Source organism: Eschscholzia californica, unplaced genomic scaffold (assembly GCF_041429995.1).
Source record: "Eschscholzia californica isolate CP2 unplaced genomic scaffold, dmEscCali1.0.p SCAF_6, whole genome shotgun sequence".
Lineage (NCBI taxonomy): Eukaryota > Viridiplantae > Streptophyta > Magnoliopsida > Ranunculales > Papaveraceae > Eschscholzia > Eschscholzia californica.
This window is the reverse complement of record NW_028238483.1, coordinates 9,957,332-10,028,534: the sequence shown is the minus strand read 5'-3', so window position 1 is coordinate 10,028,534 and position 71,203 is coordinate 9,957,332. Positions and strand designations below refer to the sequence as shown.

General features: G+C 42.0%; 3 protein-coding genes across 3 annotated transcripts; 2 read left to right on the top strand and 1 right to left on the bottom strand.

Moving 5' to 3' along the window:
* The first annotated feature begins 26,982 nt into the window (after positions 1-26,982).
* LOC147531644 (uncharacterized) lies at positions 26,983-31,019 on the top strand. The gene is made up of 6 exons (XM_086649771.1): positions 26,983-27,849; positions 28,042-28,691; positions 28,837-29,074; positions 29,328-29,756; positions 29,868-29,968; positions 30,614-31,019. Exons 1-6 carry the CDS (start codon positions 26,983-26,985, stop codon positions 31,017-31,019), a joined length of 2,691 nt encoding a protein of 896 aa, XP_086505897.1.
* Positions 31,020-41,742: 10,723 nt separating this feature from the next.
* Positions 41,743-42,553, bottom strand: LOC147531643 (uncharacterized). Its single transcript, XM_086649770.1, has 2 exons — positions 42,463-42,553; positions 41,743-42,365 (listed from the first exon to the last, which is right to left on the bottom strand). Exons 1-2 carry the CDS (start codon positions 42,551-42,553, stop codon positions 41,743-41,745), a joined length of 714 nt encoding a protein of 237 aa, XP_086505896.1.
* A 13,759-nt stretch (positions 42,554-56,312) lies between these two features.
* Positions 56,313-61,121, top strand: LOC147531642 (uncharacterized). The gene is made up of 6 exons (XM_086649769.1): positions 56,313-58,246; positions 58,368-58,953; positions 59,106-59,195; positions 59,303-59,508; positions 59,627-60,441; positions 60,817-61,121. The coding sequence occupies exons 1-6, from the start codon at positions 56,313-56,315 to the stop codon at positions 61,119-61,121; spliced, it is 3,936 nt and encodes a 1,311-aa protein (XP_086505895.1).
* Positions 61,122-71,203: the final 10,082 nt, after the last annotated feature.

Here is a 71,203-nt window from a genome sequence, read left to right as displayed (position 1 = left end):
AGATGTTACAAAATAGAGATGAGACCGCTCAATCTCCCATTTAGGACCCTCTACTCGAGTTTCTTAGGTTTGTCTAAGGAGAAAAATGATGAGGTTATTATTCAAAAACTTTTCAAGAATGACAGAAAAACCTACAACAATTAGAAAAGACTACTCCAATGGTGAGGCGGAAGAAATTTCGATTGACCTATTACAATTTTAAAATTAACGTTTAGTTCATTTGGTTTGAAATTACGAAATTGAAAAACAACAATTGTATCTTTTCCAATTTTAGATATACTTTCACTAATTTCTTTTTAACATATGTTTCAAAGTTTTCTATAATTGGTTTCTTCCGTTGCTAGAAGAGCTACTTTTAATTGTGATCCACATAAAAGAGGTGCACAACCCAATAACATCACACTTACTTGCATCATTAGCCACTAGGATAGTCTTGTATTTTTTTTCTGTTTTCTTTAAAATTTTGACCTTTTTTTTCCTTTTTTTTGAAGTAAATACAAATAGTTGTATGACACCAACACACATGTTTTTGTTTTTACTATATTAATTTTGTCTTCTTTCAACAAAAAAAAAATTCTTCTTTATTTTTTTCCAAAAAAATTCTTGATTGTTTCTATCGTACTACAGTTTGTTCCGATCAATTGTTTGTTTCTACTGTATTACAGATTGCTCCAATCAAATAATTTTTTTTTTTTTTTTTGAAAGAGTCAGCGGGGATTAAAAGGACCCCGAACCTTTTATTGAAACAAAAAACACTACTGTTCATACAACTCTCATTATAGAAAAACTATAATGAACCAAACAACCCCAAAGAAAAACCAACAATTAAGACTTTACATGCCAAAATTTCCTAAGTCTAATGACACCTCTCACATCCTGTGAAACAATATCAGCAAGTCTGCTTGGCAACTGCTTAACATTTAAGTGAATCACTCCACTGCTGCTCAGCCTGGACAAGAAATCAGCAGCCTCATTTGTCTCCCTATACACATGAGTATCCTTGCAGCTCTCAAAGGTCTTCCACATATCTGTCTCCTCTCTAAGAAGACCCCATACTTTCCATGGAGCTTCCCTGTTGACATCAGACAGTAGCATCACCACCAAAGCAGAATCCGAAGCCACTTCAATCCTCTTAAGACCCAACCTCTTAGCAGCCTCAAGCCCAAGTAAAACTCCCTGCAGCTCATGAGTAAGAACATCACATGGTAAAGTACAGCCAGCACTAGCAGCCAAGACCTCTCCTCTATTATTTCGAAGGATTGCACCATATCCTGCCCTAATGCCATCCAAAGCACCATCTGTGTTGACCAGCACTATCCCTTCATTAGGAGCCTTCCATCTCAACCCCTTGAATCCCTTCCTAACCATAGGTTTATCAACATTCAACTCACCCAATAACCTATGATTCTCAGAAGTAAACTCAATCCTGCCTTCCCAAGAAATCACTTTGATCACCATCTCCTTTATAATAAGAATCACAGCCTCCTCACTCCTACTACAACTTTGAAAAGCTCTCAAATTTCTCTCCCTCCATATGTGATAAATGAAAGCTGAAAACACCATTCTACCCATCTTATTACAGAACTTATCTCCCTGAAAGTTAATGATACACCACCTGATAGCAGCCTCCCAATCAACAAACACACAAGGACTAATACCCAGCAGGAGCATGAGCCCCTTCCAAACTCTAACTGAGAAAGGACACTCAAATAAGACATGAAAATCAGTTTCATCTACTGTCCCACAGAGATGACACCTCCTCTGAACAAGAAAGCCCCAAAAATTCAACTTCATGTTTGTCTTCAGCCCCCTCTGCATAGCCACCCAAGCAATAAAACAGTGTCTAGGGATAGAGCACCCAGACCAAACCAACCTATGCCATTCAACAACAGCACACCTCTGTCTCACATGGTCATAAGTAGCTTTCACATTAAATTCCCCATTACTACTAACTGTCCACACAGCTCTATCTTCATCAACCTTCCCTATAGAGACACTCTCCATGGAACCTAGAATAGGATCCAATAAGTGTCTCAAGTGATTAGGAAAGTTCCACATCCCATCCTTAATAATCTCAGCCACCTTCATTTCTAGCTTAAGATTAGAAGCAAACCTTGCATTCTCCTTAAAATCAGAGTAAAGAAGCCCCTTAGGATGCCATACATCAAGCCAAACCTGAACTTTATCACCCTTACCTATCATATAAAAGATAATGGATTTGGCTCTATCCCTATTGCCTAGGATTCTTCTCCAACACCAGGAGCAGTCATGAGGTATCTCCATCACCCAAAAACTCTTCCCCTTCACCAGATTCTTCTTGACCCATCTAACCCATAGAGAATTCTTACCACTCACCAGCTCCCAAACATGCCTGAGGTTCATAGCCTCATTAAGAGTTTCAATGCTTCTAATACCTAAACCTCCCTCCTCCTTAGGCAAGAAAACAACATCTCTCTTAATAGTAGGCCTCTTGACACCCATCTCCACCCCAGACCATAGGAATCTGAAGAATAGAGCATTAATCTCCCTAAACACCCTCTTAGGAAGCACAAACACTGCTGTCCAATAGATAAGTACACTACAAAGAACTGCCTTTATCAACAAGCACCTCCCAGCAAAAGACAGAAACCTAGCTTTCCAAGACTTAATCCTCCCTTGAATCTTATGGATGAGGGGAGTACAATCATTATAGGAAAGCCTGCTAGCAACTAAAGGCAAACCAAGATATCTAATTGGCAAAGAGCTCCATTGAAACCCCAACACAGTCTGAACTTGCTATTTCTCCCTACAATCAGACCCAGCCCAAAACATGGAGCTCTTATGACAGTTAGCACCAAGACCAGTACCCTTCTTTAGGCTCAATAACACCCTATTAAGAGCTGAAGCAGACTCTTCATCACCTCTAAAAAACACCATCAAATCATCTGCAAAGCATAGGTGAGTAATTTTTGGGTCTTTGCATTTGGGATGAAGGTGGAATCTACCCTCATTCTCCTCTTTGAGCAACAAGACTGAGAACACCTCCATCACCATAACAAACAAATAAGGGGATATAGGGTCACCCTGTCTATATCCCCTTTTCCCATGGAAATACCCATGAGTACCCCCATTAACAACAATAGAGTATCTAGGTGTGGAAACACAAACAAAAATCCAATTAACAAAAACCTCAGGCAATTGAAATTTTCTAAGAATCTTGAGCAAAGAAGACCACCTCACAGTGTCATAGGCTTTCCTAAGATCTATTTTCACTGTACACCTAGCCATCCCCTTCTTCTGAGTATAGTTTCTCACAATCTCATGAGCAAGCATGATGTTGTCTTGAATGCACCTTCCAGAAATGAAAGCAGATTGGTTCTCACTCATCATGGAAAACACAACTAGCTTCAACCTTTCAGTTAGAATCTTAGTAATACATTTATAGATCACATTGCAACGAGAAATAGGTCTAAAGTCCCCAAGAGAAGAGGCATTAGGAATCTTAGGGACAAGAGAAACAAGAGTGGAATTTACCTCCTTCAGCAGCTTCCCAGACTTGAAGAAGTTTTGGACAGCAAGTACAAAATCATCTCCCACTATACTCCAGCACTTCTTAAAGAAATAAGATGAAAAACCATCAGGTCCTGGGGCCTTCTCAGAACCAATTGTAGACAAGGCATGAAGAACTTCATCTCTACTAACAGGCTTCACCAATTCCAGGCTCTGACCATACTCCAAGGGGTGTTGAAACTGAAAGGAATCCAAAATAGCATCCTCCTCCACATCACTTTCCTTAGTCCCTAGCATTCTCCCATAAAAGTTCACACATTCCTGAATCACCCTATCCTGGTCCTCCACCATCACTCCATCATCTCCCACCACCTGCTTAATAGAATTCCTAGCTTTCCTCTCCTTAATAGTACTGTGAAAGAACCTGTTATTTCCATCATCCAAGTTAAGCCATTTGACCCTAGCCTGCTGCTTAAGCATAGCTGCCTCCATATTGGCCAAATGAGCATATAATTCTCTACAGCTTCTCTCTCCACCCTCCTTTAATAAAACTAAAATACTTAACAAAATTTGTGGACATTGATGATGCAGAAACATGTCCAGACGTTGACTGATGTCAACAAGTCACGAATAAAAATGAAGTCCAACAGGTCAACCGACTGAAGGCAACAAGACTGTTGGACCTTCAATACTCTGAATCTATGCCCAGAACTTGGAGGTCGGGCAGGATCAGCTAAGAGGTTCCAACCCTGTTTTGCCAACGACATAGTCAGATCAGCCCTGAGATTCTCTAAAGGAGTAAGGTGGGTCCACGTACGCAAGGTCGATGTCTTACACCCTAAACTGGGAAGGCGGAAGCGCGTCATACGCTTACCGACATAAGCTTGATATCTTCCTAAAGGTCTTAGTCGGTTAAAGAGTTTAAGTGCTAAATCAAGCTTGGACTTCAAGAGTCTCAAAGGAGGAAACATCCACTAGAAGATTTATCACCTCAGTAGGATATCTACGAAGTATCCTTGAACATAGGAACTTCTATTTATCCTAAATACGAGATAAACCAAAAGGGAAACCCTAACTACGAACAGTAGGAAACTTCCCCAAACGGTGGATCACAACCGCCTTATCTACACAGTCTATCACAGTCGGTCCAATTCAGCCTGTAAAAGGGGCCCCATCGTCTTCCACAAGACACCTTGAGTAACATCAACACATTCCCCAAAAGGTTCAATCAATATTCAATCTTTTACTGCAAAGAGCAATCTGACTGTCTTAAGCGTCGTAGCGGTTTCCGAACCCTTTTCAAGTCCCCCCCCCCCCCACATTTCTAAAGAGTTAGAAGCAAGGAGCGGGAACAAGAATAAGAAATATCAATCAACCAAACGGAATATCTTTTCATAATGGACGTTGTCATGCATCAAGTCTTTATTTCTTGGTTGATTAACGGAAGTCATTTTTTGACATCAGCATACATCAAATTGGTCGATATGGAAGTGGTGAGTATGAAGGTGGTGGACATCACATAGGTAGATACGGAAGTGGTGGATACGAAGGTGGGTATGGAGGTGTAGACGGAGGTAAATTTAGAAGTGCAGACGAAGGTGGAGACTTACCGAAGTACTAAATAATTTTACGGGACAATATTAATTTATATTTTCGTATCTTGTAGTAACTTTACGGGACTTATCAAATTGGTCGTTACGTAACAATATTCATTTATACTTTCGTATATTTTTATTTGAAATATTGAACGGGTTATAGGGTCTGATCCATTACAAATGAGTCAAAATATGGAAATAAAGAATAAACTAATCAAACAATGTTATCATGAAAGGAATAGCAAAATCTAACTATTACTAACGCCGGATTCTAAGTACGCCTCTCTTGTATTCCTGAAAAATCTTTGCCAATTCTGGCGGTATCGACCACGGTAGTAACTCCAGATAACTCATACTTGGTTTCAATTTTGAGAGATAATCTGCCGCCTGATTTATCTCGCAATACACATGTGTTATTTGAGCACACTTCAAAATCGTCACCGTGAGAGAAGAGTCTGTTGCAATTTTTACTTGTTTAATATCATATATGATCGCTAATTGTATTCCCAATCGTACTCATTGCAATTCGTGCATGATTACCGAGTCCCGGTCTGCTATAGATGTCGCTGCTACAAGTGCGTCCCCGTTTGAATCTCTTAAGATTGCACCAAACCGTCCATAAGTGTTGTCGTAGGACCATCGGTATTAATAAGTACTTCTCTCATAGCTGGGCCTATCCACTTACATGTCGTGGCTACCTTAAACTTCAAAGGTATAACTACGTTCCATATATTCAGAATCTGTTGAATCTCTCCCGTTGCAATGGGTCGTGATTTCTAGGCCATCGCTTTCATCCTAATTTCGCTAATCACCAACGGTTGGATTGTTTGCTTCGGTCTTGCTTCTCCCCAAAATATTTTATTGTTCCTTTCAACCAAATGTGGTAAAAGTAGGTTGTAAAGATCATACTACCCAATCTGCCAAGAATCGGTAATCCTTGCAAATTCGTCACACACCATTCTATTTCCTCCTCCCAATTACCAGAATAGTTTTTGTTAATCCCCAACATGAGTAATAGTTCTGAGTAGGGGTGAAACTGAAGAGCGCGAAAAACGAACCAGACCGGACCAAATAAAACAAGACCAAAAAACAGTGGTTTAGAATGATTGGTCTTTTTTTATTGAAACAATGTTTAGGTCCGTTCGGTTTTTTTCTGACAACCCCGTGGGGCTCGAACCAGACCGAAGTAGATGATATATAACTATGAAGCGGGACCGAGCTCTTATGAGTTTGGAAAAAATATGTATATTAAATAATTTGAAGTTTCCCTGTTACCTTAAATTGATGTGGGTATTACCTAATCTTAATTTTGGATTTCTTTTTCAATTAAATTGAGTTTCCAAAATTTGAAGAATCCAAATAGGGAAGTTACCACTATCATTGTTAATTATTTGGTTAAATTAGGTTTAAACCGAAAACCGGATCGAAAGACCGATTTCTACATGGACGGTCTATTTGATTCTGTACGAACTTTTGGTCGTTTTTTTTTTACATATAACAACTGGACCGTAATAACAAGTACCCGTCAAAACATGTAAAAAAATCGGTCCACCCGGACCTGTTTCACCCCTAGTTCTGACCATATAAACAGTGAATAAGTACATTGAAAAAATAAGTGTTCATCTGTTTCTACTGCCACCTGACATAAGGGACAAGTCTCATCTCTCTCCATGCCCCATGATCTCAATTTTGTTTTGGTCTTCAGTCTACGTTTCATTGCTATCCACGTAATGAAAGAGTGCTTTGGAATTCCATCTGTACACCAAACGAGTTTGGCCCAAGGTATTCGTTCCCCTTTTCGTAGTATGTGATTATAAGTGTCTTTGACCGTGTATTCGGCGGATGTAAAAATTTTCCAGACCACCGTATCTCTCTCTAATCCTCCAATTGCAACCTGTGGCAATGAATCTACAACTTCACCTAATACTCGTCGAATCTGATTTGAAAAGACCCACCTTCCCTCTTCCAAGAAATCTGATACCAACGCTTCCTCTCTCAAGTTTGATGCAAATCGTCTATAATTAGTAACATATTCAGCTAGGGAGCCAGCCGGATGGCAGATATACCTCCAAAAGAATGTTTTACTACCATCTTGTATAAGACATTTGACCATTTCCATTGCTATTGATATGCTCCCTAATATTCTTAGCCAACACCATGAAAAACTGGTAGGGACCTTCATGGCCAAGACCCCCTTATCAAATTCTTTGTCACCCATCTGACTCAAAGGGTGTTCTTCTCACTAATCAGATCCCAAATGTATCTGAGGTTCAATGTTATATTCATTGTTTCCATACCTCTCAAACCCAACCCCCCCCCCCCTCTCACTTTTCGGTAGACACACATCCACCCATCTCATCGCAGGCCTATTACTCCCCTCCTCTAGTCAGTTCCATATAAATCTATTAAAAATCTGATTAAGCTCCTTATATACTCTCTTCGAAAGTACAAGTACCGATGCCCAGAATAGTAGCATGCTGCCCAAGACTGATTTTAATAGTACAAGTTTACTTGTATAAGATAGGAACCGATTCTTCCAAGACTGAATTCGAGCTTGAATATGATTTATTAAAGAGGTATACAGTTATTGTACGAAAATCGAGAAGTTAAGAGTGGTAATCCGAAATATCAAATAGGTAATAGTCATATTTGAAAATCTAACTCCACTCTTATCAACTCAATCTGCGTCTCTGACATACTTGCACAAAATATTAAACTCTTTCCTATGTTAACTGAAAGTCTCGTGCTCTTTAACAATTTGTTAATCGTATTATTCAATGTGGGGGCTGAACCCACATCTCCTCGCATGAAAATCATAAGATCATCCGCGAGACACAAATGAGTAATAATCGGATTGTAATCTATATATTATTCAAATCATGTATCGGATTGTAAACCATAAGTTGCCAATATAGAGACTTGAATAGTGTTTTGCGTTTGGAGTGAAACTCTATTTAAGGAGTAAAAAAATAGAGATGGTGGTAGATAGTAGTCTCAGAGATGAGGTGGTCTGGATGCCCAGCCAGAATGGAGAGTTTTCTCTCAAAGAGACGTATGAAGCACTTCGACCTAGAAGAACTCGATTAAGCTGGACTTCCTTGGTATGCTCACCGGGTGGTATACCCAAACATTGCTTCATCACATGGCTTGCCTTTCGGAGACGCCTCAAAACCAGATCTCTTCTGGCTAGATGGGGTATGGTTATAGACACTACATGTGTTTCCTGTGGGGGAGAGGAAGAAACGGATTTCCATCTATTCTTTGGTTGTTCGGCTACAAAGAATATATGGGAATCGCTCTTATTAAAGATGGGTTTTCAGAGAGCATGTGATGTTCATTGGGAAGAGGAGTTACAGTGGTGTCTTAATCACTTTAGTGGGATTTCTATTGCTGCCCGGGTGGGTCGTTTACTTTTAAATGCCTATGTCTATCATATTTGGAAGGAGCGGAATAACATGGTATTTAGAAGTAATATCATGTCGTCGGGGCTGATTATCCACACCATTTGTGATGAAGTGCGGATCAAGCTCAACACCGTTACCAAACGGTTTGAAGATACCGAGGAGAATCAAATGACTATCGACCGCTGGAATCTTAATATCTCTCTTCAAAAGCCGGTCTATACTTCTTGTAAATGGACTCGGCCGATGGCAGGGAGATATATGATTAATACTGATGGTGCTCTGAACGAGGCAGACGCGGGATATGGAGCCATTATTCGAGATTCGGAGGGGACTGTTGTTAGAGCAGCCACCGGTCAGGTTGATGGACAGACTATCTTTATACATGAGCTGCAGGGTGTTGAGTTGGGAATGGAGTTAGCACTTAGCGCTGGGCTGCAGGAAGTTGAGGGTCTCGATTCGATGAATATCAAATTACTTCTTGCAAAACAACATCAGAAATTACCATGGAGGGCGAGGCGCTTGTGGAAGAGAGTTCCGAGGCTTAGAAGCCAATTTCGGGGTTTTCGGGTTTTTCATGTCTACAGAGAAGCTAACCAAGCTGCTGATCACTTGTCAAAGAAGAAGCTCGGACCGGGAGTCACTCACTTGAATGTTAGTCAACTGCCGGTGGAATTAGTCAACATTGTTAGTGCGGACTCTAGAGGGTCAGTGAGAATGAGGAAAGGGTGGGGCTAATGAAATAATGTAATTTTGATTTCTTTGCTGGTTTTTGGTTTCTTACTTCATTGTATTCGGTTCGGGCTTCTCCCGCTTATCATTATAAGAAAAAGGTAAAAAAGAAGATTAAGACGAGCAAGAAGCAATACACCAGACCCTATAGTGTTGTTTCGTCTTCAAAAGGAGTTGTTAAAGGTGATGTTATTAGCAGCAGCAAAACGACCGAAATTCAGAATTCATCAAAGCCTATGGATGTGAATTTGAAGAAGAAGTGCTTTAAGTGTCAAGGGTTTGGGCATTTCCAGGCTGAATGTCCTAATCGAAGAGTTATGGCAATTCAAGAGATTGAGGAGATTGAAGAAGAACTAAAATAGAATTCTCAGGATTTAGAAGTCGTTGATCAGAAAGTTCATGAGGAAGATGATGAAGTCACTGAGCAACCTGATCGAGGAGAATTGTTGGTGATTCGAAGGGTGTTGCATTTTGTTCCTAATACAGAAAAAGAGCAACGAGAAGCTATTTTCCAGAGCTGGTGCACAATCAAGGGAAAAGTCTGTAGTTTGATCATTGATAGTGGAAGTTGTACTAATGTGGCATCTAGTACACTTATGGAGAAGCTGAGTTTGCCAACTATAAAGCATTAACAACCTTACAAGCTGAAGTGGTTGACTGATGGAAGCAAGTTGCAGGTTTCTAACTAGGTAGCAATTTCCTTTTCTATTGGGAAGAACTACCATGATGAGCTAATCTGTGATGTCATTCCAGTGGATGCTTGTCATCTATATCTTGGCAGACCTTGGGAGGTTGATAGAAGAGTTGTAATGATGGGTATAAAAACACTTATTCTTTACATAAGAATAAGAAGTATATTACATTGGCACCTTTATCACCTACTAGGTGTGTTAAGTCTGCAGTAGAGAAATGCAAGGAGAACATGTTTCTGGGTGAAACCAAAATCATGAAGAAGATGGATAAGGGCAAGGAGGTCTTTGCTTTGCTGGTGGTTGAAAAGAATGGGCGGAGCTGAAGTGATTTCTAATCCATTAATGCAAAAATTGATGAATGAGTTCAGTGATGTTTTTCCTAAAGAATTACCACCCGGGCTACCTCCAAACAGAGGTATTGAGCATCAAATCGATTTACTACCTGGTGCACCTTTCCCGAATCGTCCGGCTTACAGATGTAATCCATGTTCTGTACAAACTCTGCTTGTACCAAAGAAAGATGGTTCGATGAGGATGTGTGTAGACAGTCGAGCTATTAACAAGATAACTATCAAGTATCGTTATCCTATACCCAAGTCGGATGACATGCTAGATTAGCTGAATGGTTCAAGGGTATTCTCAAAAATTGACCGAAGGAGTGGATATCACCAGATCAGAATGAAGGAAGGTGATGAGTGGAAGACTGCATTCAAGACGAACAATGGACTGTTTAAAGTCATGCCATTTGGATTATCCAATGCACCCAACACTTTCATGAGACTTATGAATCAGGTTCTGCGTGATTTAATTGGAAAGTTTGTGGTGGTTTATTTTGATGATATTCCTGTCTACAGCAAAACTGAAGAAGAGCATGCTATACACCTCAGGGAAGTTTTCTAGGTGTTGAGAAGAAACAAGCTATATGCTAAGCCAAATAAGTGTGCGTTCTTTACTTGTAGCATTGTGTTTCTTGGTTATATTGTTTCAAATAAGGGCATTTCAGTTGATGAAAGCGAAGTTGACGCTATAAGGAGTTGGCCAGTTCCGGCAACCCAATCTGATGTAAGAAGCTTTCATGGACTTGCGTCATTCTATAGACGCTTTGTGAAGAATTTCAGCACTGTCGCGGCACCACTAACTGAATGCTTGAAGAAGGACAAGTTTGAATGGAGCAGTGCTACCCAAAGGCATTTGAACTGGTGACTCAGGTGATTTTTCTTTAAAAGAGACTTATGAAGCTCTTAGACATGTGGTTCCTTGGTATGGTTTGGTTTTGTTTTCCCATAACATTCCTAGGCATAGCTTTATTGCTTGGCTGGCTCTCAAAAGGTGGTCTTAAGACTAAGTGTAAGCTGCTGTTTTGGGGGATTGAGGTAGACTATTCATGTCTTTTGTGTGGCCAGGACAGTGAGGATGAAGCTCATTTATTCTTCCATTGCAGTTATTCTAAATTCATTTGGAGGAGATTATTGAATTTACTTGGGCTTAGCAGAGTTGGCAGGGGTGATTGGGAGGCTGAAGTGGCCTGGTGTATCAAAATGTTTTAAGGGAAGCATGGGCTATCCTTGCTTGGGAAGCTTGCTTTTTGCTCCTTTGTTTACCACATTTGGTGGGAGAGGAACAAAAGGTTTCATTGCAACAGTTCTGTGAGCAAGGATATTGTGTTTCAGCAGATTATTATGGAGGTCAGGGTGAAGATGGTTGTAGCCAAGTGCAAATTGATTGACAGTCCTTGGAACAGAGGGCTAGCTGCAGCATGGAGTGTTGATTTGGTTTTTACTAAACCTAGAGTTGAGGAGTGTAAGTGGCAGGGTCCTAATTTGGGGTATGTGCTCATAAATACTGATGGAGCTTTCTCTTCAAATGGTACTGGCTATGGTTGTATTATAAGGAATGCTGCTGGAGTGGTAATTGGTGCTGCTCATGGTAAGGCTGTGCCTAGGTCTGTTATGTTCCATGAGCTACAGGCTATTGAATTGGGTTTGAGATTGGCCAAAAATCTCTCTTTGCCTAAAGTTCTGCTTGCTACAAACTCCAAGTCTGCCTGTTCTTTGCTGGTTTCTGAGGCAGCTAAACCTCCTTGGAGGCTTATTACTTTGTATAAGAAGATTAAAGCTCTTATGGGGAATTTTGAGAGTTGCTCAATTCAGCATGTGTTTCGAGAGGTGAACTGTGCTGCTGATTGGCTTTCAAAACATGTGCCTTGTAATGGTGAAGTATTTCTTAGTACTGATGAGCTGCACATGGAGTTGAGGTATATCATTGAGGAAGATAGGCTGGGAGTTATAAGAGTCAGGAAGAAATGATGTGTATGTTCTTTTTAGTTGGTTTTTGTTATTGGGCCTGTTGGACCCCTTTTGTTTTTTTTCTTGCTGGAGTGATGTATTCCCCCTAGTGGGATTGGTTGATTTGTTCTTGTAGTTCTTTTTTGTGGGCTAGGCACCCTTCGCCTGCTGATTAATGCAAAAATAAAATAAAAATCTCTGACTGTTTTTGTTGTGCTGAGGGACGGTAGGAGTTTCTTGTTAACTTGTGTGTATTCAAGGAATTCAGTCGGGGAGCGAAGGAGTTTGTGGAATGAGATGAGGAGGATTTCTCAGAGTTATAGTGGCCCTTGGGTGGTGATGGGGGATTTTAACACTATTTTGGGAGTGGATGAGAAGCTGGGAGGTGCTGCTGTCAGGCCAATGGATATAGTTGATTTTCAGGATGTGTTAGGGACACTCAACTGTTTGATTGACCTTTTGCAGGTTGTTCCTTTACTTGGTCTAATCTTCAGGTGGGCTCTAACAGTGTTGCTGAAAAATTGGATAGGGTGTTAGTAAACATTGATTGGATTCAAGAGTTTCTTTCTGCAAAGGCTGAATTTCTGAATCCTGGGCTCTCTGATCATTTTCCTTGTGTGCTGAGTTTGTTTGAAGAGGTTGGAGTAGGTCCTAGACCCTTTAAGTTTTTCAATTGCTGGACAGAGGAGGAAGACTTTATGAAAGTTGTGTTGATGCGGGAGCACCAGCGCTGGAACAATTAGAGCTGGAACAAACAGAGTTGGAGCAAGCAGCACTGGAATACACAAACAAGCCTACCAACGGGCTGAGCGTTACATTACTGAAGTTGGACCACTCAAATGGATAATTATGGTCTTTAAAGAAGATTCTCGAAGACTTGAAGAGTCATTTTCATATTATTAATCAGCAATAAGGTTTTTTTTTTTGCATAAATCAGCAGGTTAAAAGGTAACCTGAACCCAAACAAAGACAACAATCAAAGCCCAAAAGAAAAGAGCCACATACAGCCAAAACACCCCTCAGGGTCCCTCCAACACCCTCTCAAAAACATATGGTCCCACAAGAAAATTACAACCATAATAACAAGAAAAAGGGAAGACCTAGCAACCTACTACTTCACACGAGTCCTAATAACCCCCTTGTTATCCTCCAAAGCAATCTGCTTCAACTCAGCTCCTAGGTCATCAGCACACATAATCTCCATGCCCTCCACACTCCTTGCTTTGGACAAGAGATCAGCCAGCATTTTAGTTTCCCTAAAGACATGCACAATGGAGATAACCTCAAAGTTATTCCATTTCTCTTTGATCCTGCGCCAAATAGATAAGGATTTCCAGAGAGGAACAGCACCAAGCTTCCCCCACCACCTCAACAGCAAGCTTGGAATCAGAGGCCACAACCACCTTATGGTATCCATAATTAGCAGCCAATAGCAAACCAACATCAATCCCCTAGAGCTCACGATGCAAAACACTTACTGGTTTTGCACCTCCAACAACAGAATCAACATTAAGTTCAATCTAGCCTTTCTATATTCATGCATTTAAACTAAGTTGTTTCCAATGTATCTAGTTTCTATGCATTTAGACTAGTTTTGATTTCCCCATTTAATGTATTCTCCTCTATATAATGAGGCTTATTATGAATGGAAAGGAGGGAGAATATTGAATTGGACATTATATAGTCGTCGTGACTTTGGATCTGTTTAGATCAACTCTTTTATCCTCTGGTTTTGGAAGAGCCACTGGTGGTGGATTTCGAGCGTCTTTATCATCTGGTGGTGGCAACTTTATCCAGGTGTGGTGTTAGCTTAACCGGCTTCTTTATCACTTTGTGGTGGCAACTTTATCAAAGTATGGTGATCCGGATCTTCCTAGTTACTCTGTTGCGATACTCCCCTTTCACTCCGTACTCGCGCTTCCGGGAAAACGCATCAAGTGGTATCAGAGCTCTAATTCAGGTTGGTGGAGTGAAATTATAATTCAGAAGCTTATAATTCAAGTGGTATCAAGTGAAGTTATAAATCCCCTGTTTTAATAATATGGAATTTCCAAGAAGATTGACTCTCGACCAAGCATACGCTGAGCGTATTGGTAGAGAAATGGAGGAAATGAGGCAGCAAATGCAACAAGTGGTTCAGGCTTTTAATGGCATTGACTGTCCAATCGCAACCAAGAAGACAAAGAGTTGGAGACAACCGTTCATCTTCTGATGAAGACGGACGTGTTTTCTTAGTTCTAATGATGATCATAGTGTTAAATTTGGGCATGGGAGAAGAAGAGATAATCGACCACATCAACACACTCGGCAAGAAAAATTCAAAGGTGATTTTCCTGATTTTGAAGGTAATCTAAATCCAGATGACTTTCTACATTGGTTAAGATCAATAGAGCGTGCATTTGAATATAATGTTTATGATGATGAGAAAAAGTATAAGATAGCAACCTTGAGGCTAAAGGGTTATGCTAGCCTTTGGTGGGATACTCTTAAGTCGCAACGTTTAAGAGAAGGCAAGACTAGAATCAGGTCTTGGGAAAAGCTAAAACGACTTATGAAGAGGAAATTTTTACCCGATGATTACAAGCAAGATTTGTACTTAAAGCTTATACACTTGCAGCAAGAGAAAAGGACTGTAGAAGAATATACAAGGGAGTTTGATCTTCTGCAATTACAATGTGATGTTCAAGAACCACAAGAAAGGAATGTTGTACGCTTTGTACATGGTTTGAATGATGAAATTTCAACCAAGGTAGAGCTGCAGTCTTTTCTGGACTTTTGATGACGTAAAGAAGCTTGCTATCAAGGTGGAAAAGCAGATTAAGATGAGCAAGAAGCAATACACCAGACCCTATAGTGTTGTTTCGTCTTCAAAAGGAGCGGTTAAAGGTGATATTAGTAGCAGCAGCAAAAAGACAGAAATTCAGAATTCATCAAAGCCTATGGATGTGAATTCGATGAAGAAGTGCTTTATATGTCAAGGGTTTGGGCATTTCCAAGCTGAATGTCCTAATCGAAGATTTATGACAACTCAAGATATTGAGGAGATTGAGGAGATTGAGGAAGAGCTAAGGCAGGAATCTCATGATTTAGAAGTTGCTGATCAGAAAGTTCATGAGGAAGATGATGAAGTCATTGAGCAACCTGATCGAGGAGAATTGTTGGTGATTCGAAGGGTGCTTTTTTTTTATTATGATAAGCGGGAGGAGCCCGAAACGAATACAATGAAATAAGAAATCAAAAAAACAACAAAGAAGTCAAATTACATCATCTCATTAGCCCCACCCTTTCCTCATTCTCACTGTTCCTCTAGAGTCCGCATTAACGATATTGACTAATTCCACCGGAAGTTGACTAATATTCAAGTGAGTCACCCCCGCTCCGAGCTTCATCTTCGACAAGAAATCTGCAGCCTGATTGGCTTCTCTATAGACATGAAAAACTCGAAAACTCCGAAATTGACTCCGAAGCCTCTGAACTCTCTTCCACAAACGCCTCGCCCTCCATGGTAATTTTTGATGTGGTTTTGCAAGAAGTAACTTGTTATTCATAGAGTCAAGACCAAGTTCAACTTCCTGCAATAGTCTGTCCGTCAACCTGACCTGTGGCTGCTCTCACAACAGTCCCCTCCGAGTCTCGAATAATGGGTCCATACCCCGCATCCACCTCGTTCAATGCACCATCCGTATTAATCATATATCTCCCTGCCGTCGGCCGAGTCCATTTGCATGAAGTGTAAACCGGCTTTTGGAGAGAGATAGTAAGATTCCAGCGATCGATGGTTCTCTGATTCTCCTCCGTATCTTCAAACCGTTTGGTAACGGTATTTAGTTTGATCCTCACTTGATCACAAATAGTGTGTATAATCAACTCCGGTGACATGACATTACTTCTAAATACCCTATTATTCTGCTCCTTCCAAATATGATAAACATAGGCATTTAGAAGCAAACGACCCACTCGGGCAGCGATAGAAATCCCACCAAAGTGATTGATACACCACTGTAGCTCCCCTTCCCAATCTGCAGCACATACTCTCTGAAACCCCATCTTGAGTAATAACGATTCCCATATAATCTTTGTAACTGAACACCCAAAGAATAGGTGGAAAACCGTTTCTTTATCTCCCCCACAGTATACACAAGTAGTGTCTATACCCATACCCCAACTAGCCAGAAGCGATCTGGTTTTGAGGCGTCGTCGGAAGGCAAGCCACGTGATGAAGCAATGTTTGGGTATACCACCCGGTGACCATACTAATTAAGTCCAGCTCAATCGAGTTCCTCTAGGTCGAATAGCTTCATACGTCTCTTTGAGAGTAAACTCTCCATTCTGGCTAGGCGTCCAGATCACCTCATCTCTAAGAGTACTATCTACCACCACCTCTCTAGCCTCGACCTCAATAGTCCCTAACATAGCTGCCACATGCGTAAGGAAAGCCCAGCCTGACTGCCCGATAAACTGAGAAACCCGGGCATCTAAATGAAGGTGAGAATCATATCTATGTGTCTCCTCAAAAGCATCAAATAGAAGACCACGAGGATGCCATAAATCAGTCCAGAATTTGGTATCACGACCATCCCCCAAAGAAGTGCAAATGAGTCGATCAGCTGTCGGTCTGCTGGCTAGAATCCGACGCCAACACCAAGAACTTCTACTCGAAGCCGATAAAGTCCAGAAGTGTTGATCTTTGATGAGATTATGTCTCACCCAATCAGCCCACAAAGTCGTCTTACCACTAACCAGATCCCATATATGGCGAACGTTAGACGCCTCAAACAACACCTCGATATTACGAAGTCCGAGGCCCCCTTCACCAGTTGGGCAACAAAGGCTTTCCCAGCCAATAGGAGCTCTCTTACACCCCATATCAGCACCTGACCAGAGGAACTTACTAAAGATGGAGTTGATGTCGTTCATAACCCTTTTGGGAATAACAAACACCGCTGCCCAATATAGTAACATGCTGTTCAAAACCACCTTAATGAGAAGAACACGCCCCGCAAACGATAAAAAACGACTCTTCCAAGATTGGATCCGTCCCTTGGTTTTATCGATTAGCGGGATGCAATGACTATAGGTTAGACGAGACGATATAAGAGGTAATCCCAGGTATCGAATAGGCAGAGAACCAGTACCGAATTCCAAGATGGTGGTGATATCACTCTGACCTTGAGCCGAAAGACCAGCAAAGAAGATGGTACTTTTGAGCACGTTTGCCTGCAACCCCGTCGCCCGTTGAACACACGTTAGCACACTTTTTAGAGATTGAGCCGAACCCGTGTCTCCTCGAAAGAAGACCATGAGGTCGTCTGCAAAACAAAGATGAGTGACCTTCGAGACTAGACACTGGGGGTGTAGTAGAAACCGACCTGCTCTTTCCTCTCGATCAATAAGGACTGCGAAAACCTCCATCAATAAAACAAACAAATATGGAGATATCGGACAACCTTGCCGTAAACCCCGTTTCCCATCAAAGTAACCATGGGCTTCACCGTTGACCAGAATAGAGAACTTGGACGTAGTAACACAAGCCCGTATCCATTCTATAAATATGCTTGGAAAATGGAACTTACCAAGGACCGAGAATAGTGAAGACCAACGGACTGTGTCATACGCCTTCTTAAGGTCAATCTTAACTGTACACCGAGCTGGACCAGTAGGTCGATGGTAATTCCGGACAATTTCATGGGCCAACATGATATTGTCTTGGATAGTACGTCCAGAGATAAAAGCTGACTGGTTTGGACTAATCATCGAATAAATGACTCCTTTCAGCCGAATAGTGAGTATCTTGGTAATGCATTTATACAACACATTACAACAAGATATAGGCCTGAAGTCTGAAACTGAAGAAGCATTATCGATTTTAGGAATAAGAGTCACAAATGTAGAGTTTACCTCTTTGAGAAGTTTCCAGAGCTGAAGAAGTTCTGAATAGCCTCCACAAAGTCATCTCCCACAATCGACCAACACGCCTTGAAAAAGTGGGAAGAGAACCCATCCGGCCCCGGCGATCGATCAGAACCAATAGTTTGCAAAGCAGCATATATTTCATCTCTGGTCACCCTCATAATAAGAAGCCTCCTTCAGCTTCCGTCAGCGGGCGTGAGAACTCCACATTAGACATGTGATCTAATGCTTCATTATCCTCATCCTCTCGACCGAATAAGTCCCGATAGAAATCCACACATATTAGCTATTTCCACTGGATCCTCAGCCACCGAACCATCCTCTCTGGTGAGTCGAGTGATAGCGTTCTGAGACTTCCGCTCTTTAATAGAGTTGTGGAAATAAGCTGTATTGCTGTCATCGAGAGTGAGCCAGTCAACTTTAGCACGTTGTCGGAGCATTGTTGTTTCAGCCCCTAGTACGTTACTATAGTTTTCATTAGCTACTCTCTCTTGCCTCCGTAAAACTGGATTTGCTGGATCTCCCTGCAATCGAACCTGCACTGAATGTAAAAAATTCCGGTTAATGGTTACCTGGTTCGTCACCCCATTGAACCGATCTTTCTTCCATTCATTTAACCGAGCCTTCAAAGCTTTGAGTTTTGTCACCATACGGAACATCGGATTACCCCGTACTGACACCTTTCATACATCAGCAACAAGAGCTCGAAACGTGGGATCCTCCGTCCAAGCGTTGAAGAACCGAAACGGAGTACGCCGGTGTATATTGGGTGCAGCAAGCGGAATAATAATAGGAGAGTGATCTGAATCCCCAGGCGGTGGAAAAACTACTTTAGCTAGAGGAGCAATACATAAGAAGAGCAACGAGAAGCTATTTTCCAGAGCCGGTGCACAATCAACGAAAAAGTCTGCAGTTTGATCATTGATAGTGAAAGTTGTACTAATGTGGCATCTAGTACACTTGTGGAGAAGCTGAGTTTGCCAGCTATAAAGCATCAACAACCGTACAAACTGAAGTGGTTGACTGATGGGAGCAAGCTGCAAGTTTCTAAACAGGCTGTGATTACCTTTTCTATTGGGAAGAACTACCATGATGAGGTGGTCTGTGATGTTATTCCAATGGATGCTTGTTATATATTGCTTGGCAGACCTTGGGAGTTTGATAGAAGAGTTGTACATGATGGGTACAAGAACACTTATTCTTTTCATAAGGATAAGAAGCATATTACATTGGCACCTTTATCACCTACTATGTGTGCTAAGTCTGCAGCAGAGAACTGTAAGGAGAACATGTTTTTTGGTGAAATCAAAATCATGAAGAAGATGGATAAGGGCAAGGAGGTCTTTGCTCTGCTGGTGGTTGAAAAGAATGGTGGAGCTGAAGTGATTTCTCATCCATAGATGCAAAAATCGATGAATGAGTTCAGTGATGTTTTTCCTAAAGATTTACCATCCGAACTACCTCCAAACAGAGGTATTGAGCTTCAAATTGATTTACTACCTGGTGCACCTTTGCCAAATCGTCCAGCTTATAGATGCAATCTAAAAGAGGCTAAGGAGTTGTAAAAACAAGTGCAAGAGCTTATTGATCGAGGGTATGTCAGGGAGAGCATGAGTCCATGTTCTGTACCAGCTCTGCTTGTACCAAAGAAGGATGGTTCAATGAGGATGTGTGTAGACAACCGAGCTATTAACAAGATAACCATCAAGTATCGTCATCTTATACCCAGGTTGGATGACATGCTAGATGAGTTGAATGGCTCAAAGGTCTTTTCAAAATTTGATCCAAGGAGTGGATATCACCAGATCAGAATGAAGGAAGGTGATGAGTGGAAGACTGCATTCAAGACGAAGAATAGACTGTTTGAATGGCTAGTCATGCCATTTGGATTATCCTATGCACCCAACACTTTTATGAGACTAATGAGTCAGGTTCTGCATGATTTAATTGGAAAGTTTGTTGTGATTTATTTTAATGATATTCTTGTCTATAGCAAGAATGAAGCCGAGCATGCTATACACCTCAGGAAAGTTTTCAAGGTATTGAGAAGAAACAAGCTATATGCTAAGCCAGAGAAGTGTGAGTTCTTTACTTCTAGCATTGTGTTTCTTGGTTTTTTTTTTTCAGATAAGGGCATTTCAGTAGATGAAAGTAAAGTTGAAGCTATAAGGAGTTGCCAGTTCCGGCAACCCAATCTGATGTAAGAAGCTTTCATGGACTTGCGTCATTCTATAGACTTTTTGTGAAGAATTTCAGCATTGTCGTGGCACCACTAACTGAATGCTTGAAGAAGGACAAGTTCGAATGGAGCAGTGCTGCCCAAAAGGCATTTGAACTGGTGAAACAGAAGCTATACGAAGCACCTATTTTAGCACTTCCCGAATTTAATCAAGTGTTTGAGGTTGAATGCAATGCTAGTGGAGTGGAATTGGAGTTGTTCTTATCCAATGACAACGTCCCATAGCTTATTTCAGTGAGAAGCTTACAGGAGCACAAAAAAACTACTCAACCTATGATAAGGAGTTTTACGCTATTGTGAGAGCTTTGACTCATTGGGAGCATTATTTAAGGCCAGGTCAGTTCGTTTTGCATTCTGATCATGAGGCACTGAAGTTTATAAATAACCAACACAGGCTAAACAACCGACATGCTAAATGGGTAGAATTTCAACAATCCTTCTCATTTGTGTCAAAGTACAAGGCTGGAAAAACGAATGTTGTTGCTGATGCACTCTCAGGGCGGTATGCTTTAATATCTATTTTGGATTCTCGGATTATGGGATTCGATTTGTTGAAGACTTTATATGATGAAGACTTAGACTTTGCTGAAGTCTAAAATGAGTGCAAAAAGGGAGTTACAAATCAGTACCATTTGCAAGATGGATTTCTTTTTAAAGGAAACCAGCTCTGCGTGCCAAGGAGTTCTGTTCGGGAGTTGCTGATTCGTGAAGCACATGACGGATGTCTTTCTGATCATTTTGGGATTAACAAAACATTGGACATGCTTCAGGAGCATTTCTTTTGGCCCAAGATGGTCAGAGATGTTCATTCAATCATAGAAAGATGTGCAACGTGTCAAAGAATGAAAAGTCATTTCCAACCAGGTCTGTACACTCCTTTACCTGTTCTAATACAGCCCTAGGATGATGTGAGCATGGATTTTATTGTGGGACTACCAAGAACTCAGAGGGGAAAAGATTATATCATGGTGGTAGTTGATAGATTCAGCAAAATGGAACATTTTATTCCTTGTCACAAAACTGATGATGCTAGTATGGTTGCTGACTTGTATTTTAAGGAGGTCTTACGCTTTCATGTATTCCTAAAACCATAGTTTCTGATCGTGATTCAAGGTTTCTGAGCTATTTCTGGAAGACTTTGTGGAGATTACTTGGTACTAAGCTCTTTTTCAGTACTTCTTGTCATCCACAAACTGATGGTCAAACAGAGGTGACAATAGAACCTTAACTACTCTTTTGAGAGGCTTGATAAAGAAGAACTTGAAGGAATGGGATCTGAAGCTAGCTGAGGCTGAGTTTGCTTACAATAGGTCAATAAGCTACACGACAATCACCTTTTGAGATTGTCTATGGTCTTAATCCACTTACTCCTATTGATCTGATTTCCATACCTTTGGGGTTTGAGGCTGATTTTGAAGCAAAGGCAAGGGTAACTACAATGAAGAAGTTACATGTGAATGTTCGGGCAGAAATTGAAAGAGCCAATGAGAAGTACAAGAAAAAGGCCAACAAAAACAAACGTGCTAAGTCCTTTGAACTAGGTAATCTGGTCTGACTACACCTAAGAAAGGAGAGGTTTCCGAACAAACGCAAGTCGAAGCTGATGCCAAGGGCAGAGGGTCCTTTTAAGATACTTGAGAAAAATGGTGATAATGCTTACAAACTAGAGCTTCCAGGTGACTATGGTGTTTCAGCTACCTTCAATGTAGGTGATCTTTCTCCATATTTTGAAGATGAGGAGCTATCAGATTTGAGGACAAATCCTTTCCAACCCGGAGAGTCTGATGCGGGAGCACCAGTGCTGGAATAATTAGAACTGGAACAAACAGAGTTGGAGCAAGCAGCGCTGGAATACGCAGACAAGCCTACCAACGGGCTGAGCGTTACTTTACTGAAGTTGGACCACTCAAATGGATAATTATGGTCTTTAAAGAAGATTCTCGAAGACTTGAAGAGTCATTTTTATTTTATTAATCAGCATTAAGTTCAGTCTATCCTTTCTATATTCATGCATTTAAACTAAGTTGTTTCCAATGTATCTAGTTTCTATGCATTTAGACTAGCTTTTATTTCCCCATTTAATGTATTATCCTCTATATAATGAGGCTTATTATGAATGGAAAGGAGGGAGAATATTGAATTGGAAATTATAGAGTCGTCATGACTTTGGATCTGTTTAGATCAACTCCTTTATCCTCTGGTTTTGGAAGAGCCATTGGTGGTGGATTTCGAGCGTCTTTATCATCTGGTGGTGGCAACTTTTCCAGGTGTGGTGTTAGCTCAACCGGCTTCTTTATCACTTTGTGGTGGCAACTTTATCAAAGTGTGGTGATCCAGATCTTCTTAGTTACTATGTTCGATACTCCCCTTTCACTCCGTACTCACGCTTCCGGGAAAACGCATCATGTGTCCAAGGCATAGAAGGTTAAGGTCTCCGGGAACCCAATGTACATAGGCTTAAGAAGGTGAAGGCAGCCTTATTGTTGTGGAAGAAAGAAAAATTTAAAGATTTTACTTCTAAAGTGCAGATGGCTAGAAGAGAGATGGAGAATCTTCAAGATCACCTTAGAGTGTTTCCTTCTTGTGCGGTGACAAGGAGGGATGAAAGGAAGGCTGTTGCTGAGTTTTCTAAGCTTGCTAAGAAGGAGGAGAGTATGGTTAGACAGAAGTCTAGGGTTCAAAGATTCATTTGGGTGACAATAACACCAAGTTCTTCCATGCTTCTTTGAAAGAAAGGAGATCTAGAAACAACATTCCTTTTCTATATAATGAAGCTCAAGAAAAGGTTGTTAGAGCTGATTTGGTGGCTAAAGAATGTGTGAACTTCTACCAGGGTATGTTTGGAGTTTCCCATTATCAGAGAGGCATCCCTGAGGTGTTAAATAACATGGAGTTTGGTCAGGTGTTAGAGGATCATGAAGCTACAATGTTGATCAGAGAGGTTACCAGAGATGAAGTGGTCTTTGCTTTGGCTTCTATTGGCTCAGACAAGTCTCCTGGAGCTAATGGTTTTACTGCTCATTTCTTCAAGGCCTGTTGGAGAATTGTTGGGGATGACTTCACTAAGGTTGTGCAGAGGTTTTTCACTTCAGGCAAGCTGTTGGGTGAGGTCTACCCTTGTGACTTTAGTTCCCAAATCTAAGAATGCTTCAAGGGTTACTGATTTTAGACCTATTTCTTGTTGCAATATAGTTAAATGTGTCACCAAAATTTTGGCTGTGAGAACGAAGGATGTAATCTTTAAGATGGTTAGTCCTTGCCAGTCTGGTTTTATTTCAGGCAGATGTATTCAGGATAATATTCTTCTTGCTCATGAGCTCACTAGAGATTATTATAAGACTCTGGGTCCCTCTAGATGTGCTATGAAGATTGATTAACAAAAGGCTTATGATACTATTGAATGGGATGCTCTGATGTAGGTCATGGAGAAGATGAGATTCCCTAGCAAATTCAGGCAGTGGGTTTATGCTTGTGTATCTTCTTCTAGGTTCTCTCTGATGGTGAATGGCAGCTCTTATGGCTATATCAAGGGTAAGAGAGGGGTGAGACAAGGTTTCCCTATGTCCCCCTACTTATTTGTTATTGTGTGGAGGTTTTCAATGTTTTGCTGCTTGATATGGGAAAGGTGCAAAGGTTCGAGCTTCATCCCAAATGTTCCAAACCTTTAGTTACTCATTTAGCTTTTGCAGATGATCTTCTAGTTTTCTCTAAGGGTGACTTTGGCCCAGCTATTGCTTTGGCTAAGGTTCTTGACTCCTTTTTTTAGTGTACTGGCTTAAGGGTGAATCAAAGCAAAAGTTCCTTATTCTCTGCTGGGATTTCTGATGAAGATGTTTTATTGCTTCATGATGTGTTGGGGTTTTACTGTGCCTCTCTTCCTGTTAGGTACCTAGGAGTGCCTTTAATTTCTTCTAGCTTGAAGTATTCAGATTGTTTGCCTCTTATTGATAGAGTTCTTGCTAGAATTCACTCTTGGAAAACTAGATTCCTCTCCTATGCTGGTAGATTGGTGATTGTCCAATCCATTTTGCAGAGCATGGTCCTCTATTGGTTAAGTGTTTTTGACCTTCCCAAGAGGGTTCCTAGAGAGCTAGAAACTATTTTCAATAAACTTTTATGGTCTGGCCCAGATATGAGTGTGAAGAAGGCAGCTATTGGTTGGGGGAATGTCTGTTTTCCTTATGTTGAGGGTGGGCTTGGTGTTAGGAGCCTTGTCACCTTGAATATTGCTTGTTGCCTTAAACATATTTGGGATATTTTTATTGAGAAGAGGATTCTTTGGGTTGAGTGGGTGCAGGCCAACCTCATTAAAAAGAAGGATTTCTGATTGATGGCTATCCCTAACAATTCTTCTTGGGTGTGGAGAAAGTTGTTGCATCATAGAAGTTTTGGCTTGAAGTGGGCTTTCTTTGTGGTGGGCAATGGGAAACAAACCAGATTTTGGTTTGATCATTGGCACCCTATAGGGGTGCTGGCTGAATTTTTTGATGATAGTTTTAAGTAAGATAGTAAACTTAATGCTCAGGCTACTGTGAGTGCTTGTATTGAGAATAGGGAATGGTCTATCCCTAGGAACCTTGTTGTTCACCTGAGCCCCATTATTTCTAGATTGAAGGAAGTGTCTATTGAGGTGGAGAGAGAGGACAAGAAGATTTGGAAAGCTAATGAGAAGGGGATCTTCACTCTTAAAAGCACCTATGCAGCTCGGAGGCAGACTAAAGATGTGATGCCCTGGCATGGCTGAGTATGGTTCTCTCATAATATCCCTAGGCACAGTTTCATTGCTTGGGTGGTCTTGAGGGGAGGTCTTATTACTAAATGTAAACTGTTGTTTTGGGGGATTGAGGTTGACCCTACCTGTGTGTTATGTGGTTGTGAGAGTGAAGAGGAGCAGCATCTATTTTTTCATTGTGTCTTTTCTGTCTTTATATGGAACAGGTTACTTCAGATGTTGGGTCTTGTTAAACTCTCTAGAAGAGATTGGGATGGTGAGGTGGAATGGTGCTTAACCATGTTTAAAGGGAAGGATGGTGCTGCTCTTTTGGGCAGATTGGCTTTTAATTGTTTCCTCTATCACATTTGGTGGGAAAGGAATAGAAGAGTGCACTCAAAATCCCCTAGGAGCAAGCAGGAGGTGCTGGACCTGATCATCTCTGATGTTAGAATGAAATTTCAGTCTGCCTCTGTTTATTGTGTTGATACTATTAGAAGCAGGAAGGTTGCTGATGAGTGGAATGTGGATTTGCAGTTCAGGGTTCCCAAGTTTATTCCTCTTCAATGGGTTGGTCCTGATGAGGAGGTGGTGCTTATCAATTCAGATGGTTCCTACTCTTTTGAGGGTGCTGGGGGTATGGGTGTGTGTTAAGGAATCATCTTGGTGAGGTCTTAGTTGCTTTGAGGGGAAAGGCTATACCCAAATCAGTTATTTTTCATGAGATGCAAGGTATTGAAGCTGGGTTTAGGATGGCAGCTAGGCTGCAGCTATCTCGAGTGGTGGTTGCCACTGACTCTATGAGGGCATTCTCTATTCTTACTTCAGCAGATTTGGAAGGAGCGGAATAACAGGGTATTTAGAGGCGATGTTATGTCACCGGGGCTGATTATTCATACTATTTGTGATGAAGTGCGGATCAAGCTGAATACTATTACCAAACGGTTTGAGGATACTGAGGAGAATCGGAAGACTATTGATCGATGGAATCTTACTATCTCTTTTCAAAAGTCGGTCTATACTTCATGTAAATGGACTCGGCCGATGACAGGGAGATATATGATTAATACTGATGGTGCTCTGAATGAGGTGGATGCGGGGTATGGAGCCATTATTCGAGATTCGGAGGGGATTGTTGTTAGAGCAGCCACGGGTTAGGTAGATGGACAAAACTATCTTTATACATGAGTTGCAGGGTGTTGAGTTGGAATTGGAGTTAGCACTTAGTGCTGGAATGCAGGAAGTTGAACTTGGTCTTGATTCGATGAATATCAAGTTACTTCTTGCAAAACCAAATCAGAAATTACCATCGCGGGCGAGGCATTTATGGAAGAGAGTTCAGAGGCTTAAGAGCCAATTTCGGAGTTTTCGGGTGTTTCATGTCTATAGGGAAGCAAACCAAGCTGCTGATTACTTGTCAAAGATGAGGCTCAGACCGGGAGTAACTCACTTGAATGTTAGCCAATTGCCGGTGGAACTAGTCAACATTGTTAATGTGGACTCTAGAGGGACAGTGAGAATGAGGAAAGGGTGGGGCTACTGAAATGATGTAATTTGATTTCTTTGCTGTTTTATTTAGTTTATTTCATTATACTCGGTTCGGGCTTCTCCCGCTTATCATTATCAAAAAAAAACTACACCAAACTGCAGGCGGTTATCTCGCATAGGAAAACCCTAGAGAGGAGAGAGAAAGTTCTGGGTGGAGCGATTTTGGCTGCGGTGGCTTTTTTCTTTTCCCGATATTGGTAACTGGTGTTTCCTTCTGGCCGACTTCTATTTCCTTTTGTATCTTCTCTAGTTTTCTTAGATCGACTATTTTGTTGTGAACTCAAGGAATCTGTCCACTACCGATTGCTCTTTTGGAGCTTGAATTGGTGGTGGTAGAGATGTAAGGTTCCATCCGAGCTGCTGGTGAGAGTTCCTCTGGGATGGAAGGTTGTGAGAAATTCTCAGAACATGGTTGCTACGTTGACGGGACATTGAATTCAGTTTCTTTCAGTGGTGAATCTAGGGTTCCTCGTACCCCCTTGCGAGTTCTGGTTCACGCTCCGATGGATGGTGTGACTGTAGAGGGATTGAATTCAGAGCTTCCTTCGAACCAATTCTCTGCTACTTCAATGAAAGGTATGAATTCTTCTCTGGATTGGACTAAATTGTTTGCTAAGAGTCGGTTTGGTAGTAGGAAACCTTTAGAGTTTCGGGACCCAGTTTTAGTAAATGGCAGCGTTGTTATCTCTTCCTCAAATTACAGGGATAGAGTTGAGGACTGTAAGAGATTGATTATTGGGAACTTTTTTGGTAGCAAGCTCCCTTTCATGGTTGTTAAGAGTACCCTGCTTAATATATGGAAACCTAAGGTAGAGGTTTCTTTTACCATCCATGGTGATTCTGTTTATGTAATCAGAGCTGATCTAGAGGAGGAGTTATTAATTTTGGATCATGAGCCTATTTATGTGGCTAATAGGATCTTTATTGCTCGTCCTTGGGCTCCTTTTCTGGAGAAGGAGGTTATGAGGCCGATTTTCATGCCTAGTTGGGTTAAGCTTAGAGGTGTTCCTATTCATCTATGGAATGAGGAGGGGCTAGAAGATATTGTTAGTTCTTTAGGGAAGCCATTATTCCTGGATGGTCCTACTTCATCTGGTTTAAGGATGGCCTACGCAAGGATTTGTGTTGAGATCCCTATGGATAGAGAGTTGCCTAGTTTCCTTGAATTGTGTGTTGATGGTGAAGACTTGGACATTGCTATAGAGTATGCATGGAAGCCAAGATATTATGTCCATTGTTGTGCACTGGTTCATAGTTCCGATTCCTGTTCTAGGATCCTAAGGCCAAGTAGGGAGTTGCTGAGACAGTTTTTTTGAATTGTTCAGCGTGTGCCTCGAACCCTTGACCTCTACGTGGAAGATTATACTTCTTACTACTCCAACCAAGGGTTGTTGGTAATTGCTGAGACAGTTAGTCAGGTCTCTATGGAAAATGTGAAGGTATTTGAACCGGTTAGAACTGCTAATGCTCCTGTTGTTGGGGAACCAATGGAGGGGGTGGATATATCTAATGAAGGATGGACTGAGGTTAAGCATAAGGGTAGTATGAAGAGGAAGGGGAGAGAATCAGGTGGTTATGATAGTGTTAGTGGTGGTAATGGAAAGAAGTTAGTGGGGGTGGTATTTGAGATGAGTGATGTTAGGAAAATTTTAGGGAGTGATGTTGGGGCTCTGTATGGCAAGGGAGTTGCTACTGATAATATATCTTCTAAGCTGGGGGAGGGGAAGGAGAAACCAATTCTTTTGAGGCCTGGCATGGTGGATAAGGGTGCTAAGAGTGCCTCAGCTATTGACACAAGGATGCCTACTGTTCCAGAGGTAGGTAAGATGGCTTCTTCTCTTTCTAATGTGGTTGGTAGTAATGTTTTGGCCTTTGAGGCTAAAATTATGAGTGAGGCTAAAGACCTTAAGCCTAGGAGAGGTCTTTGCAGAGTTTTAATGATTAATATTGGGGCCTGGAATGTGAGAGGGATGAATCATCCCTCAAGAGCTGGAGAGGTTACTAAATTTGTTAGAAGCAATAATTTGTGTGTGTGTAGTATTCTCAAGACTCATATTGATATTGGTAAAAGTGAGGTGATTAGGAAGAGGTTGCTACCTACTTGGAAGTGGTTACATAACTATGAGTTTGATAGGAAGAATTTGGGTCTTTTGGGACACTTTTGTTGTTAATCTTCATGTTATTAACATGAATGCTCAACATATTTCTGTTATGGCTCATTTTATGGATGGCAGAACTTCCCTCATTAGCTTTGTTTATGCTAGTAATGATGTTTTGGTTAGGAAGGTTCTTTGGAGTTCTTTGAGTCTTCTTGCAGGTTCTTTTCATTGCCCTTGGGTTGTGATGGGTGATTTTAATACCATCCTGGAGGTGAAGGATAAAATGGGTGGTGCTGCTGTTAGAGAGGGTGGCTTGGCTGATTTTAGGGATTTGTCCATAATGTTCAACTCTTTGATTGTGCTTACTCTGGTTGTGAGTATACTTGGTCTAATAAGAAAATTGGGCATGGAGTTGTTGCTGAGAAACTTGATAGAGTTCTTGTGAACATTGATTGGGTGAATCTCTGTCCAAATGCTAGGACTGAGTTCATTTCAAAAAAAAAAAAAATGCTAGGACTGAGTTTCTGAACCCTTTATTTTCTGACCATGCTTCTTTTGTTCTTTCTGTTTTTGATGGAGTTGCTACAGGGCCTAGACCTTTTAAAATTTTCAATGCGTGGACCTAGGATGAGGAATTTATGGACATAGTTAAGAAGGCATGGGTTCTGCCAGTCTGTCGTAACCCTATGTTTAGACTTGTTTGTAGATTAAAGAATGTGAAAAAAGCTTTAGTTGATTGGAAGAAAGCTAATTTTGCTAGGTTTGTTGCTCAAGTTCAGCAAGCTAAGGTGTTGGATCATCTCCAGACTAAGCTTCAATTGGAGCTTCTTGATGCTGACACCAATAGTCAGGAGAGAGTTGCTGTAGCAAATTACACAAAGCTTGCTGTTATGGAGGAGTCAATGATGAGGCAAAAGTCTAGGGTGCAAAAGATTGACCTGGGGGATCAAAATACTAAGTTCTTTCATAATTATGTGAAGGAAAGAAGATCCAGAAACAACATTCCTTTTCTTTACAATGAGAAGGGTGTTAAGTTGACTCAAATTCAGGATGTGGCAAGTGAATTGTGGTGTCAACAACCCTTGGTTGGAGTGGTAGGAGGTATAATCTTCCACCCTCGAGGTCAAGGGTTCGAGACACGCTGAACAATTTAAAAAAAAATTCAGGATGTGGCTAATGAATGTGTGGGTTTCTATAGTAGGTTGTTTGGTACTTCTTTATTGAGTGAGGATGGTCTAACTTTGTTGGATTCCATTCATTTTGACAGGTGATGCGTTTTCCCGGAAGCGTGAGTACGGAGTGAATGTAAAATCGTAACAGAGTAACTAAGAAGATCCAGATCACCACACTTTGATAAAGTTGCCATCACAAAGTGATAAAGATACCGGTTGAGATAACACCACACCTGGATAAAGTTGCCACCACCAGATGATAAAGACGCTCGAAATCCACCACCAATGGCTCTTCCAAAACCAGAGGATAAAGGAGTTGATCTAAACAGATCCAAATTCACAAAGACTCTATGATTTCCAATTCAATATTCTCTGATTTTTTCATTCACAATAAGCTCATTATATAGAGGAGAATACATTAAATGGGGACATAAAAGCTAGTCTAAATGCATTGAAACTAGATACATTGGAAACAGCTTAATTTAAATGCATGAATATAGAAAGACTAGACTAAACTTAATGTTGATTAATAAAACGAAAATGACTCTTCAAGTCTTCGAGAATCTTCTTTAAAGACAATAATTATCCATGTGATTGGTCCAACTTCAGTAAAGTAACGCTCGGACCCCGGGTAGGAATATCGTCGTATCCCAGCGCTGCTTGTTCCAGACTTGTTTCATGATCCAGAGCTGTTTGGGCCAGCTCGGGTTGATCTAGCTCTGATGCTCCCGCATCAACAGGTTAGTTACTGCAGAGCAAGCTGTTGATCTCAGTGCTATGGTTACTAGAGATGAGGTGGTTTCTGTTCTCTCAACCATAGGTGGTGATAAAGCTCCTGGGCTTGATGGGTCTTCTACTCATTTCTTCAAGGAATGTTGGAAGACAATAGGTGATGATGTGGTGGATGCAGTTAACAGATTCTTTAGAACTGGGATGCTCCTTGGTGAGGTAAATTCCACTTTGGTATCTCTTGTGCCTAAGACTTCTGGAGCTTCCAAAATGACTGACTTCAGGCCTATCTCTTGCTGTAATGTTATCATTACTAAGATTTTGACCCTGAGAATGAAGAATGTCATTAGCCATCTTGTTAGTCCTTGTCAATCTGCCTTCATTTCTGGTAGGGTTGTTCAAGACAACATTCTTTAAGCCCATGAACTTACTAGGAATTATCAAAGGACCAAGGGTCCTGCTAGGTGTGCTATCAAGATTGATTTGCAGAAAGCCTATGATACTATAGAATAGTGTGTTCTTCTTAAAATCATGGCTAAGTTTGGGTTTCCTGAGAAGTTCATTAACTGGGCTAAGGCTTGCATTTCTTCTCCTAAATACTCTTTCATGATTAATGGTTGCTCTTATGGTTATATTAAAGGTAAAAGGGGGATTAGGCAAGGTTGCCCAATGTCCCCCTATCTTTTTGTGTTGGTTATGGAGGTATTCAATGTGTTGTTGGTCTCTGAGGCTAAGGAGGGCAGGTTTTCTCTCCATCCTAGGTGCAAAGACCCTTTGATCACCCACCTGAGTTTTGCTGATGACTTGTTGGTTTTCACGAAAGGTGATCTTGGCTCTGCTATGACCCTCTGTAGAGTGCTTGATCTTTTTGCTGCTTGTTCTGGATTGAAAGTGAATAGGGCCAAAAGTTCTATGTTTACTTCTGGCCTTAGTGATGAGGAGGTACTTGGGATTAAAGATTGCCTTGGGTTTGTCTGTGCTTCACTTCCTATCAGGTACCTAGGAGTTCCTCTTATTTCCTCCAGGCTGAGTTATAATGATTGTCAACCTCTTATTGATAAGGTTTTAGGTAGGATTCAATCTTGGAAAATGAGATTCTTATCCTATGCAGGAAGACTGACTCTAATTAGAGTTGTGCTTAATGGAATAGTTTTATTCTGGTTCAGTGTCTTTGTTTTGCCTAAGAGAGTGCTCAATGAACTTGATAGGATCTTCATGAGGTTCCTTTGGGATGGCCGAAATGTCAGCTAAGGGTGCTCCTGTTAGTTGGTTTGTATTTTTTTTGAATTGTTCAGCGTGTGGCTCGATCCCTTGACCTCTAGGCGGAAAAGATTATACTTCTAACCACTCCAACCAAGGGTTGTTGGCAGAATTTGATGGGTTAGCTTATAACCTCCACGAGTCCATTCAATAGGTCTCGGCATTGTTAGTTGGTTTGTCATCTGTCATCTTTATAAAGAAGGGGTCTTAATTTGAGGAAGTTAGACACATTAAATGTTGCCTGTACTCTTAGACATATCTGGGAGATTTTTATTAGTAAACACACTCTCTGGGTTCAATGGGTCAAGATGCATCTCATTAAGGATAAATGCTTTTGGCAGCTTACTGCCCACTGTGATGCCTCTTGGTGCTTCGCAGAATTTTGCAAAATAGACATCATGGGTTGAAGTTTTGCCCTGTTCTAATTGGTAATGGTAATAGCACTTGGTTTTGGAAGGATCCTTGGCATCCTATGGGTCTTCTGTTGCCTTTCTTCTCTGAACAGCTCAGATATGTTAGGAACTACCATTTGAATGCTTTGGTGGGTGATTGTCCCAATTACAGTCTATTTACCTGGGTCCTATTGCTAGCCAGTTGCAGGAGGTGGCTGTAGCAGAGGGTTATGAGGATTATAGAATCTGGTTGGCTAATGACAAGGGCGATTTCACTTTGAAGTGCACTTATGAAGCTATGAGAGGGGTTTTACCTACTGTTCCTTGGTCTTATTTGGTTTGGTTTAGCCACAACATTCCCAGGCATAGCTTCATTACTTGGGTGGTGTTACACAGAGCAGCTAAGACAAAGTTGAAACTTTATAAATGGGGCTTGAATATTGATGTTACCTGCTGCCTTTGCTCTGGTAGGGAGGAGGATGATGTTCACCTTTTCTTCAAGTGTAGCTATTCTAGAGGAGTCTGGAGGGAGCTTCTTAGAATGTTGGCTCTTAGACAGACTCTTTGTTCTTCCTGGGCTGATATGATAGATTGGTGTGTTAGACTTTTTAGTGGTAGAGACATAATTGCTATTCTAGGCAGATTGAGCTTCAATGCCTTCATCTATCATGTTTGGTGTGAGAGAAATAACAGAACTTCTTCAGGTGCTAATGTTAGCCAAGAGGGTCTTTTGAGAAGGATCATTGATGATGTTCGTATGAAGATGGTTGGTTTGACTTGTTCCACTGCTAACAGTCCTAGGTTGGAGCAGATTGCTAACAATTGGAACCTGCAGCTGACAGTTACTCCTCCTAGTGTCATCCCTTGTGTCTGGATTGCTCCTCAGCATGGCACTGTCTTAATCAATACTGATGTTCTTATAGTAAGGACCAGGCTGGATTTGGTTGTGTTTTAAGAGATTTTGCAGGTCATGTTATTTGTGTTGTACAAGGTGGGGCTGAAACTGTTAGTGTCCTCCATCATGAGCTGCAGGGCATTGAGGTGGGTTTGACTATTACATTGTCCCATGGGTTTGACAATGTGAGGGTGGTTATTGATTCGAAAGGTGCTTGTGACCTGTTGAGTAAACCTGGTGCTACTCCTTCTTGACAGTCCTTAAGTGTTTGGAAAAGAATCAAATGTAATATGGCCAAATTCCACTCTTGCAGCATTGAGCATGTCTTTAGAGAAACCAACCAGTTGGCTGATTTGTTGTCAAAGGCTAGAAACTCAGTGGGTATTGATCACCTTGCAGCAAATAAGCTTAGTGAGGAGATGCAAAATGTTGCTTCTGAAGATAGGTTGGGTCTAATTAAAATGAGGCAGAAATGATGGAGGTTCTTTTTGTCCTTTATCCTCTTTAGCTTGTTTTTATGGTTGTTATTTTTCCTTGGGACCATATGTTTTTAGTGGGCTGCTTGGGTCATTGTATGGGCTGGGCGCTTGTTTGATGGCTTTTTGGCTGTCTTCTCTTTCTTGTTAGGGTTCAGCTTTCCCTTTAGCCTGCTGATTTATGCAAAAAAAAACTACCCCAACTGTGTCACAAACTGTTTCAGAAGAGTAGTGAGTTTTGTCATCCAATATGTTTCATATCTCCTAAATCTCCATTCCATGTGATTTTTTAGGGTTTTACCTCAATTTCAACCCCTCAGATTGGAAATGACATGCGCAAAACAAGAAATTGCACCAAATTGTGACACGAAATGTTTCGCACGAGTTGTCAGTTTTGTCATCCAATATGTTTCATATGTTCTAAAACTCCATTCCATGTTATTTTTTGTCTAACCTCAATTTCGACCCTGAGATTGGAAATAAAACGTTAGCAACTTCTTCGTAGGAACTATGTCATCAAATATATTTCATATCTCCTAAACCTCCATTCCACATGACTTGTTTTCGGTTTTATCTCAATTTCGACCCCAACAGATTGGAAATGAAAAGTTAGCAATATTAAACTACACCAAATTATGTCACAAACTGTTTCACAAGAGTAGTGAGTTTTGTCATACAATATGTTTCATATGTCCTAAAACTCCATATAATATGACTTGTTTTAGGTTTTTTCTCAATTTCGACACCCACAAATTGGAAATGAAACGTTAGCAGTATGAAACTACACCAAACTGGCCAACATCCCTTAGTTGGAGTGGTAAGAGGTATAATCTTCCACCTAGAGGTCAAGGGTTCGAGGCACACGCTGAACAATTCAAAAAACAAAAAACTACACCAAATTGTGTCACAAACTGTTTCACATGAGTAGTGAGTTTTGTCATTCAACATGTTTCATATCTCCTAAACCTCTGTTCCATATGATTTTTTAGGGGTTTGCCTCAATTTCAAACCCTCGGATTGGAAACGAAACGCTTACAACTCGAAATTGCACCAAACTGTGACACGAACTGTTTCTCACGAGTTGTGAGTTTTGTCATCTAATGTGTTTCATATGTCCAAAAACTCCATTCCATATGATTTTTAGTGTTTTACCTCAATTTCGACCACTTAGATTGGAAATTAAACGTTACAATATGAAACTGTGTCACAGATTGTTTCGCACGAGTTGTGAGTTTTGTCATCCAATATGTTTACTATGTCCTAAAACTCCATTCCATATTACTTGTTTTGGGTTTTATCTCAATTTCGAGCCCCACAGATTGGAAATGAAATGTTACCAATATGAAACTACACCAAACTGTGTCACAAATTATTTTAGAAGAAGAGTAGTGAGTTTTGTCATCCAATATGTTTCGTATCCCCTAAACCTCCATTCCATATGATTTTTTAGGGTGTTACCTCAATTTCAACCCCTCAGATCAGAAATGAAACGCGAACAACGAGAAATCGCACAAAATTGTGACACAAACTGTTTCGCACGAGTTGTCAGTTTTGTCATCCAATATATTTCATATGTCCTAAACCTCCTTTCCATATAATTTTTAGTTTTACCTCAATTTCGACCTTGAGATTGGAAATAAAACATTAGCAATTTGAAACTGCACCAAACTGTGTCACAGACTGTTCCGGACGATTTGTGAGTTTTGTCATTCAATATGTTTAATATGTGCTAAAACTCCATTTCATATGACTAGTTTTAGATTTTATCTCAATTTCGACCCCCACATATTGGAAACAAAACGTTAGGAGGAGAGAGAAAGAGCTGAGAGGCGCGATTTTCTAGGGTTCTTTTTTCACGCAACTTTCCAGCTATCTTGAGCGGCGGTCATTGGCCGTCTCTCTTGTTTTCTGTTCGATAGCTAAAGCAATCAAAACCCAACAAAGATGTTGGTGCAAATGTCGGGGACAGATTGCAAACCAGATTTGATAAGCAGGAGGTAAACAAACCGAACCATCGACTGGGCACGAGAGGTCAGGTTCCGGCTAACCAGAAACCTAATGCCCATGAACGACATGATGGTACTCAACCTGATCGAAGAAACGGTTCCGGCCGACAAGGAGGAAGCAGGAAACGACCTGCTATGGTTAATGCTAGGGATACCACGTCACAAGTGTTGGAAGAGGACCGACAGAGAGAAGAAGGGTGGTCAGTGGTTATTTTGAAGTCTAATGGTTTCAAAATAGGAGCAGAGCCTGTGGAGAAACCTGACCAGCAACGACGTAAGGTGGCAAAAAGAAATGATAGGTCACATGGTAACCCATCGCAACAGGGACTACTCGCAGGTAATGCCTTCTCGGTTATATCTAATTCTAAAAATTTAGATACAAATGTTTCTGGCCAACTACATGAGAATAAATCCATAATGAGTGACCAGAATTACCATGAGGAGGATAATGTCGAGGAACCTAGACCACAGACAGTCCCCAAACTCACATGCTACTGTTTTGAGATCAAATTGTTGTACCGAGACCCCCACGGAGATCGAAACATTATCCCAATAGTTTAATGATTAATCTCGCATGTTGGAATGTGAGAGGTCTTAATGACGCTCTCCGTGCGAAGAGTGTTAGGGATTTCGTGAGATTGAATCGTATTGGGTTGTGTGGCTTTTTAGAAACTCATGTCTAGGAAAGGAATATTCGTCTTCAGCGTAGTCTTAATTCTAGTTAGACCTTCATTGATAATTATGTGGTTGTTCCGAATGGACAGATTTGGATGGGACCCGAGTAGGGTTGATTTCACAGTGTCCCATATTGGAGGACAAGTTATTGCAGGTGGAATTCGATTTCCAGATAGTTCGGGTTTTCTTTTGGTAGTGGTGTACGGAAGCAATAGTACTGTTCATCGCCAGGAGCTTTGGAGGGACCTTGAGTTTCTCATGCTGGGTTCTGAGGCTCCGTGGCTAGTGCTAAGTGACTTCAACACCACGATGCTGGCCAATGAGAAGAGAGGCGGTAACAACTTACCATCTCAAGGCTCCAATGAGATGTTTGACTGTGTTGCCGATTTGGGACTGTTCGATTGCCCGTTTACAGGTTGTTTCTATACATGGTCTAACAGGCAGATGGGAGTTGCTAATGTCAGTTCCAAGATTGATAGGGCTCTCTCTCATTAATAGTGGATGGTTGAACTGCTTTCCTCTAGCTAAAGCAGATTTTCCACCACCTGTGGATTCAGATCACTCTCCTATTATTATTCCGCTTGCTGCACCTAACATACACCGTCGTACTCCGTTTCAGTTCTTCAACGCATGGACGGAGGATTCCACGTTTCGAGCTCTTGTTGCTGATGTATGGAAGGTGTCAGTACAGGGTAATCCGATGTTTCGTATGGTGACAAGACTCAAAGCTTTGAAGGCTCGGTTGAATGAATGGAAGAAAGATCGGTTCAATGCGGTGACGAACCAGGTAACCATTAACCGAAATTTTTTACATTCAGTGCAGGTTCGATTGCAGGGAGATCCAGCAAACCGGTTTTACGGAGGCAAGAGAGAGTAGCTACTGAAAACTATAGTAATGTTGTGCGGGCAGAAACAACAATCCTCCGACTACGTGCTAAAGTTGATTGGCTCACTCCCGATGACAACAACACAGCTTATTTCCATAATTCTATTAAGGAGCGGAAGTCTCGAAACGCTATCACTCGACTCACCAGAGAGGATGGTTCGGTGGTTGAGGATCCAGAGGAAATAGCTAATATGTGTGTGGATTTCTATCGGGACTTATTCGGTCGAGAAGATGAGGATAATGAAGCATTAGATCACATATCTAATATGGAGTTCTCACGACCACTGACGGAAGCTGAAGGAGCTCTTAATATTATGAGGGTGACCAGAGATGAAATATATGCAGATTTGCAAACTGGTTCTGATCGATGGTCGGGGCCGGATGGGTTCTCTTCTCACTTTTTTAAGGCGTGTTGGTCGATTGTGGGAGATGACTTTGTGGAGGCTATTCAGAATTTCTTCAGCTCTGGAAAACTTTTCAAAGAGGTAAATTCTACTTTTGTGACTCTTATTCCTAAAGTCGATAATGCTTCTTCAGTTTCAGATTTTAGACCGATATCTTGTTGTAATGTACTGTATAAATGCATTACCAGGATACTCACTGTCCGACTGAAAGAAGTCATTTATTCGATGATTAGTCCGAACCAGTCAGCTCTCATTTCTGGCCGTACCATCCAGGACAATATCATGCTAGCCCATGAGATTGTCCGGAATTACCATCGACCTACTGGTCCAACTCGGTGTACGATTAAGATTGACCTGAAGAAGGCGTATGACACAGTTCGTTGGTCTTCACTATTCTCAATCCTTGGTAAGTTCCATTTTCCATGGATATTTATAAAATGGATACGGGTTTGTGTTACTACGTCTAAGTTCTCTATTTTGGTCAATGGCGAAGCCCATGGTTATTTTGATGGGAAACGGGGTTTACGGCAAGGCTGCCCGATATCTCCATATCTGTTCGTTTTAATGATGGAGGTATTTTCGCGGTTCTTATTGATCGAGAGGAAAGGGAAGGTCGGTTTCTACTACACCCTCAGTGTCTAGTCCCGAAGGTTACTCACCTTTGTTTTGTAGATGACCTCATGGTCTTCGTTCGAGGAGACACGGGTTCGGCTCAATCTCTAAAAGGTGCGCTAACTGGTTTTTATCGATCGACGGGGTTGCAGGCCAACGTGCGTAAGAGTACTATCTTCTTTGCTGGTCTTTCGGCTCAAGGTCAGAGTGATATTACCGCCATCCTGGAATTCGGTACTGGATCTCTGCCTATTAGATACCTAGGATTGCCTCTTATATCTTCTCGGCGTGTATTGCTTATAAAGGTGGTTTTGAACAGTATGTTATCATACTAGGCAGCGGTGTTTGTTATTCCAAAAAGAGTTATGAACGACATCAATACCATCTTAAATAAGTTCCTTTGGTCTGGTGCTGATATGGGGTGTAAGAGAGCTCCCATTGGTCGGGAAAACTTATGTTTTTTTTATAATGATAAGCGGGAGAAGCCCGAACCGAATACAATGAAATAAAACTAAATAAAACAACAAAGAAATCAAATTAAATCATTTCATTAGCCCCACCCTTTCCTCATTCTCACTGTCCCTCTAGAGTCCGCATTCACAATATTGACTAATTCCGCCGGCAGTTGACTAGCATTCAACTGAGTTACTCCCGGTCCGAGCCTCATCTTAGACAAGTGATCAGCAGCTTGGTTTGCTTCCCTATAGACATGAAACACCCGAAAACTCCGAAATTGGCTCTTAAGCGAGTCCATTTACATGAAGTATAGACCGACTTTTGAAGAGCGATAGTAAGATTCCATCGATCAATGGTCCTCCGATTCTCCCCAGTATCTTCAAACCATTTGGTAATAGTATTCAGCTTGATCCGCACTTCATCGCAAATACTATGAATAATCAGCCCCGGTGACATAACATCACTTCTAAATACCCTGTTATTCCGCTCCTTCCAAATATGATAGACATAGGCATTTAGAAGCAAACGCCCCACCCGAGCAGCAATGGAAAACCCACCAAAGTGATTAAGACACCACTGTAACTCCTCTTCCCAATCAACAACACATACTCTCTGAAATCCCATCTTGCGTAATAGTGATTCCCATATAGTCTTTGTAACCGAGCAGCCAAAGAATAGATGGAAATCTGTTTCTTCATCTCCCCCACAGAAAACACATGAAGTGTCTATAACCATACCCCAACTAGCCAGAAGGGATCTAGTTTTGAGGCGTCTTCGAAAGGCAAGCCACGTGATGAAACAATGTTTGGGTATTCCACCCGGTGACCATACTAAATAAGTCCAACTCCGTCGAGTTCCTCTCGGTCGAATTGCTTCATACGTCTCTTTGAGAGTAAACTCTCCATTCTGGCTGGGCATCTAGATCACCTCGTCTCTAAGTATACTATCTACCACCACCTCTCTAGCCTCGGCCGCAATAGCCCCTAACATAGCTGTGATATGAGTAGGAAAAAACCCAGCCCGACTGCCCAATAAACTGAGATACCCGTGCATCTAAATATAGGTGAGAATCATACCTACACCCCTCCGCGAAAGCATCATAAAGAAGACCCCGAGGATGCCATAGATCAGTCCAAAATTTGGTATCATGACCGTCCCCCAGAGAAGTGCAAATGAGTCGTTGAGCCGTCGGCCTGCTGGCTAGAATCCGACGCCAACACCAAGAACTTCTACTCGAAGCCGATAAAGTCCAGACAAGCTGATCTTTGATGAGATTATTTCTCACCCACTCAGCCCACAAAGTCGTCTTACCACTAACCAGGTCCCATATATGACGAAGATTTGACGCCTCAAACAACACCTCGATATTACAAAAACCAAGTCCCCCTTCATCAGTGGGGTAACAAAGGCTTTCCCAGCCAATGGGAGCTCTCTTACACCCTATATCCACGCCAAACCACAGGAACTTACTAAAGATGGAGTTGATGTCATTTATTACTCTCTTGGGAATAACGAACACTGTTGCCCAATATAGTAACATACTATTAAAAACCACCTTTACGAGGAGACCTCGCCCCGCGAACGATAAAAATCGACTCTTCCAAGATTGGATTCGTCCCTTGATTTTATCAATCAACGGAATACAATGGCTATAGGTGAGACGGGACGATATAAGAGGTAAACCCAAATAACGAATAGGCAGAGAACCAGTACCGAATTCCAAAATACTAGTAATATCACTCTGACCTTAGGCCGAAAGACCAGCAAAGAAAACCGTGCTCTTAGTCACATTGGCCTGCAACCCCGTCGCCCGATGAAAACCTGTTAACACATCTTTTAGAGATTGAGCTAAACCAGCGTCTCCTCGAAAGAAGACCATGAGATTGTCAGCGAAACAAAGGTGAGTAACTTTCGGAACTCGACACTTAGGGTGTAGCAAGAACCGACCTGCTCTTTCCTCTCGATCAATAAGAACCGTGAATACCTCCATCATTAGGACAAATAGATATGAAGAAATCGGGCAGCCTTGCCGTAGACCTCGCTTCCCATCAAAATAACCATGGGCTTCACCATTAACCATAATCGAGAACTTAGACGTGGTGACACAGGCCCGTATCCATTCTATGAATATCCTTAGAAAGTGAAACTTACCAAGGAATGAGAACAGTGAAGACCAACGAACTGTGTCATACGCCTTCTTAAGGTCAATCTTAACCGTACACCTAGTCGAGGTATCTGGTCGGTGGTAATTCCGAACAATCTCATGGGCTAGCATGATATTGTCCTGAATAGTGCGGCAAAAAATAAAGGCTGATTGGTTTGGACTGATCATCGAATAAATAACTCCCTTCAGCCGTATAGTAAGAAACTTGGTAATGCATTTATACAACACATTACAACAAGATATCGGTCTGAAATCTGACACTGAAGAAGTAGCTTCCACAAAATCATCTCCCACGATGTCCCAACACGCCTTAAAAAAATGGGAAGAGAACCCATCCGGCCCCGGCGATCGATCAGAACCAATAAATAGTGTGTAAAGCAGCAAAAATCTCATCTCTAGTCACCCTCATGATGAGAAGAGCTCCTTCAGCTTCCGTAAGCGGGCGTGAGAACTCCACATTAGGTATGGGATCTAATGATTCCTTATCCTCGTCCTCCCGACCAAATAAGTCTCGATAGAAGTCCACACACATATTAGCTATCTCCGTTGGATCCTCAGCCACCAAACCATCCTCCCTGGTGAGTCTAGTAATAGCATTCCTAGACTTCCGCTCTTTGATAGAGTTGTGAAAGTAAGCTGTATTGCTGTCATCAAGAGTAAGCTATTCAACTTTAGCACGTTGTCGGAGCATTGCTGCTTCAGCCCGAACAACGTTACTATAGTTTTTAGTAGCTTCTCTCTCTTGCCTCCGTAAAACCGGGTTTGTTGGATCACTGTGTAATCAAACCTGCACTGAATGTAAAAAATTACGATTAATGGTTACCTGATTCGTCACCCCATTGAACCGATCTTTCTTCCATTCATTCAACCCAGCTTTCAAAGCCTTGAGCTTTGTCACCATTCGAAACACCGGGTTACCGTAGTGACTCCTTCCATACATCAACAACAAGAGCTTTAAACGTGGGAACCTCCGTCCATGCATTAAAGAACCGAAACGGAGTTCGCCAGTGTATGTTAGGTGCAGCGAGTGGTATAATAATAGGTGAGTGATCTGAGTCCCCAACCGGTAGAAAGTCGGCTTTAGCTAGAGGAAAACAAGTCAGCCACCCACTATTAATAAGTGCCCGATCAATCTTGGAACTGATGTTCGCAACTCCCATCTGCCTGTTAGACCAAGTATAAAAACAACCTGTATACGAGCAGTCGAACAGTCCCAAATCGGTTACACAGTCAAACATCTCATTAGAACCTTGAGATGGCGAGGTATTACCACCTCTCTTCTCAGTAGCCAACATCGTGGTATTAAAGTCACCTAGCACCAACCAAGGAGCCTCGGAGCCCATCATAAGAAGCTCAAGGTCCCTCCATAGCTCCCGGCGATGAACAGTATTATTACTTCCGTACACCACTGCCAAATGAAAACCCAAGCCATCTGTGAACCGAACACCACCTGCAATAACTTGCCCTCTAACACAGGACACAGTAAAATCGACCCTAGTAGGGTCCCAACCAATCCAAATCCGGCCTCCCGAAACAGCTGTATAGTTATCAATAAAAGTCCAGTTGGAATTAAGACTTCTAAATACGAGTCTTATTAACCTCCTGAACATGAGTTTCTAGCAATCCACACAAACCAATTCTATTCAATATCATAAAATCACGCACACTCTTCGTACGGAGAGCGTCATTAAGACCTCTCACGTTCCAACATGCAAGATTAATCATTTAACTATTGGGAGGTATCCTCGACCTCCGTAGAAGTTTCGGTAGTGTTATCCAGTCGCATACTAGTCAAATCGGGATTGGTTGCCTCATGTGTGTCATGTAAAGTAGGACTAGAGAGAGAAAATCCCGTGAGGAGAGAGAAAGTGACGTGAAAAGTGATTTTTTAGGGTTTTTCTAAGGTTTTGCTGATCGGAAAGGCTGCTGGTTGGATTTTCCAGCCATGAAGGAGCTTTCTCACGGCAAAGATACTAGTTTAAGTCCGACAATGATTGATTCTTATCTTAGTAATGATAGAGACATGAGAGATGAAGGTGAGATCGATGAAGGAAGGTTCCTCTTGGCTGGGAATCGAGTGATTAGTGAAGATGAAGAGGAGGACATGGAAGAGGAAACCTATCTGGTTTCACGTGAAGAACATCATGGAAAAGGTCATGACTGTGTGAGAGAAGATGATTCCCCATCAAAAACAGTTGAGGAAACTAATCCAACCTTGGACAGATTGGCGAACAGAGAAGGGCTTGTGTTCTCGGCAAGTAAACAAAACCCTAATACAAACCCTAATGCACATAAGTCAAGGAACCAGGAACAACGTGAAGACGGCCAACTCAAGTCGCAAACAGGTCAGAATTTGGGTAATAAATCATTAGCAGACGCAATAAAAACCAATATGTTCTCGAGTATCTTGCGAAACACTTCGAGGAATCAGCAACCAGTTACAATGGAAGGTTTAAACCACCACTCACCGGTGATAACAGGAAGAAACAATCACAACAGCAGTTTTCCAGCAAACCCTAGAGTTCCGTTAGCTGCTAGGGTTCCTGTTGCACCGGGACAGATTACTTCACCATTCTTGAATAGTGAAGAGTTGAGTGCTGCACCTCACACGGAAGGACAACAGTTCAATTGGACTCGACTATTCACAAAGGAGAACTCTTCACAGAAAGCTCCACTACGTTATACTCCACCTCTAGAGGTAAATGGCGAACGAGTAGCAGATTTTGACATTGCTGATTTTGGTGATCGTGTAAAATCATTTGATGATGTTTTAATTGGTAACTTTGTTGGTGAGAGATTGAGCTATGGTCTAGTACATAACGTCTTGATCAAAAAATGGAACCCTAAGGGTGGGTTGAAACTAACAATTCATGGAAACTCGGCATTTGTGATTAAATTTTCATGGAAACTCAGAATTCGTGTTAAAGATGGTTCACAAGACGTGTTTGAGAAAGTGGCAGTTGAGTATTCATGGTTGCCTTCTCGTTGTGCCACGTGTAAAGTGTTCGGACATGACGATGTTGGGTGTCCAACACTACCAAAACAGCATGTGACATCAGACGTACATAAAAACCATCTTCGTACCACCAAAGAGACTACCCGAGGAGCAACCACAACACAACATCCGAGAACTACTCAATTCCAGCAACCTCATGCCAAAAAGGGACCTCATATGAAACAAGATGGTGGGAGGAAAAGATCAGCAACAGGAGAAGGAAGAGATTCACAAGTTGTTCGTAATGGGGATGACAAAGACGAGACAACCGAGTGGACGATTGTTGCAAATAAAACTAAGCAATTCCAGGTGGGTTCGGGGCAGATTGGTAGAGTAGATCAGCAAAGAAGGAAGATACTTAAGAGGTTACCATCTCAAAACCAAGTCATCACGAGTGGGAGCAACCGTAGCCAAACAGGTAACTCATTCTCAGCCTTGTTGTCTATTGATACTATTGGGAATGATGTGCAGAAAACCCATGAAAATAATGTTATTTCATGTGAGCTGGACCCTCATCAAGAGGACTTAACCCACCCAATGGAGGGTCAGCAACCATTATTGAGTAACTCCGAGAGTTCGAAAGGAATTACTCAGAATCCTCCATTAGTTTAATGATTAATCTCGCATGTTGGAATGTGAGAGGTCTTAATGACTCTCTCCATACGAAGAGTGTGAGAGATTTTGTGAGATTGAATCGTATTGGTTTGTGTGGCTTTTTGGAAACTCATGTCCAGGAAAGGAATAAGACTCGTATTCAGCGTAGTCTTAAACCTAACTGGACTTTTATTGATAATTATGTGGTTGTTCCGAATGGACGGATTTGGATTGGATGGGACCCGAGTAGGGTTGATTTCACTGTGTCCCATGTTGGAGGGCAAGTTATTGCAGGTGGTGTTCGATTTCCAGATGGTTCGGGTTTTCTTTTGGCAGTGGTGTACGGTAGCAATAATACTGTTTGTCGCCGGGAGCTTTGGAGGGACCTGAGTTTCTCATGATGGGTTCTGAGGCTCCGTGGCTAGTGCTAGGTGACTTTAACACCACGATGCTGGCCAATGAAAAGAGGGGCGGTAACAGCTTACCGTCTCAAGGCTCCAATGAGATGTTTGACTGTATTACCGATTTGGGACTGTTCGATTGCCCGTATACAGGTTGTTTCTATACATGGTCTAACAGGCAAATGGGAGTTGCTAATGTCAGTTCCAAGATTGATCGGGCTCTTATTAACAGCGGTTGGTTGACCTGCTTTCCTCTATCTAAAGCAGATTTTCCACCGCCCGGGGATTCAGATCACTCTCCTATTATTATACCGCTTGCTGCACCCAACATACACCGGCGTACTCCGTTTAGGTTTTTTAATGCCTGGACGGAGGATCCCACGTTTCGAGCTCTTGTTGCTGATGTATGGAAGGTGTCAGTACGGGGTAATCCGATGTTTCGTATGGTGACTAAACTGAAAGCTTTGAAGGCTCGGTTGAATGAATGGAAGAAAGATCGGTTCAATGGGGTGACGAACCAGGTAACCATTAACCGGAATTTTTTACATTCAGTGCAGGTTCGATTGCAGGGAGATCCAGCAAACCAGGTTTTACGGAGGCCAAGAGAGAGTAGCTACTGAAAACTATAGTAACGTTGTACGGGCTGAAACAGCAATGCTCCGACAACGTGCTAAAGTTGAATGGCTCACTCTCGATGACAGCAATACAGCTTATTTCCATAACTCTATTAAGGAGCGGAAGTCACGGAACACTATTACTAGACTCACCAGAGAGGATGGTTCGGTGGCTGAGGATCCAGTGGAAATAGCCAATATGTGTGTGGATTTCTATCGGGGCTTATTCGGTCGGGATGATGAGGATAATGAAGCATCAGATCACATATCTAATGTGGAGTTCTCACGCCCGCTGACGGAAGCTGAAGGAGCTCTTCTTACTATGAGGGTGACTAGAGATGAAATATATGCTGCTTTGCAAACTATTGGTTCTGATCGATCACCGGGGCCGGACGGGTTCTCTTCCCATTTTTTTAAGGCGTGTTGGTCGATTGTGGGAGATGATTTTGTGGAGGCTATTCAGAACTTCTTCAGCTCTGGGAAACTTCTCAAAGAGGTAAACTCTACTTTTGTGACTCTTATTCCAAAAATCGATAATGCTTCCTCAGTTTCGGACTTTAGACCTATATCTTGTTGTAATGTGCTGTATAAATGCATTACCAAGATACTCACTATTCGACTGAAGGGAGTTATTTATTTGATGATTAGTCCGAACCAGTCAGCCTTTATTTCAGGCCGTACTATCCAGGACAATATCATGCTAGCCCATGAGATTGTCCGGAATAACCATCGACCCACTGGTCCAGCGCGGTGTACGGTTAAGATTGACCTTAAAAAAGCGTATGACACAGTCCGTTGGTCTTCTCTATTCTCAGTCCTTGGCAAGTTCCATTTTCCAAGGATATTTATAGAATGGATACGGGCTTGTGTCACTACGTCTAAGTTCTCTATTTTGGTCAATGGTGAAGCCCACGGTTATTTTGATGGGAAACGGGGTTTACGGCAAGGCTGTCCAATATCTCCATATCTGTTTGTTTTAATGATGGAGGTATTCGCGGTTCTTATTGATCGAGAGGAAAGGGCAGGTCGGTTTCTGCTACACCCTCAGTGTCTAGTCCCGAAGGTTACTCACCTTTGTTTTGCAGACGACCTCATGGTCTTCTTTCGAGGAGACATGGGTTTGGCTCAATCTCTAAAAGGTGTGCTAACTGGCTTTCATCGGGCGACGGGGTTGCAGGCTACCGTGCTTAAGAGTACTATCTTCTTTGTTGGTATCTCGACCCAAGGTCAGAGTGATATCACCACCATCCTGGAATTCGTTATTGGTTCTCTGCCTATTCGATACCTGGGATTACCTCTCATATCATCTCGTCTTACCTATAGTCATTGCATACCGCTGATCGATAAAATCAAGGGACGAATCCAATCTTGGAAGAGTCGCTTTTTATCGTTTGCGGGGCGTGTTCTTCTCATAAAGGTGGTTTTGAATAGTATGTTACTATATTGGGCAGCGGTGTTTGTTATTCCCAAAAGGGTTATGAACGACATCAACTCCATCTTTAGTAAGTTCCTTTGGTCAGGTGCTGATATGGGGTGTAAGAGAGCTCCTATTGGCTAGGAAAGCCTTTGTTACCCAACTGATGAAGGGGGCCTCGGATTTCGTAATATCGAGATGTTGTTTGAGGCGTCTAACCTTCGCCATATATGGGATCTGGTTAGTGGTAAGACGACTTTGTGGGCTGATTGGGTGAGAAATAATCTCATCAAAGATCAACACTTCTGGACTTTATCGGCCTCGAGTAGAAGTTCTTGGTGTTGGCGTCGGATTCTAGCCAGCAGACCGATGGCCCTTCGACTCATTTGCACTTCTTTGGGGGATGGTCATGATACCAAATTCTGGACTGATTTATGGCATCCTCGTGGTCTTCTATTTCATGCTTTTGAGGAGACACATAGATACGACTCTTACCTTCATTTAGATGCCCAGGTTTCTCAGTTTATCGGGCATTCAGGCTGGGTTTTCCCTACGCATGTGGAAGCTATGTTAGGGACTATTGAGGTCGAGGCTAGAGAGGTGGTGGTAGACAGCACTCTTAGAGATGAGGTGATCTGGACGCCTAGCCAGAATGGAGAGTTTACTCTCAAAGAGACGTATGAAGCTATTCGACCTAGGGGAACTCGATTGAGCTGGATTTCATTAGTATGGTCACCGGGTGGTATACCCAAACATTGCTTCATCACGTGGCTTGCCTTCCGACAACGCCTCAAAACCAGATCGCTTCTGGCTAGTTGGGGTATGCCTTTAGACACTACTTGTGTATTCTGTGGGGGAGATGAAGAAACGGTTTTCCACTTATTCTTTGGCTGTTCGGTTACAAAGATTATATGGGAATCGTTATTACTTAAGATGGGATATCAGAGAGTATGTGCTGCAGATTTGGAAGGGGAGCTACAGTGGTGCATTAATCACTTTGGTGGGCTTTCTATTGCTGCCCGAGTGGGCCGTCTGCTTCTAAATGCCTATGTTTATCATATTTGGAAGGAGCAGAATAATAGGGTATTTAGAAGTAATGTCATGTCACCGGAGCTGATTATACACACTATTTGTGATGAAGTGAGGATCAAGCTGAATACTGTTACCAAACGGTTTGAAGATACGGAGGAGAACCGGAGAACCATCGAGCGCTGGAATCTTACTATCTCTCTCCAAAAGCCGGTTTACACCTTATGCAAATGGACTCGGCCGATGGAAGGGAGATATATGATTAATACGGATGGTGCACTGAACGAGGTGGATGCTGGGTATGGAGCCATTATTCGAGACTCGGAGGGGACTGTTGTGAGAGCAGCCACAGGTCAGGTTGATGGACAGACTATTTTCATACACGAGCTACAGGGTGTTGAGTTGGGATTGGAGTTAGCACTTAGTGCCGGATTGCAGGAAGTTGAACTTGGTCTTGACTCGATGAATATCAAGTTACTTCTTGCAAAACCACATCAAAAATTACCATGGAGGGCGAGACGTTTGTGGAAGAGGGTTCAGAGGCTTCGGAGTCAATTTCGGAGTTTTCGGGTTTTTCATGTCTATAGAGAAGCCAATCAGGCTGCAGATTTCCTGTCGAAGATGAAGCTCGGACCAGGGGTGACTCACTTGAATATTAGTCAACTTCCGGTGGAATTAGTCAATATCGTCAATGCGGACTCTAGAGGAACAGTGAGAATGAGGAAAGGGTGGGGCTAATGAGATGATGTAATTTGACTTCTTTGCTGTTCTTTTCTTTTTTGATTTTTCTTTCATTGTATTCGTTTCGGGCTCCTCCCGCTTATCATAATAAAAAAAAAGTAGGACTAGTTCCCTCATGGTGGGAACGGTCATTTGCAAGTAACCTCCCCTCCGGCTCACCCTCATGTGCATCAATATCTAAATTTCCAGAAGTGGAAAGAGCCGAGAAAGAATTACCTTCATTGTAGCTATTTGGGCCTGATTTGTCGTATGTTGCTGTTGCCTTCTTTGCCATCTTCCTTGGTTGTTGATCAAGCTTTTCTGGTTGTTCTCCACCGAGATAGAGCTTGCTGCCCTTAGATTTAACCACCGACCATCCTTCATTGTCATTTCTGTTATCCTCACGTGTTTGCTGAATTTCTCGAGCTGGGACCATTGCCGGACGTTTCCTCCCACCATTTTGACCACCCGAACCAAACCCCTTACTAGATTTAAAGTTCGTTTGCTTCCCATTAAACTTTCTCGTTTGATTTGTTGTTATTGTACCTTGCTGGTTCGCCCGAGCCTTAGGGTTACCATCCGGTGCTCTGTCTTCTCTAAGTTGCTGTTTTTTGACGACTTGGCCTGTAACATTTTCAGCAAGTTTTGGTCGCTTAGGACACGTCGAGTCATCATGCCCAAACACATGACACATCATACACTTGCATGAATATTCTACTTGCACCTTTACTATATGATCTGAAGTACCATCCTTAACTCGAACTTCAATCTCGTAGGGTAAACCCCTATCCACTTGAACTTCAACACACACCCGTGCAAAGGCCATTCGCTCCTTGGATTCCGTACGACCATCTTGCATAAGAGGAATACCCAACACACTAGCAATGTGTGAAATTCCTTTGGAATTCCTGAACAGAAGAGGAATATTTCTCAACCTTACCCATATGGGTATCGTCTTCATTTCTTGGAGTTCCTGTTCAATGTGAAGCTTCCATGGCCTTACTATAAAGACCCGACCCGCGATAAAGATAGTTTCGTGTTCCAACGCTCGTTTCCTGTCTTCTAAAGATGAGAACTTAATAACATAAGCTGAACTCCCATGTACTGTGAGTGTCATCTCACCCTTCGGTTGCCATTGTTTTACTAAGACACTCTGTACCAAACCAAATCCCATTCTCTCGCCAACGAAACTACCAATGAGTATGTTTTCGAAGGACTGAATTTCGTTTACAAAATCTGAGGTATTCAATTCTGCCATGAAACGACCTTCTAAGACAGTGGGAGGGACATAGTTCAAAGCAGCTCGAGTAGGTTCTATTTTGTTGCTGAATAGTTCTCTCCAATGAGAACGAATTGGGGCACCCCCTCCATGGAGGCACCCAGATTCATGTGATCAGTTTCACGTGAATCTGTTCTTGCCGGAACCCTAGCAGCAGCCGGAAACCTAAAATCTGGTGTTGCCGTCGCCGGATGCTGCCTTCCTGGATCTGCTATGTTTGTGTTAACCAACTCCATTGGATTACGAAGAATACTTGAAAACATGTTGTTTCTAATAGATTCAGCGAAAGTGTTAGTACCCATCATCTTCTTCTTGTTTGTCCCTGAACTTGTTCCAAGAGTCGTGCCTCCTTCAATATGAACAACATTCTTTGGAGTTGATTTATGGGGCTCAGGAACTCCTTTTGATAGGCTAGAAACCTGGTTTGCTGTTGCCTTAAAAATAAGGGGGACAGAGACATGATCAGCCCTACCTATGCTCGGTTGTGTCTGTTTAGCCGCCATGGAAGCATCATCCTCCATTTCATCTTCTTCACCTTCACTGATGACACGGTTTCCAGTCAACAAGAACCGCCCCTCTCCTATCTCTCCATCATCTCTTAAGCTAGTATCTTTGCCGTGAGAAAGCTCCTTCATGGCCGGAAAATCCAACCAGCAGCCTTTCCGATCAGCAAAACCTAAGAAAAACCCTAAAAAATCACTTTTCACGTCACTTTCGCAATATCGAGATGCTTTTCGCGGCGTCAAACCTTCGTCATATATGGGATTTGGTCAGTGGTAAGACGACCTTGTGGGCTGATTGGGTGAGAAATAATCTCATCAAAGATCCGCTTTTCTGGACCCTTTCAGCTCCGAGTACTAGTTCATGGTGTTGGCGTCAGATTTTAGCCAAAAGACCGAAGGCTCGGCGACTCATTGGTACTTCTTTGGGGGATGGTCATGATACCAAATTTTGGACTGACTTATGGCATCCTCGTGGTCTTCTTTATGATGTTTTGAGGAGCGGTATAGATGCTCGGGTTTCTCAATTTATCGGGCAGTCGGGCTGGGTCTTTCTTATTCATGTTGCAGCCATGTTAGGGACTATCGAGGTCGAAGCTAGAGAGGTGGTGGTAGATAGTACTCTCAGAGACGAGGTGATCTGGATGCCTAGCCAGAGTGGAGAGTTTACTCTCAAAGAGACGCATGAAGCAATTCGACCTACAGAAACTCGATTGAGCTGGACGTCATTACTATGGTCACCGGGTGGTATACCCAAACCTTGCTTCATCACGTGGCTTGCTTTTCGAAGACGCCTCAAAACTATATCGCTCCTGGCTAGTTGGGGTATGGTTATAGATACTACATGTGTATTCTGTGGGGGAGATGAAGAAACGGATTTCCACTTATTCTTTGGTTGTTAGGTCACAAAGATTATATGGGAATCGCTACTACTTAAGATTCGATTTCAGAGAGTATGTACTGCTGATTAGGAAGGGGAGCTACAGTGGTGTATTAATTACTTTGGCGGGCTTTCTATTGCTGCCTGAGTGGGTCGTTTGCTTCTAAATGCCTATGTCTATCATATTTGGAAGGAGCGGAATAACAGGGTATTTAGAAGTAATGTCATGTCACCGGGGCTGATTATACACACTATTTGTGACGTAGTGAGGATCAAGCTGAATACCGTTACCAAACGGTTTGAAGATACGGAGGAGAATCGGAGAACCATCGATTGCTGGAATCTTACTATCTCTCTCCAAAAGCCGGTTAACACTCCATGTAAATGGACTCGACCGACGGCAGGGAGATATATGATTAACACGGATGGTGCACTGCATGAGGTGGATGCGGGGTATGGAGTCATTATTTAAAATTCGGAGGGGACGGTTGTGAGAGCAGCTACAGGTCGGGTTGATGGATAGACTATCTTCATACACGAGCTACAGGGTGTTGAGTTGGGATTGGAGCTAGCACATAGTGCCGGATTCTAGGAACTTGAACTTGGTCTTGACTCGATGAATATCAAGCAACTTCTTGCAAAACCACATCAGAAACTACCATGGCGGGCGAGGCGTTTGTGAAAGAGAGTTCAGAGGCTTCGGAGCCAGTTTCGGAGCTTCGGGTTTTTCATGTCTATAGAGAAGCCAATCAAGCTGCTGATTTCTTGACGAAGATGAAGCTCGGACTGGGGGTAACTCACTTGAATAATAGTCAACTTCTGATGGAATTAGTCAATATTGTTTTTTTTTTTTTTGTAAATGTCAGCATACTTTAAGGTGTGACTCCGTGTCTCGAACCCTTGACCTATAGGGTGGAAACCAACTTGGTGACCACTCCAACCAAAGGTTGTTGATATTTTATTTCTTTGTATGCGGTTCGGGCTTCTCCCGCTTATCATTATCAACAAAAAAAACGCTTCACCAAACTATTTCTAGAACTGCACCAAATGGTGTCACGGACATTTTTGCACAAGTTATGAGTTTTTTTTATTTGCTTTTTCTCTGTAGTCGGTGCGGGCTTCTCCCGCTTATCATTATAAACAAAAAATGCACCAACCTGTTTCAAGAACTACACCAAATTGTGCCCCGAACAGTTTCGAACGAGTTTTGAGTTTTTTCATCCAATATGTTTCATATGTCAAATATATCCATTCTACATGATTTTTTTTTTTGTGTTTTACTTCAATTTCGACCCCTCAGATTAGATATGAAACGCCAGCAATTGGAAACGCTGGACCAAACTGTTTCAAGAACTGCACCAAACTGTGCAAAGAGTAGTTTTTCACAAGTTATGAGTTTTTTCATATAATATGTTTCATATGTCAAACTCCATTCCAAATGATTTGCTTTGGGTTTTACTTCAATTTTGACACCTCAGATTAGAAACGAAGCGTATTAGCAGCAAATTTAAATTGGCCTAAACTGCACCAGACTGTATTGGGAGGAGAGAGAGAAAGAGTCGGGTGGGGCGATTTTTGGAGCTACTGGTTCTCTTCCGACAACTTACTGTGTGTGCTTCTCCGACAACTTTTCCGTCTAATTTCTCCGAGTTTCTTGGGGTTTGATAGTAGTGCTTGAGTCTCTGGGTTACTGATTTCTCATTTGGGAGGGTGCTTCAGTAACCACGGAGGCAGATAATCCTCTCCAGGTTCCTGGTGAAAGTGCTTCAGATCTGGTTGGATCTGGAGTGCGTTCAAAACAGGAAGATTCTGTTGAGGGGATCTTGAAGGGTACTAGCCTGGGTAGTGGTGGTCGTTTACTTAGAGGGTCGATGAGGATGGTGATGGGTTCTGTGGAAGAGAGAAGGAGCATGAACTCCCTTCGAACCAAAGGAAGGATCCTTCTACAGGTGATAATACTAATTCTCTTAATTGGGCTAATTTGTTTTCCAAGAATCGATCTGCGAACAGGAAGCCTTTGGAATTTCATGCTCCCACGATGGTGAATGGAAGATCTGTCTTATCTTCCTCAAAGTATCAAGATCAAGTGCAGGAGTGCAGAAGGTGGATTATTGGAAATTTCTTTGAGAGTAAGCTTCCTTTTATGGTGGCAAGGTGGACACTGCTGAACATTTGGAAACCTAAAGGTGAGGTTACATTTACTCTTCATGGTGATTCTGTTTTTGTTATCCGTACTGATTTGGAGGAGGATAGATTGATGATTCTTGAGCACGAGCCTATCTCAGTTGCTAATAGGGTGTTTATTGCTCGACCTTGGTATCCCTTTTTGGAGAAGGATGTCATGAAACTTGAGTCTTTTCCTCTGTGGGTTAAACTTAGAGGTGTTCCTATCCATCTTTGGCATGAGGATGGTTTATCTGATATTGCTAGCTCTTTGGGGAAGCCTCTATTTATGGATAATACTACTGCTGCTTAGGATGGCTTATGCTAGAGTTTGTGTGGAAGTCTCTATGCATAACGAGTTGCCTCATTCTCTTCATTTCAGTATTGATGGTGAGGATATTGACATAGATGTGGAGTATGCTTGGAAACCAAGGTTCTGTGTGCATTGTAGGGAGTTGGGACATGCTTCTATGACCTGTTTGAAGGTTGCTAAGGCTAAGGCTAGGGTTGGTGGGGGTGTGGATAGGGTTGATACCACCATGAAGGATCCTTTTGAAGAAGTGGGGGGAGATTCTCAACAGGGGCCAAGAACTGTTGATCCTATGAAGGGGTTAGGCAGTCTGATGAGGGGTGGACTGAAGTTAAGCATAAGGGGAGTATGAAGAGGAAAGGAAGAGATGGAGGAGGGTTTGAGGGGAATATGGTGAATAGGGGTAAGAAGGGGGTTGGGAGCTCTGATGGTACTATGGGTCTGTCTTCTTCTCTTGGACAAAATAGTATGGGATATTTTGCTGATACAATTAAGAAGATGAAGGTGGTTCCTGGGGGTGGTGGGGGTTCCAAAGAGGGTAGTGCTCCCCAGGCTGCTGCTAGGTTGTCTGGTGGTGAGAGCTCCAATCATTTTACTCTAGGGGAGAGGCAGCTGGTGGGTGTTGGAAGTAAACATGTTGAATCCAAAGGCACTCAGGTGGGTAGTAATGTTTTGGCTTTTGAAGCTAAAATTTTGAAGGAGGCAAAGGCTCCCAGGCCTGGTAAGGGAGTTTCTCATGGATTTAATGATTAATACAGGATGTTGGAATGTTATAGGGTTGAACTACCCCTCTAGAGCTGGTGAGGTGACTAAGTTTGTTAGGAATAACAATTTGTGCATTTGTGGGATTCTTGAGACTCATATTGATGTTCTGAATAAGGACCAAGTTAGGTCTAGATGAGGGTTTAGGAGAGAGAAACACCCGGGCAGCGCGATTTTCTAGGGCTTTTTTGTTTTGATTTTTCCGGCAAGGGGGTGGCGGCTGGTGGTGTTCCGTGTTTCTTGAAGGGGATTTTCAGCCGGTCTGGCGGCTGGGAAGCAATTGCTCCCTCCGGCTGCTAAGGAGGGGGCAGGAGGTGATTCATCGTTTTTTGAAGTTGGGTTCTCTAACAGTAAGTGTTCTTCGTCCTCTCATCAACCAGGTGGCTCTGGTTCGAAGGAACAGGAGCAGAGTTCGAGCTGGACTTCTCTTTTTCGTCCTGATTTGAAGAAATATAGAGCTAAGCTAGATTACTCTCCTCCTTTGGTTTGTAAAGAGGGGGAGCTACCTGAGATAGATCTTGTTGATTTTGAGGAGGAAATTAAGGAGTGTGAGAATTTGTTAATTGGTTCGTTTGTTGGGCAGAGATTACCTTTTCCTCTGGTTCGTAGAGTGCTCACTGCTCGATGGAGACCCAAAGGGGAGATGTTTCTGACTGCTCATGGTGATGTTTCATACATCATACGATTTGCTTTAGAAGATGATCGACAGAGGGTGCTGGAAATGGAGCCTCTATATATTGTTAATAGGTTGTTCTTTGTCAGGCCTTGAAGGTTGTTTATTGAAGAAGATATAGCTGCCATGGAAACTCTTCCTGTTTGGGTGTGGTTTAGGAATGTTCCTATGTTCTTATGGAATTCTAAGGGTTTGGCTATGATTGCTAGCCATTTGGGGAAGCCTATTATGCTAGATGAACCTACTGCTCGTCGATCCAGATTAGCTTATGCTCGAGTGTGTGTGGAGATCCCTAAGGAGTGTACAATGCCTGAGGTAATTTCTTTTGTTGTTAAAGACTCTAGGGTTATTAATATTCATGTTGAATATGCATGGAAACCATTGAAATGCAGTGGTTGTGGTGTCTTTGGACACTCTTTGGGCAAGTGCAAAGCATCTGTTCGACCTAATGCCCAAGAGGATAATAGGACTGGTACTGATGCTGGTGCTATGCCAGGTGCTCCTAGGGTTGTGACTAAGATTGACCCTGGTATACAGTTAGCTCGAGCTCAGGATTTGACACCTAATAAGGTGTCTCCTGCTAAGAGTTTAGGCTCCCAACTTCCTTGTGTTCAGGGTGTGGTTTCTCCTTTGGTTCCCCCTGCAACAAGTAAGATTGAGGAGGCAAATGTTACTTCTGATAATACTAATATGGACTTAGATGAGGGACATTGGACTGAGGTGAGAAGATCCAAGAAGAATAAGTCTTTTGATAGTGCTAGAAGGCCTGTGGGGGAGGCTGCTGATGATCCTAGCAATAGGCAGGCTCCTAAAAGGATGTGTGTAGTGGATACTTGTCAGTTGAGTGTTGATGGAGGGGAGAATGATAAAATGGATGAGGGTAGTGTTGTTGAGCAGTCTGGTGTAGCCGGTAAGGCTGTTTTGTTTGGGGGTACTTTGGCAAATGTTCAGGCAGGTCAGAGATTGAAGGGCAGAGTCCCTTTGAGAATTATTAATGATTAATTTTGGTTGTTGGAATGTGAGGGGGCTTAATGACTCTCTCAGAATAAAAGAAGTAGTTCAATTTATTAGGAGTAATAATTTGTGTTTATGTTGTTTGTTGGAGACTCATGTGGATGCTAATAATAAAGAGAAAGTGAAGAACTCCATGATGCCTACTTGGAGTTGGTTGAATAATTATGACTGTGATAGATCAGGAAGGATCTGGTTGTTGTGGGATCCTTGCCAGGTTGTGGTTTCAATTGTTGCTATGACAGATCAAGCTTTGACTGTTTCTGTTGTGATGAGGGATAGTAGGAGTTTTTTACTGACTTGTGTCTATGCTAGAAACACTAGTATTGATAGAAGAGGGTTGTGGGTTGAGATGAGGAGGTTAGCTCAGAGTTATGAAGGCCCCTGGTTAGTGATGGGGGATTTTAACACTATCTTGGGGGTGGATGAGAAGCAAGGAGGGGTTGTTGTTAGAGCTGGGGAGTTGGCTGATTTTCAGGAGTGTGTTAGGGATTCTTATCTGTTTGATTGTCCTTTTTCAGGTTTTCTCTTTACTTGGTCTAATATGCAGGTGGGAGAGAGGAGTGTAGCTGAGAAGTTGGACAGGGCTATGGTGAATATTGATTGGGTTCAGCTTTTTCCTTCTTCCAAAGCTGAGTTTCTTAAGCCTGGGGTGTCTGATCATTCTCCTTGTGTGTTGAGTTTGTTTGAGGAGATTACAGTGGGACCTAGGCCTTTTAAATTTTACAATTGTTGGACAGAAGAGAAGGACTTCTTGGAAGTGGTTGCTAATGCTTGGAAGGTGAAGGTGACTAGGAACCCTATGTATAGATTGGTGTGTAGACTGAAGAAGGTGAAAACTGCTTTGTTGCTTTGGAAAAAGGAGAGATTTAAAAACTTTTCTGCTCAGGTGCAGGGGGCCAGAAGGGAGATGGAGATGCTTCAGGAGCAGGTGTATCTCAATCCTTCTTGTGAGCAAACTAGGAGGGCTGAGAGGAGGTCTGTGGCTGGTTTTTCTAAACTGGCTAGGAAAGAGGAGACTATGTTGAAGCAGAAATCAAGGGTTCAGAAGATTCATTTGGGAGACAACAATACAAAGTTCTTTCATGCTTCTTTGAAGGAGAGGAGGTCTAAGAACAACATTCCTTTCATCTATAATGGAAGAAATGAAAAGGTTCTTAAGGCTGATCTGGTTGCCCAGGAGTGTGTTGATTTTTATCAAGATATGTTTGGTGTTTCTAATTATCAGAGGGGAGTACCTGAGGTGCTTAACAACATGGAGTTTAGTTCTATTTTGGAGCAGGCTGAGGCTGATTTGCTTACTAGGGAGGTTACTAGGGATGAAGTGGTTTATGCTTTGTCTACTATTGGACCTGATAAGTCTCCTGGACCAGATGGTTTTACTGCTCACTTCTTCAATGCTTGCTGGGATATTGTTGGTGATGACTTCACCAAAGCTGTGTTGAGGTTCTTTTCTTCAGGGAAGCTTTTGGGTGAGGTAAATTCTACCCTTGTCACTTTGGTTCCTAAAACTAAGAATGCTTTTAGGGTCACTGATTTTAGACCTATTTCTTGTTGCAACACTGTGTATAAGTGTATTACTAAAATTATTACTGTGAGAATGAAGGATGTTATCTTTAAGCTGGTTAGCCCTTGCCAGTCTGGATTCATTTCAGGCAGGTGTATTCAAGACAACATTCTTCTTGCCCATGAGCTTACTAGAGATTATCATAAAACTCTTGGCCCTCCTAGATGTGCTATGAAGATTGATTTGCAAAAAGCCTATGATATTATAGAATGGGATGCTCTAATGAAGGTTATGGAGAGGATGGGATTTCCTAGTAAGTTCAGACAATGGGTATATGCTTGTGTCTCTTCTTCTAGGTTCTCTATTATGGTGAATGGGGGTTCTTTTGGATACATCAAGGGTAAGAGAGGGATTAGGCAAGGCTGCCCAATGTCTCCTTATTTGTTTGTTCTAGTGATAGAAGCTTTTAATGTGCTCTTGCTTGATATGGTTAAGGTGAATAGGTTTCATTTACACCCTAAGTGTGTCAAGCCTTTAGTGACCCATTTGGCTTTTGCTGATGACTTGTTTTTTTTTTTAATTGTTCAGTGTGTGCCTCGAACCCTTGACCTCTAAGGTGGAAGATTATACCTCTTACCACTCCAACCAAGGGTTGTTGGCTGCTGATGACTTGTTGGTGTTCTCTAGAGGTGATTTTGGTTTTGCCATGGCCTTGGCTGAGGTCCTTGCTTCCTTTTATGAGTGTACTGGTTTGAGAGTGAACCAAAGGAAGAGATCCTTATTTTCTGCTGGCTTACCTGATAATGAAGTGCAGCTTTTCCAGGATGTTTTGGGCTTTGAGTGTGCTTCTCTCCCTGTTAGATACCTTGGGGTCCCTCTTATCTCAGCCAAACTGAAGTACTCTGATTGTTTGCCTCTTATTGATAGAGTTTTGGCTAGAATTCAGTCTTGGAACACCAGGTTTCTCTCTTATGCTGGAAGGATGGTTATTGTTCAATCTATTCTTCGGAGTATGGTTTACTTTTGGCTTAGTGTTTTTGATCTCCCCAAGAGAGCTCTTAGGGAGATGGAGAGCTTATTCAGCAAGTTTCTGTGGTCTGGGCCAGACTTGGGGGTGAGGAAGGTTGTTGTAGGCTGGAGTCACATTTGTTTTCCTTATGCTGAGGGTGGGCTTGGAGTGAGGAACCTTGCAACCCTGAATAATGCCTGTTGCCTAAGGCATATATGGGACATTTTTAGTCAAAAGAAGACTTTGTGGGTGGAATGGGTTCAGGTTAATCTCATTAAAAAAAAGGAACTTCTGGCTGATGCCTATTCCTAGCAATGCTTCTTGGGTTTGGAGAAGGTTGTTACAGTACAGGAGCTATGGTTTGAGGTTGTTACAGTACAGGAGCTATGGTTTGAGGTTTGCTTTCCATGTTATAGGCAATAGAAAACAAACCAGTTTCTGGTTTGACTTTTGGCATCCAATGGGGGTTTTGGCTTAGCACTTTGATGCAACTTTTAGATATGATAGTAAGCTTAATGCTAGGGCTACAGTTAGCTATTGTATTGCAAATGGTTCTTGGTCTTTGCCTAGGCATCTGTCTTGCTATTTGGGCCAAATTGCTGATAGGTTGCAGGATATACCTATTGAGGAGGATTATGAAGATAAGAGGATTTGGAAAGCTAGTGAGAAGGGTTGTTTCACTCTCAAAAGTACTTATGAAGCCTTGAGGAAGACTAAAATGGTGGCTCCTTGGAATGGTGTGGTTTGGTTCTCTCATAACATTCCTAGACATAGTTTTATTACTTGGGTGGCTTTGAGAGGGGGGCCTTATCACCAAATGTAAGCTTCTGTTTTGGGGAATTAAGGTGGATCCCACTTATGTTTTATGTAACAGGGACAGTGAGGATGAGCATCACATCTTCTTTCAGTGTGACTTCTCTCTTTGTATTTGGAATAGGTTGCTGAAGATGCTAGGCATTGTCAAAGTTACTAGAGGTGACTGGGCCAAGGAAGTGGAATGGTGTTCTTCTATGTTTAGAGGGAAGGATGACATTGCCCTCTTAGGAAGGTTGGCTTTCAATGGGTTTGCCTATCACATTTGGTGGGAGAGGAATAGGAGAGTGCATTTGGAACCTGCTAGGAGTAGCCAAGAGGTGTTGGGGCAGATTATTGCTGATGTGAGGATGAAGGCTCAATCTGTATCCATCAAAAATGTTGATTCCATGAGAGGCAGGAGGTTTGCTGATGAATGGAATCTTGATTTTCATTTTGTCGTTCCTGTTGTTGTGGAGTTAAAATGGCAGGGACCTGATGAGGGCAGTGTTCTTATTAACTCAGATGGGTCCTTTGGTGTGGATGGTGCTGGCTATGGTGGTGTGTTGAGGAATCATTTGGAGGAGGTGCTGGTTGCTGTGAAGGGTAGAGCTGCTCCTAAATCAGTGCTCTTTCATGAGCTTCAGGGTATTGAAGCTGGGTTGAGGATGGAAAACATGCTGTCTTTGCCTAAGGTGGTGCTAGCAACAGATTCCATGATAGCTTGCTCTATTCTTACTGCAGATTCTCTTGAGCACCCTTGGGCTGTTGGTTTCCTGATCAGGAGAATCAAAGTTCTTATGGCTAAGTTTGTTATGTGCAATGTGCATCACGTGTTTAGAGAAGTCAACCAGGTTGCTGATTGGCTTTCTAAGCATAGGCCTGTTGGTGATGAAGAGGTATTATGGCCGGAAGATGTTGAACCTGAGCTGCTGCAGATTCTTGAGGAAGACAGAAGCGGTGTTATTAGGAAAATAACTAAATGAAGTCTTATTTTGTCTTTTTGAGCTGGTGTTTGTTTATTTGTTGTTTTTTTGGTATCGTTTCTTTTGTTGAGACTACTGTGGGCTTGTTTTTTGGTTCTTGTGAGGGTATGTTCCCTCCTAAGGGTAGAGGCTAGGCTTTTCGTATTGAACTCTGTTGTTTTGGGTCTGGCTCCCTTAGCCTGCTGGTTAATACCAAAAAAAAAAAAGTTAGGTCTAGATTGATGCCAACTTGGGATTGGTTGCATAATTATGATTGTGATATATTTGGTAGGATTTGGGTGTTGTGGGATCCTACCCTAGTTAAGTTGTCCATGGTTGCATTGTCTGAGCAACATTTTGTCTGTTATAGTATGCTTAGCTGATGGTAGAAGGTTTCTGCTTAGCTTTGTCTATGCTAGTAAGGATGTTGTGACCAGGAGGAACTTATGGAGTGCTTTTTCTAATCTTGCTGAGGAGTTTAACTCTCCCTGGATGCTCATGGGGGATTTTAATACTGTTTTGGAGGCTAAGGAGAAAGTTGGGGGAACTGCTGTTAGGTTGGAAGGATTATCTGATTTTAGTGATTTTTTTATCAGGGCCAGGTCTTTGATTGCCCTTATTCTGGTTGTGAATTCACTTGGTCTAACAAACAGGTTGGGCAGGGGCTATTGCTGAGAAGTTGGATAGGATTTTGGTCAATATTGATTGGGTTAGCATGTGATGCTTTTTCCCGGAAGCGTGAGTAAGGAGTGAAAGGGGAGTATCGTAACAGAGTAAGTAGGAAGATCCGGATCACCACACTTTGAGAAAGTTGCCACCACAAAGTGATAAAGAAACTGGTTGAGCTAACACCACACCTGGATAAAGTCGCCACCACCAGATGATAAAGACGCTCGAAATCCACCACCAATGGCTCTTCCAGAACCAGAGGATAAAGGAGCTGATCTAAACAGATCCAAAGTCACAAAGACTATAATTTTCAATTCAATATTCTCTGCCTTTTTCATTCATAATAAGCCACATTATATAGAGGAGAATACATTAAATGGGGAAATAAAAGCTAGCCTAAATGCATAGAAACTAGATACATTGGAAACAACTTAGTTTAAATGCATGAACATAGAAAGACTAGACTAGTGTTGCAACCTTGTGTGGTTCGGCTCTAGGGGCTGAGATCCAGAGAGTGCTCCTTGAAGACAAGAATGGTTACCTTAGGAGAAGATTACACTAGTTTGTTTAGTTGCTAGTTTTTTGTCTCTGGCTTTTTCTAGCCTTGTAAAACCTTGGGTCTAGTTTCTTTTCCTTGTTTTTCTTTGTTGGGTTCGAGTCCCTTATAGCTCGCTGATTTTGCAAAAAAAAAAAAACATAGAAAGACTAGACTAAACTTAATGCCGATTAGTAAAACAAAAATGACTCTTCAAGTCTTCGAGAATCTTCTTTAAAGACCATAATTATCCAGTTGAGTGGTCCAACTTCAGTAAAGTAACGCTCGGACCCCGGGTAGGAATATCGTTGTATCCGAGCGCTGCTTGTTCCAGACTTGTTTCATGATCCAGAGCTGTTTGGGTCAGCTCGGGTTGATCTAGCTCCGATGCTCCCGCATCAAACTCTCCGGGTTGGAAAGGATTTGTCCTCAAATCTGATAGCTCCTCATCTTCAAAATATGGAGAAAGATCACCTACGTTGAATGTAGCCGAAACACCATAGTCACCAAGAAGCTCTAGTTTGTAAGCATTATTACCAAGTTTCTCAAGTATCTTACAAGGACCCTCGGCTCTGGGTATCAGCTTCGACTTGCGTTTGTTTGGAAACCTCTCCTTTCTTAGGTGTAACCAAACCAAATTACCTGGTTCAAAGGACTTAGCATGTCTATTTTTGTTGGCCTTTCTCTTGTACTTCTCATTAGACCTTTCAATTTCTGCCTGAACATTCTCATGTAGCTTCTTTATTGTAGTTACCCTTGCCTTTGCTTCAAAATCTGCCTTAAACCCCAAAGGTATTGAAATCAGATCAATAGGAGTAAGTGGGTTAAGACCATAGACAATCTCAAAAGGTGAATGTTTTGTCGTGTAGCTTATGGACCTATTATAAGCAAACTCAGCCTGAGCTAGCTTCAGATCCCATTCCCTCAAGTTCTTCTTTATCAAGCCTCTCAAAAGAGTAGTAGGTCATGTTTGTCACCTCTGTTTGACCATCAGTTTGGGGATGACGAGAAGTACTAAAAAGAAGCTTAGTACCAAGTAACCTCCACAAAGTCTTCCACAAATAGCTCAGAAACTTTGAATCATGTCAGAAACAATGGTTTTAGGAATACCATGAAGGCGTACAACCTCCTTAAAATAGAAGTCAGCAACCATACTAGCATCATCAGTCTTGTGACAAGGAATAAAATGTGTCATTTTGCTGAACCTGTCAACTACCACCATGATAGAATCTTTACCCCTCTGAGTTCTCGGTAGTCCCACAATAAAGTCCATGCTCACATCATCCCAGGGCAGTATTGGAACAGGTAAAGGAGTGTATAGACTTGGTTGGAAATGGCTTTTCATCTTTTGACACGTGACACATCGTTCTATGATTGAATGAACACTCTTACCATCTTGGGCCAAAAGAAATGCTCCTGAAGCATGTCCAATGTTTTGTTAATCCCAAAATGACCAAAAAGACCTCCGCCATGTGCTTCACGAATCAGCAACTCCCGAACAAAACTTCTTGACACGCAGAGCTGGTTTCCTTTAAAAAGAAATCCATCTTGCAAATGGTACTGATTTGTAACTCCCTTTTTGCACTCAGTATAGACTTTAGCAAAGTCTAAGTCTTCGTCATATAAAGTCTTCAACAACTCGAATCACATAATCCGAGAATCCAGAATAGAGATTAAAGCATACCTCCTTGAGAGTGCATCAGCAACAACATTCATTTTTCCAGCCTTGTACTTTGATACAAATGAGAATGATTGTAGAAATTCTACCCATTTAGCATGTCGGTTGTTCAGCCTGTGCTGGTTGTTTATAAACTTCAGTGCCTCATGATTAGAATGTAAAACGAACTGACCTGGCCTCAAATAATGCTCTAATGAGTCAAAGCTCTTACAATACCATAAAACTCCTTATCATAAGTTGAGTAGTTCTTTTGTGCTCCAGTAAGCTTCTCACTGAAATAGGCACTTGGACTTTGTCCTTGGATAAGAACAGCTCCTATACCAACTCCACTAGCATCACACTCAACTTCAAACACTTGCTTAAAATCTGGAAGTGCTAAAATAGGTGCTTCGCATAGCTTCTGTTTCACCACTTCAAATGCCTTTTGGGCAGCACTACTCCATTCGAACTTGTCCTTCTTCAAGCTCTCAGTTATCGGTGCCACGACAGTGTTGAATTTTTTCACAAAACGTCTATAGAATGATGCAAGTCCGTGAAAGCTTCTTACATCAGATTGGGTTGCCGGAACTGGCCAACTCCTTATAGATTTAACTCTGCTTTCATCAACTGAAATGCCCTTATCTGAAACAATGTAACCAAGAAACAAAATGCTGCAAGTTACTAAAACGAGAATGACATTACAACAACTTTGCAGACCCTAACACTGGAAACAAGTTTTTAGAGAGAGAAAGAGCCGGGTGGGCGATTTCCTAAGGTAGGCGGCGCCGCTTTCTCCTCCGATTCTCTTGGTGCTTGGTGGTTGGCTGACATTTGGTTTTTTTTATTACTACTGTTTCTGTGTCCATTATTTCCTTCTTCCCGACACGATCTCTCTTGAGGTTCATGTTGGCTGAGAGGGAGGCGAAACTTTTCCTCCTTCCCTTTGGTGGTGGAGTTCCTGGTTCTTTGGGATTGGATGCTTCACCGAAACAGAGGGATTATGGTGAGGAGAAGATGGATGGTTCTGCTGATGGTGGCTCCATTTGGGCTTCCCTTTTTCATAAGGGTGCTAGGAATTCTCGTTCTAAGTTGGAATTTTCTCCTTCTCGACTGAATAAGGATGGTGTTCCTGAGATTTGTCTTAAGGAATTTGCAGAAGAGATTCAGGAATGTGAAAATCTTTTGATTGGATCGTTTGTTGGCTCACGTCTATCTTTTTCAGTGGTTAAGCGTATTCTCTTTGCAAGTTGGAAACCGAAAGGTAATATTGTTCTTACAGTTCATGGAGCTTCTGCTTATTTGATTAGGTTTTCTTTGGATGAGAATAGACAGAGAGTGCTTGAAATGGAGCCTTTCTTCATTGCTAATAGATTGTTTATTGTTCGTCCTTGGGAGCTGTTTATTGAAGATGATATTGCTTCAATGAACACTCTTCCTGTCTGGGTGTGTTTTAGAGGAGTCCCTATGTTCCTATGGAAACCTAAGGGTCTTGCTTGATGAGTCTACTGAAAAGAGAACTCGTACTGGCTATGCTCGAGTGTGTATTGAAATCTCTAAGGAGTGTTCTATGCCTGAGGTTCTATATTTTATGGTGAAGGGGGAGCGAAAGTTTGAGGTTAAGGTTGAGTACTCATGGAGGCCTCTTAAAAGTTCAAATTGTGGCTCATTTGGACATTTTCATGGAAGTTGCAAGGAACCTGCTCGAGGAAATGTCGCTGAGACCTCGAATGTTCAGATGGATGGTGCTGATATGGTACAGAATAGGCAGGGTCCAGGCCAAGCTTTAGCTCGAGCTCAGGGTAAGAAACCTCCTGGGGTTTCCCTTGCAAAGAGCCCCTCTCTCAATAATAATGCTTGTGCCCAGGAGGAATCTCCTATGGGGGTTTTTCCTGCAAGAAGTGTTATTGAAGAGGCCTCTTCTTCTTCTGCCTTGCCAGAGAAGATGATAGAAGAAAGTGGCTGGACTGAGGTTCGATCTAAAAAGCATAACAACTGAGGGTGCTAGAAGAGCTGTTGATCCTACTCTTTTGGAAGGAGGGAAAGTGAAAGCCACCAAAAGACAGTGTGTGGTTGATAATAGTGGAACAGGTGCCTGTGGTGAGGAGAATGTGCATTCTAATGATAAAGGAGTGGTAGCTATGGAAGAAGGTGAGAATGTAGGTTCTACGGGTGTGGCTACCAAGGTTGCATTGTTTGGTAAAAGTACTGTTGGGTCTCAAGGGGTTCCTGGGTGGAAGGGGAGGGGATCAGCCAGAATTTTAAATGATTAATGTGGGATTTTGGAATGTGAGGGGTCTTAATGATTCCCTCAGAAGGAAGGAGGTTGTTAGATTTATTAGGAGTAATGAATTGAGTTTATGTGCTGTTTTGGAGACTAGAGTGGATGTTGCTAATAAGGAGAAGGTTAAGCAAGGTTTCTTGCCTACTTGGGAGTGGGAGAACAACTATTGTTGTGATAATTTGGGTAGTGGCTTTTGTGGGACTCTAGTCAGGTTTCCTTAACTATTCGTGCTAAGACTGATTAGGTGGTGACTTTTGTAGTGTTGTTGAAGGATTGAAGGTCTTTTTTGCTGTCTTGTGTGTATGCAAGGAATGTGGCTTTGGAAAGGAGAGAGTTATGGAGTGAGTTGAGGAGGGTTGCTGGTGTTTGCAATGGTCCTTGGTTGGTGATGGGGGATTTTAATTGTGTGTTGAAGGTGGAGGAGAAAGTTGGGGGTGTTGTGCTTCAACAAGGGGGATTGAAAGAGTTTGGTGAGTGTGTGGAGGATACTAATTTGTTTGATTGTCCCTTTTCAGGTAATTTTTTCACTTGGACCAATTCTCAACTAGGGGATAGGTGTATTTCTGAAAAGTTGGACAGAGCCTTAGTGAATATTGAATGGAGCCAGGAGTTCACTAATGCTAAGGCTGATTTTTTGAACTCTGGGGTTTTTGATCATTCCCCTTGTGTGATTTCTTTGTCTGAGGGGAACAATGTTGGGCCTAGACCCTTTAAGTTCTTCAATTGTTGGACTGAGGAAGCTGATTTCATGGAGGTGGTTTAGAAGGCTTGGGCTATTGAGATTACTGGGAATCCTATGTTTAGGTTGGTTTGTAAGCTTAAGAGGGTTAAAGCTGCTCTTAAAAGCTGGCAGAAGGAGAGGTTTTCTGGGATTTCTGATCAGGCGGTGCAGGCTAGAAGGAAGATGGATGAGTGCCAGTCCCATTTGCAATTGCACCCTACCTTAGAGGAGTTAAGGGTTGAGGAGAGGTCACTTGTGGCTGATTTTTCCAAGAAGGCAAGGATGGAGGAACCCATGCTTAAGCAAAAGTCCAGAGTTCAGAAGATTGAATTGGGGGATAGTAATACCAAGTTTTTCCATGCTTCTTTGAAAGAAAGAAGGTCTAGGAACAATATTTCTTTTGTGTATAACAATTTAAACCAGAAGGTGGTGAATTCTGCTTTGGTGGCTGAGGAATGTGTTAGATTCTTTCAGCAAATGTTTGGGGTGACTGAGTATCCTAAGGAGATGGTTGAGCTGTTGGAAGGAATGGAGTTTGTAGGTACTGTTTCAGATTTTGAAGCAGATATGCTTATTAGGAAGGTGACAAGAGAAGAGGTGGTCCAAGCTCTTGCTTCTATTAGCTCTGAGAAAGCTCCTGGCCCAGATGGGTTTACTTCTCATTTTTTCAGGTGTTGCTGGGATATTGTTGGAGATGACTTCACAGAGGTTGTGCTCAGATTTTTCACTTCAGGCAAGCTCTTGAAGGAGGTTAATTCTACTCTTGTAACTTTAGTTTCTAAGTCTTCTAATGCCTCTAAAGTTAGTGATTTCAGGCCTATTTCTTGCTGCAATGTGGTCTATAAGTGCATCACAAAGATTTTAACTTTGAGAATGAAAGATTGTATCTTCAATCTTGTTAGTCCTTGTCAATCTGCATTTATTTCTGGTAGGAATATCCAAGACAATATCCTTCTTGCCCATGAGCTGACTAGGGACTATCATAAGTCCTTTGGGTCTCCTAGATGTGCTTACAAAATTGACCTTTAAAAGGCTTATGATACTGATGAATGGCCTGCCTTGCTTAAAGTCATGGAGAAAATGGGATTTCCCTCTAAATTTAGAGATTGGGTGTTAGTTTGTGTTTCTTCCCCTAGTTTTTCTATCATGGTCAATGGTAGTTCCTTTGGGTACATTGGGGGCAAGAGGGGGCTGAGACAGGGTTGCCCAATGTCCCCATATTTGTTTGTGCTTGTTATGGAGGTGTTCATTGTCCTGTTACTTAGAAAGTTGACAGAGGGCAGCTTCCATTTGCATCCTGAGTGCTCTAGCCCTGTGGTCACTCATTTAGCCTTTGCAGATGATCTACTGGTGTTCTCTAAGGGTGACATGGGTTCTGTGGTGGCTTTACATGATGTCTTACATGAGTTTCATATCTGCACTGGTCTCAAAGTTAATATTGGTAAAAGCTCTCTCTTTGCTGCTGGCCTCCATGATCCTGATTTGAGCCAAATTGTTAACTGTTTGGGGTTTGAGTGTGGTTCTTTGCCTGTTAGGTATCTTGGAGTACCTTTGGTGTCCTCTAAACTGAACTATTCTGACTGTTTGCCCCTTTTGGATAGAGTCAGGAATAGAATTAAATCTTGGAAGACCAAGTTTCTTTCTTATGCTGGTAGAGTGGTGGTTATCAAGACTATTCTTCAGAGTATGGTGTTGTTCTGGTTTAGTGTGTTTGATCTACCAAAAAGGGTTGTGAGAGACCTGGATGCTATGCTGAGTAAGTTCTTGTGGAATGCCTCTGGAGTTGAAGTGAAAAGGGTTGTCATTGGATGGGGCAAGCTTTGTTTCCCTATTCAGGAGGGTGGTTTGGGTATAAGGAATTTGAATGTCCTCAACATTGCTTGTTGTCTAAGGCATATGTGGGATATTTTTAGTTCTAAAAATACCTTGTGGGTGGAATGGGTGAAGGCTAATCTTATCAAGAAGAAGGAATTTTGGCTCATGGACATTCCTGCTTCATCTTCTTGGGTGTGGAGGAGGTTATTACAGTATAGGTCATATGGCTTGAGGTTTGCTGTTCATATCATTGGGAATGGTACTTCTACTAGGTTGTGGAAGGAGAATTGGCACCCTCTTGGAATTCTTCATAAATTTTTCTCTGACATGTTTAGATATGATAGCAAGGTTCATGCTGAGGCAAAGGTTAGCTCTTGCATTGTTAATGGGCAGTGGATGGTACCTTGGCATTTGACTGAATTTATTGAGTCTTTTGTGGATATGCTTAGTGACATCCCTACTGATGAAGACAGTGCTGACATGCTAATTTGGAAGGCTGGTGATTCAGGTGAGTTTTCTTTAAAAGCGACTCATGAAGCTCTCAGACATGTGGAGAATGTGGTTCCTTGGTATGGATTGGTTTGGTTTTCTCATAACATTCCTAGGCACAGTTTTATTGCTTGGCTGGCTCTTAAAGGTAGTCTTAAGACCGAGTGCAAGCTGTTGTTCTGGGGGATTAGGGTAGACCCTTCATGCCTTTTGTGTGGCCAGGGCAGTGAGGATGAAGCTCATTTATTCTTCCATTGCAGTTATTTTAAATTCATTTGGAGGAGATTATTGAACTTACTTGGGCTTAGCAAAGTTGGCAGGGGTGATTGGGAGGCTGAAGTGGCCTGGTGTATCAATATGTTTAAAGGGAAGGATGGGTTATCTTTGCTTGGGAAGCTTTTTTTTTGCTCTTTTGTTTACCACATTTGGTGGGAGAGAAATAAAAGATTTCATAGTAACAGTTCTGTGAGCAAGGAAACTGTGTTTCAGCAGATTATCATGGAGGTTAGGGTGAAGATGGTTGTAGCTAAGTGCAAATTGATTGACAATCCTAGGAACAGAGAGCTAGCTGCAGCATGGAGCATTGATTTGCTTTTTTACTCAACCTAGAGTTGAGGAATGTAAGTGGCATGGTCCTGAATTGGGTACCGTGCTCATAAATACTGATGGAGCTTTCTCTTCAAATATTGCTGGGTATGGTTGTATTGTGAGAAATGCTGCTGGGGTGGTCATTGGTGCTGCTCATGGCAAGGTTGTGCCTAGGTCTGTCATGTTCCAAGAGTTACAGGCTATTGAATAGGGGTTGAGATTGGCCAAAAATCTTTTTTTGCCCAAAGTTCTGCTTGCTACAGACTCCAAGTCTGCCTGTTCTTTGTTGGGTTCTGAGGTTGCTAAGCCTCCTTGGAGGCTTATTACTTTGTATAAGAAGATTAAAGGTCTTATGGGGAAGTTTGAGAGCTGCTCAATTCAACATGTGTTTCGAGAGGTGAACTGTGCTGCTGATTGGCTGTCAAAACATGTGCCTTGTAATGGTGAGGTGTTTCTTAGTCCTGATGAGCTGCACATGGAGCTGAGGCATATCATTGAGGAAGATAGGCTGGGAGTTATAAGAGTTAGGAAGAAATGATGTGTATATTCTTTTTAGTTGTTTTTTGTTGTTGGGCCTATTGGACCCTTTTTGCTTTTCTTTCTTGCTGGAGTGGTGTATTCCCCCCAAGTGGTATTGGTTGATTTGTTCTTGTAGTTCTCTTTTGTGGGTCAGGCTCCCTTCCCCTGCTGATTAATGCAAAAAAAAGAAACACAATGCTAGAAACAAAGAACTCGCACTTCTCTAGTTTAGCATATAGCTTGTTTCTACTCAACACCTTGAAAACTTCCTTGAGGTGTATAGCATCCTCGGTTTCAGTTTTGCTGTAGACAAGAGTATCATCAAAATAAACCACCACAAACTTTCCAATTAAATCACGCATAACCTGATTCATAAGTCTCATGAAAGTGCTGGGTGCATTGGATACTCCAAATGGCATGACTAGCCATTTAAACCGTCCATTCTTCGTCCTGAATGCAGTCTTCCACTCATCACCTTCCTTCATTCTGATCTAGTGATATCCACTCCTTAGATCTCCGAAAATACCTTTGAGCCATTCAGCTCATCTAGCATGTCATCCAACCTGGGTATAGGATAACGATACTTGATAGTTACCTTGTTAATAGCTCGGCTGTCTACACACATCCTCATCGAACCATCTTTCTTTGGTACAAGCAGAGCTGGTACAGAACATGGACTCATGCTCTCCCTGACATAGCCTCGATCAATCAGCTCTTGTACTTGTTTCTGCAACTCCTTGGCCTCTTCTGGATTACATCTATAAGCTGGTATGTTTGGTAAAGGTACACCAGGTAGTAAATCAATTTGATGCTCAATACCTCTGTTTGGAGGTAGTCCGGGTGGTAAATCTTTAGGAAAAACATCACTGAACTCATTCATTAATTTTTGCATCAATGGATGAGAAATCACTTCAGCTCCGCCATTCTTTTCAACCACCAGCAAAGGAAAGACCTCCTTGCCCTTATCCATCTTCTTCATGATTTTGGTTTCACCCAAAAACATGTTCTCCTTGCATTCCTCTGCTGCAGACTTAGCACACATAGTAGGTGATAAAGGTGTCAATGTAATATGCTTCTTATCCTTATGAAAAGAATAAGTGTTCTTGTACCTATCATGTACAACTCTTCTATCAAACTCCCAAGGTATGCCAAGCAATAGATGACAAACATCCATTGGGATGACATCACAGATTACCTCATCATGGTAGTTATTCCCAATAGAAAAGGAAATCAGAACCTGTTTAGAAACTTGCAACTTGCTCCCATCAGTCAACCACTTCAGCTTGTAAGGTTGTTGATGCTATATAGTTGGCAAACTCAGCTTCTCAACAAGTGTACTAGCTACCACATTAGTACAAGTTCCACTATCAATGATCAAACTACAGACTTTTCCTTTGATTGTGCACCGGCTCTGGAAAATAACTTCTCGTTGCTCTTCTTATGTATTAGGAAAATAATGCAACACCCTTCGAATCACCAATAA

What these genes read in the sequence shown, in the direction of transcription:
- LOC147531644 (XM_086649771.1), top strand. Translation starts at nt 26,983, where the DNA reads ATGGAAGGTTGTGAGAAATTCTCAGAACATGGTTGCTACGTTGACGGG. An exon ending in AGTGAGGTGATTAGGAAGAG is followed by an intron (nt 28,692 to 28,836) that starts GTTGCTACCTAC and finishes TATGGATGGCAG; the next exon opens with AACTTCCCTCATTAGCTTTG. An exon ending in GATTCCATTCATTTTGACAG is followed by an intron (nt 29,969 to 30,613) that starts GTGATGCGTTTT and finishes CCGCATCAACAG; the next exon opens with GTTAGTTACTGCAGAGCAAG.
- LOC147531643 (XM_086649770.1), bottom strand. Translation starts at nt 42,553, where the DNA reads ATGATTAATCTTGCATGTTGGAACGTGAGAGGTCTTAATGACGCTCTC. An exon ending in TATGATATTGAATAGAATTG is followed by an intron (nt 42,366 to 42,462) that starts GTTTGTGTGGAT and finishes ATAACTATACAG; the next exon opens with CTGTTTCGGGAGGCCGGATT.
- LOC147531642 (XM_086649769.1), top strand. Translation starts at nt 56,313, where the DNA reads ATGCCTACTTGGAGTTGGTTGAATAATTATGACTGTGATAGATCAGGA. An exon ending in GGGGGGCCTTATCACCAAAT is followed by an intron (nt 59,509 to 59,626) that starts GTAAGCTTCTGT and finishes TATTTGGAATAG; the next exon opens with GTTGCTGAAGATGCTAGGCA. An exon ending in TCTTGAGGAAGACAGAAGCG is followed by an intron (nt 60,442 to 60,816) that starts GTGTTATTAGGA and finishes TGTCTGTTATAG; the next exon opens with TATGCTTAGCTGATGGTAGA.